Source organism: Cupressus sempervirens, chromosome 1 (genome assembly GCF_028749045.1).
Source record: "Cupressus sempervirens isolate cs-2001-9-10 chromosome 1, ASM2874904v1, whole genome shotgun sequence".
In the NCBI taxonomy this organism is placed as follows: domain Eukaryota; kingdom Viridiplantae; phylum Streptophyta; class Pinopsida; order Cupressales; family Cupressaceae; genus Cupressus; species Cupressus sempervirens.
In genome coordinates, this window is record NC_143118.1 from 22,559,657 (window position 1) to 22,631,745 (window position 72,089).

The 72,089-nt window shown below is 34.9% G+C and overlaps 1 protein-coding gene across 1 annotated transcript; it reads left to right on the forward strand.

The window, feature by feature from the left end:
- The first annotated feature begins 5,098 nt into the window (after positions 1-5,098).
- On the forward strand, positions 5,099-48,848 carry LOC149575971 (U3 snoRNP-associated protein-like EMB2271). The gene is made up of 7 exons (XM_089816109.1): positions 5,099-5,616; positions 12,942-13,266; positions 13,354-13,578; positions 14,171-14,429; positions 15,546-15,724; positions 22,361-22,426; positions 48,749-48,848. Exons 1-7 carry the CDS (start codon positions 5,159-5,161, stop codon positions 48,824-48,826), a joined length of 1,590 nt encoding a protein of 529 aa, XP_089672235.1. The 5' UTR covers positions 5,099-5,158; the 3' UTR covers positions 48,827-48,848.
- The last annotated feature ends 23,241 nt before the right edge of the window (positions 48,849-72,089 follow it).

Consider the following 72,089-nt stretch of genomic DNA (forward strand, 5'->3'; position numbering starts at 1 on the left):
ACCTCCTGTTATCTTCATCTTGGCGTAGCCTGGCCCTACCGATCCATGTGGCACAATGGCACTATGGGTAATATCCTCATAGTTTTCCATAGCGAGATAGCATCCACCGTTGATTTTCCCTAGATCTATGGTGATCAACAAAAATGCACGACTGCACACCGAGTTGGCTGAGTGGACCAATGAAATATCACCATTGTACTATGACCCACCTGACAATTGCCATCAAGGACGAGCCATAATATTACTTTGGAGAAGGGCATGCCCATGATGTCGTCTGTGCCACGCGTTGTCGAGGCGCTATATCGCTATGGATAATTTCCTCGCAATTTTCCATAGCCAGATAGCACCCACCATTGATCCAAACTGATCTGAGGGTGAGGAAATCTTCATGCATTCAAAAGGGGCGTGGGTCCAGGTAACTGTTGACATCAACGAACTGCCCAGCTGGCGATGAATCAAAGCCTTGTTCCAAGCACAGTCATCCTTCCATGTTGCCTGAGGTCCCACCGTGTGTGCTAAATTTCATCACTGATATCCAACGGGGCATGCTTGGGACTCGCCTTGCTTCTGATGTCGCTGTAATATCATTTTTCGTCCGGGCGCTATGTCGCTAATGGCGAGGAACACAAATTTTTTGATACTGCTATAGCACCCACCGTGGATCTATCAAAACTCAGCGCTGGAGAAACAACAAGGAAAGGGAGGACCCACCCGACACATGACCAAAAGGTGCTATGTTCCTATGGAAAAACAATGTGCAACTTCCCATAGCGAGATAGCGCCAACCGATGATCTTCCTTAGATTTGACGATGGGGACTTGCGGGCCCGTAGAAATATTAAAATGCGCAAGGAAGAAATATCATAAGGTTAGCCTAAAGTATTTTGCGCCCTTTTGAATATTTGAATATTTAAAACTTGTGAACGTTACTACGTTGAATTCAAATGTGGTGATTCTGGCGGGAAGGCAAAAATGACCAACATGCTTCTTATTGTCACCGCAAATGCATAATTAAAAAATTATGAAATACAATATGCAAACCCACATGGGCACTTTCCTTTCAGTAGTTTGCAACATAGAGCTATGAACTATCACCCAGAGTTGTCCTAGATAATGTACAAACATTCTTTAAATAGACATATTTACACCAACCGAGAAGTTTCTAGACTAATCTTATTAGATTTCCACAATCCATTAAACATATAATTTTTGCTTCTGGATTTGGTTGTGTTTGCTTTTTTTAGCATCAACATTTCATATCACACTCTGTGATCCATCATCAGGATGAGAGAATGCAAGAATGGAATAGTTCTAGATTTGATTGTGTTTGTTTTGTTTAGCATCAACGTTTCGGATCACACTCCGTGACCCATCATCAGGATGAGAGAATGCAAGAATGGAATCGTATATTCTTGCATTCTCTCATCCTGATGATGGGTCACGGAGTGTGATCCGAAACGTTGATGCTAAACAAAACAAACACAATCAAATCCATAAGCAAAAATTATAAGTTTCTAGACATCAAACCCTAACCCTTGAGACTAACTAACTTTAAAATTCCATATAGAATAGGCCCGATACACTTTTGACACTTATTTTGGAAATTTTGGTCAACCCTACTTCAGAAGGCCATAATTTTTGAACCGTTGCTCTAATTGGCTATTATAACCACTTTTTCATAATCCTTGGCTTAAGATTTGCAAGGCTTTACACACAGAAGGTCAAATTGACCCCATTTCAAAGCTCATCTAGTGTCTCCAAGGGCTTCAACGGTGAGCTTGAAGTTTTTATACCAAAATTACACACCAAAAATACCTAATAAATCCACAAATACTTATCATATGGTACTAAGCCTTAATTGATAGGCTGATATATCCAAGATGAACATCCACCTCTAAAATTAGGACATTTCGAGCTTGTATGACTAATTTACTAAGTAGAAAATCTCTAGAAACAACAACTCTGCAGTAAGACAACCCTTATTCAATAAATAGAAAGGAAAATTTTTTGGGTGATGCAAGATTGGTCTTACACCCACGATGGTCCTCTGTCACAACCTTGTGTAATGGACCCAAGAAGTTTAAAATAATAGGATCTAGTGCCATTCACTTCTAACCTTTTGAATTTATCTTTATCAACATAGAATCTATCCAATTTGCAAAAGATTGTTTTATCCCCTAGTTAAAGATTGGACTCAGTATACAATATAGCTTTGTTGTTAGTCTTATTGCTATCCAAATTGCCAAAGAGCTTGTGTTTATTGATCTTTTTATACCAAAAGTATCTGTCTGCACCATTCTAGTCAACATGACACCCTTTAACCTCATTTTAAGGGGGTTCAATCATATTAATGTCATTTCCAAAAATCCATGAATTGTTTCTTAGTTGGAACATCCATTTCCACAACTCAGTTCTTTCTATGTGGTCATTTTCTGCATATACATTATAGGTGCCAATCTTTTCATGACTATATCTAAAAATGATCTAAATTATTTAGATTAATCTGTGACAAGGAGGACATTCCCAATTGGTAATATGTTTTCTCCACTTAGGGCCAACTCAAATGACAACCCCACTTTTCCTTTATGGCGAGATGTGGTGAAGTATTTGAGATCTTTTGAGATGCATTTTAGGGATACATCTTGATAAAAATCAACAACTTTAATTTCTTGGAGAAGGATAACATCTTTTCCTCTATTCATCATAAGAAATCTTTTAATAATATATTTCCTATTAGGGGAATCAAGGGCCATGACATTCCATGACATACATTTCAAGTCCATAGGCAACCTTAAAAATCAATATCCATGAGTGTTATAAAAGCTCTTATAGAAGCTTGGGAGTTGTTTCCTTGGTATTTATTCCCTTTATTGTTATTAAAGGAGTCCTTCAATCCCCCTCTCTTCTTCTTAATCACAACCTCTTAGGGGTCCAAGTATTGAATAGGGGTTTCCAAAGTGTTTCTTAACCTTTTGATCCTTTCCCTCCCCTTCTTTTTTAGAGCATTAAAAATAAAAATGCTAGGTTCATCTTGAGTGGCATTGACGAGAACAATAATGATCTCATTAATATCTTCTTTACCTAATTTTAGTGCATGAAACATCTCTTAAGGAGCATCACTTGGCTCTACCTCTTGAATCTTAATGGTACCAGGGTTAGAAGAGACATAAAGGGGAAATGCAAAAATGAAATGCTTGCAAAGGGGAGGTGGGGGAGGAAGATTCAAGATGATCACAAGGGAGAAATTAGAGAGCTTTTTCTCTTTAGCATGCATATTTTGAAGGGCTTCCAAGCCATCACAAGAAACTACAATATTAGTATCGCTGTTTAAATTCTTAACCCTACCCAAAATCCTAGATTCGTTCTTAGTCACCTTGTGGACACTTCCAACCTTGCTACCATTCTTATCTAGGACTAAGGGTGAAATGACATGTTTTTCCAAAGATGCCTAGTCCATGGAGGTAGGATTGTGGGGTGAGGAACCTTCACCTTTGGAGGATCTGTTACTAATAAACATAGGATCAAGGACCCTTGTGATTTTTTCAATAGAAAGTTTTTGAGCATTCTTAGTCCCGTGTTTAGGATGAGGATCATAGGGCTTCAAACCAAATTTTCAAGAGTTGTCCTTAAGTAGGTTTTGACCCCTAGGGAGAGTCTAGCTGGTGTACAAAGTGACAGGTTCACCTTTTCCGAGAAAGCAACTTTGAGGTGGTCAAGTTTTTTAGAAATGACCATAAAGTTTGATGGAAGATGTCTTAGAGGGGGTATGAGAAGCAAATTTAAAGGGCTATGTATTTGGAGTATTCTTGGCAAGATTATTAAGGTAAGAATTACCATTGCAAGTCTCTAATGATTTAGGGTTAGCAATAAGTTTCTTTTGATTAGTGGACAAGAGCTTCACATACGTCTTGTCCTACACAAGAAGCACACATTGATTCCTCCAAGGAATGTAACAAAACAAGAAACCAATTGATCATCCAAATCATTTCCCCCCCCTTGGCGATGTCTAGAATAGGGTTGAGAGATATAAGGACCCTTGCATTAGTATGGAGGAGAAGATAATTAGTTTTTATCAACCCTTATAACATTTATAATGAGTTAAAGAGCACGAGGTACAATATTGAACAAAAATGGAGGAACGTTTTCATTAGAGAGCCACCAAGGGCAGGATAGGGCAAAAATCTCCTCTTGTATAGGTTATGGAGACCATGAGATGACCCAAAAGTTATAGGCACCTATCCTCCAAAACTGTCTTAATACTTTTCTTTTCGCTATTATTGTTTATTGAAAACCCCAAAACAATCCTTGCTGTAACATACGAAAGCATGAAAAGTGAAAAACTAATATTTTTCCCCACACTTTATGAAGCCACTCATTTTAAAAAGTTTGAGAAGGCAGATTAGTTAGTTCCTAGGTTGCTAGAAATACAATAGAGCTCTTTAATTTAGATTTTTCTACATCAATAGCCATGACCATTTGTTGGTTAGGTTTAAGCATTGGTAGGTAGTTCCTTACACCCATTGAAGTCCTTGGTAGAGGTGGATGTGGTTGATCACTACTTGTAGAAGCGTGCTCCATCTAGGATTGAGAGGGTTTCTTGTAATGCTTCCTTGAAAGACGCATGTTCGACCACCAACGATTTTTGGAGACATTGAACACTTTGATTATGGTTGGCCATTGGGAAATAAAGACCCTATAGAAAAAAAGGTTGGATAAGGAAATAAATGCTATTAATAGAAAATGACCTTCTACACACAAGGAAGGCCTACTTGAAGATCATACTCAACTTACAACCAATAGATTTCTTATTTATATGTGAAACTATTTTTAAAACTAGTTATCAAAAATTAAATGAAAACAACTTCAAATTAATCTGAAAAGTATTGTAATATGTCTACCAATACTTATATAGTTATGTAAATTTGTAAAATTTATATAGTTATGTAGATTTGTAAAAGTATATGTTAAATAATTTTAAAAAAAAAATATTCCTTCCATCCAATTTAATTCTTTTTGGTCGCATAGGCAAGATTCAGTCCCCCAAAACCTAAAATTTATTTTCAGAGGTTTAAGCCGATGAAAAAATGCAGTGGCAGTCACAGAGTTTCTGAAGGAAGGTGCCGCCATTGTTAAAGCTGAAAGGATCAAGATTTCCGACAATGTTTAATATGAAGAAAAACCAGCAGCGCCATAAGAGCAATGTATCCAGAGGAGGAGGAAGAGGAGGACGAGGAGGAGGAAGTAACAGAAAAAGAAAAACTCCTGCAATTGGCAATGACCCATTTTTCAACGATAAAACCTTTAAACGACAAAGAGGGAAAGGGGAGGAGATTCACAGCAGCGAAGAAGACGACGACGATTTTGTTGACAGAAATGGGGAGGAAGAAGATGAAGACGTCGCCTTGGAAGATACAGAGACTGCTGATGATAAGCGACTTAAGTTGGCCAAAGCTTATCTGGACAAAATTAGGGAAATAACAAAAGATCAGGATGAGGAAAATGAAGAAGATGAAGATGAAGAAGGGCGGAGGGGTAAACGGGATTCGCTTGTTGCCGAGATTCTTCAGCAGGAGCAGCTCGAAGAGAGCGGCCGTGTGCAGCGTCTTCTTGCTTCGAGGTATTTCCCTTCTTCATTTAAATTTATTTATCGGATTGATAAAATTCTTTTTTTGGCTAAGGTAATAATTGGGAGGATGATTTTGAAGGTATCACGTGCGAGAAAACTTTTTCTTGATAAGAACATTGAGCAATGGAGTTCATGAAATCACTTGATTTTTGTTTTGGTTAAGAGACAGTCCTAAAGGTAGAAATTGAGCACGACAGCGTTTTAAAGAAGCAAGATAGACATTGCAAGGAGCAACAGAACTAGTGTCAGTTTACATGGGCAATATTGTGTAGTTTTCTCTTTAGGGACATTTCCTATTTTTGCCCTAGAACAATAGTTCCTATTTAGGTTGAAAACTGTATTGTATCTTAAATATTAAAAAATGATGAAATTTAATTATCATTCAACTCAATAATTCTGAAAAGAAAACTCATCTGAGTTTTCTGCTATGTCATTGCTGATTGCAGTTCTCTTCCTTAATATTGACTTGTCTTTCACTCCTTAATAGGTCCTCATATATAATCCAAATTGCTGATCTGCTTATTCGATTTCCATTCCAAAAATGTCTTGAATGCTCCCATCTACAAATGCATTTTGCTCACCCTTGTAGCTTCCAGAGTTGGGGGACTCACACCTTTCCATAATGGGGCACTGCTTTTTAATTAGAGAAATGGCAGAAAAGCTTCTGATCTACAGCCATGGGCTGGTTGTCTGTGCAGTACATAGGCTTTTGGGCGGGGATTTTCTCTCATCTGAGCATTGTTGTTGTGTGAATATGGATATTACGACAATGTTTGTTGCAGTCTTGAACAATGTTGGTGAAGCGAAGGATATGGTTGCATTGTGTACGAAGCTTTTCAAGAAAATTTCCTTGATGAATTAGACCATATGCAGGAGAACATTGATGAAAAGAAGATGATCGCTTTGCTAAAAGTCTACTATGTGATATGTCAATGAGGGAAGGAAGTGAAGAGATATCCCCTTTGCTGGGTGGATGGTTCTAGAATTGTGTAGCGGTGGATGGTGGCAAGATGCAATACTTTTCTGAAGAAATTGATGGACCTACTAAAGGAGTGTGGCCTGGTTGGTTGCAGAAGTAATTCGTTTTGGAAGGTCTTGCTAGGGATGAGGAGAGTGTTCAGGTCAAAGATATCAGTGTTGCCTCCTCTAGTGTGGAGCTACTTGTGAAAGAGGATTTGGCCATTCATTCTAAGTGTGGCCCTGGATGCCTAGTCAAGGTTTGTGCTGCCAAGGAAATGCCTGGATGGGTTGTTGTTTAGTAGGATTTATAGAAGATGTTCAGTTGAGGGGTAGATGAATTACAGATAGAAGTAATAATCAGGACATTTTGAATACAGTCTCTTGCCCAATGATGTGATTTTTTAGATATTACTACAAGGGCGCTGCCCCTAGCCGCTATTTAATGATAAAAAATATTCCAGTCAACCCTATTAAAAATTAAATTGCTTTATAATTTCTTCTAACTCTACTTTCCCTTTTAAAATAAATTTCTTCTGTTTAATTCTTGTAGATATGGTTGGCAGTGGCCTATTATAATGAATTGCCATTATATTTTATTGTATATCCTAGGTTTATTTATTAAGAACATGATCTCTAGCATGGGCATGATATATTGCAAACGTAAAGTTGTATCATATGGTTGGTTGTAGTAGTTGCCTAAATTCCTTCAGAAATATGGAAACTTTTTGTTCCTTTGAATCTGTCAAGATGAGTAATACATACAAGCATGCAATTATATAGTCATAGGCATGAAGAGTTTTCATAGTTCAAATCAAAACTGTATTCATTAAAAGGCAACTTTCAAACCTAAAACAATCCTCAAATATAGTTGCATATGATTCTATAGAGGAAAACATGCAGAAATCATACAAGAACTGTGAAATGAGGTAAAAGGGGGTAGATAAATAGTTACAGAAGTCTGTGATAGAAGTCAGCTGTCGTGCTTGATGTATAGGAGCATTGCTTGTGGAGGTAGACTTGGCCATGCTGTAGATGTCAATGTTTCACATCCAAAACATGTTGAGGCTCTCGTTAATATTAGTGGTGAGCTTTTAGCATGTGGGGAATATCTCAACTGTGCTATATAACACTTTTTGGTGATTTATATACGTGGGGAAATGGTAGTCATATGGGTTCTAGAAGAGCTAAATGGACATTTGGAAGGAATATCCTCATCTTCAATTTCTTGGGGACCACGACACACTGTTATAGTAATCTCTATAGGCTAGTTCTTTTCATTTGGTGATGTAACATGTGTTTTGGGTTGTGGAGAGGGCCTCAAGAAATGAGCCCCCTTGCTCCATCTGATCTTGAACTTTTGGTAGAGGAATTGCCCACTTTTGGCCACACTTAAAGAACAATCCATGGTTCTTACACGAGACCAAATCAAATAGCTGGAAATGATATTTTACAAGAGTTTCAAGAGATTGCCAATTATCACATTCATAGATGTATCTATGCAAAGGGATTGACTTTCAACATTTTCTTCTCACCATGTTGGCAAAAAATGCTTAGATAAATTAATGAAGATTGAAAAGGGTACAAGTGCCTAGGTTTTGAGGTATGTGACAACTAATTGCAAAAGACGAACCTCGTAAGGGATCCATTGAAGCCCATAAGTAATTTGTGGGATGAGGTAGAGGTATCCATATCATGGATGGAATAATGGAAACCTTTAGTTGTTGATCAATCAAAGTCATTGAAGTGACTTGTAAAAGGAAAATGCATCTAATAATAGTGGATTTTAAGGGGGAGATGAAGGATGGTGCATGTGTTGATTACATCTTTATCTTGACCATTATCATAATAGACAACACCAATAATTGTAGAGTAGTTGGCTTTTGGTTGAGGAGCATTATTTGTTGGTTTTCGCGAAGGATCGCTGCAAATGTACTAAGCGCTGCCAGATTGGTATTTGTGTTCCAAATGCCAACAACCTCTAATTTATAATGAGCAAAGGCTATGAAGAGACGGGGATGCACCGGGGACTTGGGCTATGAAACTATAATTATTATGCACTATTATCATAGTAACATGGAGACACGTCCCTCCCCTTTTGCCCCACATCTCGAAGAAGGGGATGCACCAGGTACTTGGGGACTTTGTCCCCCTATCCCAAGCGACACCGTCAATTTCTGCCACCTTCACTGAGGATGGGGGGATGTCCAATGTTTACTATGTGCTGATTTGACTATTTATGTTCAATGTTCGATGTTCCAACTCAATGCAATGTTCAAGTATTGACACTTTTACATCTTTATATCTTCTATTGCAATACATCTTTTCATAACTAGCATTTTAAGTATCGTATGTATAGTATATACAACGCCCCGTCCCCTGCCACCGTCTCCCCGTTGTCCCCAAATTGAGGCCCCTCTGTAAGCCCGTCCTAGGAACTTGCCCCCCAATTCTGCCATCCCCCCGTCCCCGAAGGTGGTGTAACTATGACTATTATAGATTGCCCTTTTACAAGAAGCAACAAACTCTTATAGTTTATAATTAATATTACAAAGTAGTTTCAAAATATTAATTGTTATTGTCTATTAATAAATATTAATAGCATAGAAGCAAAAAATGACAAAAAATCACGATTATGTGTGATTAATCATTAGTTGGCATGTGCAGTGATTCATTCTCCCAAAAATCAAGGATTTTTGGTCAACGACTTTCAACTTTTTTTGCAATTTATTAGATGATTAATTGGCAAAAAGTGACAATTTGATAAGCAAAATAATTACGGGAAACTAGCAAAAACTCTAATAGCAATTGTGATGGGAAAAACTTGCAAAAATATGACGTGTTTCTCTACGAAATTGATGCGTGGCATTCAAGATGCAATTGGGAAAGTGGGGTTGAAAGTTTTGCGTAGTCGCGAAGTATTGTAGATTCGGGAAGTGGCATGAGAGATAGGCAATTACAAAGAAATTTTTACTCTCTGCATTGAATATATTGTATAACTTGATTGATAATATTTCTTTTCTAACATTAATTTTGTTTATGTGAATTTCAAATATTTAAATTGTTGCAATATGAAGCAAAAGAAGATCATAACAAAGCTTCCTTATTTGTTGCAATATATCTAAAAGAGCAGGGTAGCATTGTTTTTCACTATCTATTTTAGAGAAAACAAGGAACCCGTCAATAATTATATAAATCACTTTAGGCTTGTCAATTATGACATATAAGTTCTTATGATTTATGAAATTGCTCAATATTTATAACTTAAATTAAATTTATAATTCACACAGCTCAGTCTTTATGTTCAACATATATAGAATTGTTTTGTTATATACACGTGTATGTATCACTTCACATATGTGTATGTCATGCCAACTTTGTATACAATTATTTGTTGAGTGTATATAATGAAAGGAACTTGAGAGAGTTCTAAATAATGAATTTTCCTTCTTATCAATTGATGAGATTAAGGGGCTTCCTAATGAATGCTTCATAAGGCACAATACTTGTTAAAGGTTTTGCAAACAGGGTTTCAAGCAAAGTAGCCTTAACCTTGGACGAAACTCCATGGTTAAGCATGTCTAAGCTATAATACTAGGATGAATGACCTCTCGAGAAGTCCTAATGCTTCACCTCTACGAGCTTCACCTAGATGCAACGAGTGGTTAGTGCTCCATTCATTTTCATGAGGGATGGGCTCTTGTCAACCACTACTCACAAAACATGGGTCAACGAGTTTAACTCAAAAATTATTAGCAATATCAAAATTTAACTTATGGAAAATATCTCCAACTTATCATTTGATGAGCTTAAGGGGCTTTATAATGAATGTTTCATAGGGCAGAACACTTGCTGAAGGTTTTGTGAATGGTGTTGCAAACAAAGTGGGCCTAACCTTGGAGGCAACTTTGTGGTTAAGTGCACTTTGAGTTGGAATAGTACTAGGATGGGTGATGTTTTGGAAAGTCCCGATGCTTCACCTCTGCTCATCACCTAGATTCAATGAGTGTTATGTGTTCCATTCATTCTCATGAGAGATGGATTCTTGAGAACCATTACTCAAGAAACTTGGATCAATGAGTTTGACTAAAAAATTACACTGATGAATTTTGATAGAGATATCATAGTTTGACTTGTTGTGGAAAATATGGCCTACTTATTATTTGATTTGTATAAGTGGCTTTCCAATAAATGGTTCATAAGGCACAACACATATTGAAGGTTATGTAAATGGGGTTGCAAGCCAAGTGGGATTAACTTTGGAGGAAACTTCGTTGTTAAACACACTTGAGCTAGACCACTATTAGGATGGGTGACGACTTGGGAAGTCTTGGTGCTTCACTCTTTATCACTTAGATGCAATTAATGCTAATTGTTCCATTCAATCTCATAAGAGATGGGTTCTTGCGAACCACTAATGAAACTTAGGTCAATGAGTTTGACTAAAAAACTACATAGATGAATCCTGATAGTAAATATAACGATTAGATTTTCTGTGGAAAACATCTCCCACTTATCAATTGATGAGTTTAAGAGGCTTTCTAAAGAATGATTCTTAAGGTACAATCATGGTTAATTGCACTTATGCTTGGAGTAGTACTAGGATGGGTGACCTTTTGGGAAGTCCTAGTGGTTCACGTTTGTGAGCACCACTTGGATGTAATGAGTGCATAGTGTTCCATTCATTCTTATGTGAGATGGAATCTTGTAAACTACTACTCATGAAACTTGGGTCAATGAGTTTGACTCAAAAACTACACAGACAAATCCTGATAGCAATATCACAAATGAATTCTACTTAAATGAATATGAAGATTTTCATAGCTTCATTCTGATTTTGAAAAATAAGAAAGGCCACATCATATTTTGTTCAAATCATAGCTTGATTGAATTCTAAACAAACAATATCACGGTTAAAACTTTGAGTACTCCAAGTTTAAAATATATCAGGAGGTTGTGCAAGTGCTTTGAATCATTATGTATGTCCCTTTTCATCCATTCTATGGAAATGTCCTTTAATTAAAAAAGAAGCGCAGTTCTTGACTGCTTTTCTTGAGTTTTTCACATTTTTTGGTCTATATCTGATTTTTGTCAATTTTTTCCAAAATTCCACTCCTCTGGTTTGCGGATTTAAAAATCCCACTCCTCTGGTTTGTGGATTTACTCCCCAAATGATTTATGCTTTTATGGGGCTCTAAACCATGAGATACTCTGCTTTGGTTATCGGTAAGTTTATACATTGCAAGTTGAAGTTATGATTTTATAGTACCTAAATTTCTGTTATACTACTTCGCATTTTTGCAGTACTATACATTTTTTATTTTAGCTATGGCCTTAGTGGAACTTAAATTTAGGGACATTGCAGAAATTATCTTTTTGGGACAAGTTCTGCACGTTTTTCTTTTGGGTGTGGATCCAACTCTAAATGATGCCATGGATATACAGCTTAAGCTTTTGCACCAGAAATAAGTCACAGTTGACTGTATGCCGTCAAATTACAATGATCTTTTAGTTATTTTTATTGGTGTCTGGAGTTCTCAACTGTATATTGGTTTAGTTGTGTTTTATTGTTGATGCGACAAATAAGAGCAACTTGATGGCCTGGAGATTCAAACCTCTTGTGTTTAAATTTTTTATTATAAGAACTTTTTTTCTTGAGGTGATTCTTTGTGTTTATTTAGACCAGGGCTTTTATTTTAGAGTTTTTGAGTTTCATTCACCAGAGAATGGTTCAAACACTTAAAATTAGTAGTTATGATAATCTGAAATATTAATAGAAGATTGTTAATCTAAAAATACTTGCTTGTTTACTTGATTGTCAATGAAATATTAACAAAATACAATTTAAAGATAATTTTTTCGTAGATGTTATGATAGCTTGCTGGTGCATTTATCTTTTCTCTACTTCCAGAAAAGGCATTGTATTCAACTGAACTGCCTAGTCGTTTGATTCTGTTACATGTGTGCATACTTCATTCAAGGAACAAGTCTATGCGCATGAATGTTTATAGCTGTTTTAGTTTCTTTTTTTGATGTTTATATCATGAATTTTGAATAGCTATCTAGCCTCTTGGTAATATTTTTTTTTTGCTAAAGAAATGTTGATAGTGTGGTTGGTGCTGAGTTTTGTAAAAGAGTTCAATGCATAGCCTCGTATGATGGTTTGAAGTAGTAAGTAATTGAGTGGACAATTATTCCAAATTCCAAATTTCTCTAATAAGTGCCACAGGAAATTATTGATTAGCCCTTCAGAATTTTCAAAAGAATTCATTTAGTAAATGGAAATTCAAGACAATATGTTGTGGTATGTTAGTTTGGTTCCGTATAATAAATGAATGCTAAAGGTCAATTCTCAACAGGGTTGTGAAGCCTTCCAATCAGGTAGAGTGGCGAGTTGTTAAAAGACACAAGCAGTCTGTAACAGCTGTAGCTCTAAGAGAAGATGATTCAAAGGGTTTCTCAGCATCAAAAGATGGTGCTATTTTTCATTGGGATGTTGAAACAGGTGCAAGTGAGAAATATGACTGGCCCAGCAAGGAAGCCTCTACAAAAAGTTTAAATAGGAAGCAGCGCAGCAAACATATTCTATCAATGGCTATCAGTTCTGATGGCCGGTACATGGCTACTGGAGGATTAGATCGTTTTGTTCATCTATGGGATACCTGCACACGGGAACATATTCAAGTACAAATTTCATAACCTCTAGTGCTTATCCATTATTAATCTGGGCAGAGCAATCATTCAATTTTTAATCTTCTCTATTTACTGCAGGCCTTTCCAGGTCACAGGGGAGCTGTGTCTTGTTTAGCTTTTCGGCAAGGTACACAGCAACTCATATCTGGATCATTTGATCGCACAATCAAATTGTGGAGTGCAGAAGACAGATTGTACATGGATACTCTCTACGGTCATCAAAGTGAAATCCTAATGGTAGATTGCTTGCGAAAAGAACGAGTTCTTTCTGTTGGACGTGATCACACATTGCGTTTATGGAAGGTATCTTTTAATGTATTGGTGGAAGGATTTAGGCACTTAGAGATATCCTATTTCATATATAATTTTTTATATAGCAGCTCAAGTTTACATTAAAAAATAATGTCACTTCTTTTGAGGTGTTTGATGATAGTATTCTGAAATTTTTGCTATCAGTATGTGTTGTGTGTCATGAAAAAAATACCAAGATCTACTGTAATTTGCTTTGAAACTTCTTGTCTAGAAAATCTGAATGATCTTATGGTGTAGGTGCTTAGCTCATCATATCATTCTTCCAATCTAGTGTCTATATTATGGAGCATTCCCGTGTTTGTGAAAAGTTTGTTTTATCTTTCACAATATTTTACCCCTTTTTTCTAGCTTCCCTGTATAGTTTTAGTATTTTATTTGTTGACATTATATAAAATGATGGATCATTTATTACTAATGATGTTCAAGGCAGATAAACTAGAAATTCCCATCACCATCCATTCAGTGGCTTCAACTTTTATGATGAAATCTATTTATGGCCTTTTTTCTTTAGAGTGCTTGTGTGATGGTTATGGTTTACTGATTATTTAATAGATTCTCCCCAATGACTAACTTTGGTGTGCAGATTCCTGAGGAGACACAGTTAGTTTTTAGAGGACCTGCAGAATCTTTAGAATGTTGTTGTTTTGTCAAAAATGAAGAGTTTATATCAGGTTCTGATGATGGAAGCATAGAACTTTGGAGCATGATGCGGAAAAAACCGGTTTTTATTGCAAAAGGTGCACATGGGCATGCGGGTATTCAACATCTCTCAGAGAATCATGGCGCTGAGGAAAAGCCAAAAGAAATGACATCATCACAAGTTAATGATGGCAATGATATTGGTAAGCAATTTGTAAATGATAATTGGAAATTTGGGTTTAATGTCATGCCACTGTTTGATTAAAATGCCAACATTGAACAAAAATAATTGATCTATTGAGAAAGGTTAAGAAAGACAACATTGAACAAAATGAATTAATTTGCATAGGAAGGTGCAATTAGCAATTATGCTAGGCAAAATAAGTGTCACAACTGCAGCTCTTCAAACTTGAAGTCTCTCTCTCTCTCTCTCTATACTATTCCGGAATCTCTATGGTAGATATTTTTTTAAAAATCAAGGATGAGTGGACTGTAAAGACAACCCCTGTAACTAGCCAAATTTGTTGCAAGAGAAATAATGTCATTTATTCAAAGAGATATAATTAATTGATAAATCATTGGTGCCTTTATTATACTGTTCAGTTGGAGAGAAATTGGGTTGAGAGAGAGTATTGGGTGTTTGATCATTTTGTTGCATAGATATTTACTGGTCTGAAATATGAGTAAATCTTCTGTATCAAGTGCATCTTATGATATTGTATTTGTATGTATGTGATCTGTGATAAACCAGATTTGAGTGAGTTAGTTAATCTCATTTGAAGAACTTTTATATTCTGTATCTGCATAGTTGAAGTGATTGAACTTCGTATACTACTGACTGATCGATTGTTTGGTATTGATAATTAGAAGTTTAAGAGCCCTGTGTATTTGTTTTAGCTTTCTATAAAAGGGTCTATATTTTGTGGGGCTGGATTTTCCACCCCTGAGTAGGAGGGTTTTCTCAGGATAAGTTATTGTGTCATTTGTTATCGCATTCCTATATTCTGGTTCGAAAACATTAACAACCAGAAGTCGTAAATAACATGTGAAAGTACTAATGACTCCTTTAAACCATCTAAGCTCATTGGTAAATTATTCCTCTGATCAGGCTGACACTAACCTGCAAAGCCAACACCAATTGCATTGTAAAAAAAATCCAAAATGGAGACATTACACGACCTGCAAGTTTGGACCTTGTTACTGCTTTTTGGATGTCTATGTTTTTAACACGCTTTTGTTTTGGTTCATTTGTTTCTCTTTCTTTTCTTCTCTAGTTTATGTGTTTAAAACATTGTGTTGAATTTTTTGCTTGGATGCAGGAAATGGTAACGTAACACATAAAATGGGAAGTAGCTCTTCTGTAGAGTCCTGGGTTGGAGCTCTTGCAGTGTGTAGAGGGAGTGATCTTGCTGCATCAGGGGCTTGTGATGGAATTGTGCGATTGTGGGCTATTGAGAACAGCAATAAAAGCCTTAAAGTTGTGCATGATATACCTTTGGTAAGAAATGAGATCACCTTTTTCTGTTCTGAAGTCAATGTCAGATGAGAAAAGGCCTAATTAAAATTTAAATAGCACCAGTGAGCATATTTTTAGTGGGAAGTTCATATTGGTGAAGTTAAATGCTAAGGTTATCTAATTAGACTCATTAAAAGATGATTGTCTTGCACTATTGCATATTGCAAATATATGTTACATTAAGGGCTTGCTTTCCTGCCTTTTTAACTTCTGATGTAAAACTTTCCTTGCATTTGAGTGCATATTGTTAAGATTATAGCTACAGTCGGATTGATTTAATCATAAGATACAATGTTGATATAATAAAGATTATATATGTATAGTGCATAGAGGATTATCAAAAAACAAAAATGGAAGGTATCTCCCGGCAAAACAAACTTCATCTCAGCTATGGGAATGAAAGAAGATAAGGTATCACAATTAACCTACTACCACGTATACTCGAGTCAATGGAATATAAGGATTGACTCATCAAACAAGACTTACATTGATACCTATTATTGAGCATCCACACTATGGAAGAGAATCAGGTCTACTATCATTTGAAGACTTGTTCTACAGACCATATTTTAAATACACAGTGCGGAAACTAGAATTGAACAAAATTCTCTTCACACAAAAACCTACCATTGCTGAATTGTAAAGGAAGATGAATATTAATAGAAGTTATCTCAGAGATTCATTCAAATGCTCCAGCAATATTCTCTATTGGTAGTGTTGGTACTATAAGCATCAATGATTAGACTCAATTCAGACATCAATATATATTATCCAGTTTTCTATAGCTTAGGATGACACCTCAATCAATTAATAAAAATGATTGATAGAAATAATCAAGAAGGAAGGAATCACATAAGTCAGGTCCAGTCAGAATCAGCGACCAGTATAGAACCTCACAATTATATATCATAAAAAATCTCAGTTTCTCTTTCAGCTATCAGACAGAAATTCAACTCTAGGGTAAATTCATTAGTCGCAGATGACTATGATGGAAAAAGAGGGATTACAATTTATAAATCGAATAATATTTAATATGATTGGAATATAATCAGACAATGAATATCCAACCAGGGAATACACATGGAAGAATACATAGTCAATGGTACGAATGAAGATTCAGACTTTGTGTCTATTCAGCATATGTCAGAAACTACTGATGATCATTATATACAAATAACATGCTAACAAAGCATAAGTATCGACCCAAGGAATAATATTAAATCAACTATTTTGGGTATTTGCTAAAAGGTGAAGACACAGAAGAATTTTGTGATGCTTATTATTGATATAATCACCGAATTGGAGAAAAGGGAATCGATTCATTTCTTACTTAGTTGAGGAGTTTAATGAAAAATCCAAACTGATCCAAATTAACACAAGGCACTATTAAAGACTGCAATTGTATCATCCCAATCTATGATAAGTCAATAACCAAGATCGAACTAGACAGCAATCATATTTGAGGACATTGATTATTGTGAAGAAAATGGTTTGGAAATGTCATCATAACAAAAATATGGTCTCCAGTTGTATAAGAAATTGATAGCATAATTTTAGTGATAAGGAAGTATGAAATGGGAATGTTGATTCAATGAGTAAGAGTGTAAGAGTGTAACGTCTATTGTCAAAATAAGATAATTATATTATCACCCTAAACAAATTGAGAGAAAACTTACCAAAAGGAAGGGGTCATCACAGCGGTAGCTGAGATAGGAAATACGTGATCCAGTTGAACAATGTTTTGTTAATAGGGATGGTAACAATCATGTTCATCTTCAGAAGAGACAAATATCATTAAACACTTCTAGAATATATCTAACATAAAGTCAAATTTGGAAAAATCTGCATATTTGGAACAATGCTCACTATCGCACCATATGATAGAGGGGCTGCATCAATATTATGGGGGGGATATGACCATTCACCATAATACTTGTATCATGCATGGAGGCTTATGATGGATTTGGGGATGTTTTCAATAGCAGTTACACATTTTCTAGACCTGTCAATCTGAAATGACTTGAACACCTCATAGTGTTACTAGAACTTTTCATGTGATACAGAGTCTCAATCCATTAATGTACCTTGCAATTTTCTCAACATCATCATCCACATGTCCAGATCTGATGTCCAATCTATAGAATTCCTCGGTATATTCTTTCACAGTCATGTCCCTTTGTTTCAAATTTTGCATCTTTCTCAATAAGCTAAGTTGGTAATCAGCAGAAAGGGATTTGTTCTTTACCTTGTTCCTGCATCACAAGTTCTCTACAATTGTATTTTTCCACCTCTCCCACTCTATTTCACTTGTTTAGGTTTGTAACTTTATCCTATTTTTCTTATGCTTTCTTATTTTCATCTTGATGATGGATAATTGAGTGTGATTTGGAACATTGATGCAAAATTATTCGACACAATTTAATCTAGAAACTCTTATAGGTAATGTTAAACTATTTTGATAATTTTGTGGATATATTACTTCAAAATAATTAGATTTATATAAGGTGATTGTAAGTTGATTTTGTTTTTTCAAATTTGTACCCTTGCATAATCTTAGTTTTATTATTACAAACCCAAATTAGAACCTTGTGACTTAGCATCAGCTCGTTGTTATTCCATACTGGAATTGAAATTTGGATCTTTGAGCCACATATTTTCTAATTCAAACGGGCATTGATCTAGGTTTTGATCTTCTTTGTGTAGTAGCTAAATTGAGAAGTGGTCAGATCCAAGAATAACAAGCATACTTTATGCACAAGTGGGAAAGATTTCCAGTTGCTACTGATCTAGTATCTTTAGTTATATTAAAAAAACTCAAATGACGATTTATCCAAGTTATGGGTGCATCTTTTAGTTTAGTGTTTGGTAAACTTGCTCCATTTACAAATAATATAAAGTCCAGTTATGATTGCTTCACCTTCTTAACAACCGCTAAATTATCTCATTAATAATATATTTTTGTTGAATTCTAATGTCCCCTTTTTGAAATAGGACCTAATAATAAGTAATAATAAAATAAAATTATAAGAGAACAAAAAATAATTTATATATAAAAATTTAATAATATTAAAATATAACAATACAAAATTAAGTCAATAAAGGTTCAAAAGGCATTAAATGAAAAGTTGTGACTCCTTCAAACACGACATATATAAATAGAGAAGAGAACTTCATTAGGAAGGGGAGAGAAAGGAGTAAAAAGGGAAAGGTATGAAGAAAGGAAGAATTAATAGAAGAAAAAAAAGGAAATTAAAAGATAAGGATGTGACTCCTTCAAAGGGCAAAAGTTTTGAAGGGTTGGGACTCTTTGAAAAGGTACTAATTACGAAGGCTTGTGACTCTTTCAAAGAGGCCAATTATGAAGGGTTGTGACTCTTTTAAAGGGCATAAATGATGAAGGGTTGTTATATTAATTGATAGGCTAATGTTCTCTACAACTTGTGGTGATCTATGATAGGGACATTACAAGATGGATCTAGTCTTGATTGAATATTCTTGCCTCTTGTGGGTTAAAAACTTAAATGATAAATTAATTACCCTAAGGGATGGATTTGGTTCTGGTTGGGCGTCCTTGCCTCCTGTGGGCCAAATGATGAATTGATTACCCCAAGGGATGGTTTTGGTCCCGATTTTATGTTATTGACTCATGTGGCCTAAGTGGTGAATTGATTACCCTAAGAGATGGTTCTGGTCTTGGTTGGACTTTCCTACCTATTTTGTGGACCAAGTTAACTTTGGCTACATTATATTCATGTGTTCCCTCCATTTTTTTTATGTGTATGTTTTGTGTTTTAATGTTATGCTTTGTGTTTCGATATATTCACTTGTTTTCTTTGTGAATGCTCCATGTTTTCACGCATTCATGTGTATGCATCATGTTTTCAAGTGTACGATCCATGCTTTGCTTTATGTTTTTAGTTGATCTAGAAGAAGAGAATAACTAAGAGTGAACAAAAAGATATGAATTTGTGGTATGCTATCATGCGAACATTGGCATTTGCAAATTCAATTGACACCATTATGAGATGGGCTTGATCTTTTTTCTAGAAGAAGAGAGAAAAAATTCTCTCAAGCTTTGTCAAGTTTCTACTATTGATCATAATTCACTTTCAAAATAAGGGAGAGAACACATATGATAATAATTGTGCAGTGGAAGGTGGATATGGATGAGATTCCATGATCATTTAATCATTGCTTGAGGATGAGCAAATTTGGGAAGGGCATGTAATGTCCCCTTTTTGAAATAGGATTTAACATAATTAAATCAAAATATAAAAGGATAAAAATAAAATATAAAGTAATAAAATAAATATTAATATATAATATAATTAATTTTAGTTAAGTTGGTGAAGGGTCAAAAGGCATGAAATGAAAAGGCGCAACTCGACCAAACATGTGATATATAGTGGGAGGAGAACTTCATTTGAAAGGGGGAGAGAGTATAAAATGGAAGGTGTGAAGCAAGGAAGATTAATTGAAGAGGATAAATAGAAATGAGAAGAAAATAAGGAAGTGATTCCTTCAAAGGTCAAAAGTCTTGAAGGGTTGTGACTCTTTGAAAACGTGGTGATTTTGGAGGTTTGTTACTCTTTGAAAGAGGGCCAATTTTCAAGGGTTGTGACTCTTTCCAAAGGCATAATTATTAAGGGTTGTCTCATCCAAAGAGGGGTAAACCTTTGCAAAGGGAGCCACGATGAAGAGGTGTGGTTCAAGCTCACATTGCAAGATATGAAGGGGCAAGTGTTTCATTTGAGGACATTTAGGGAGAGCAATTTGGGGAATATTATATTATTCTCAAAGGCAGGATTGATAAGTGTTGACTCAATTCTAATGAAATGTGGTGATCCTTTTACCAATAAAGTATACAAGAGTTATCATTCCAAGCCAAAATGGAGGAATAACAGTAAAAGAGTGTTATGCAGATTTTGAGAGTAGACTGAGTAGAAGAATAACATTTGATAAAGGAGATTGATTTAAGAGATCAAGCTGATATGAAAAATTGGACTTTCGGTATTCATACAACTTATTTCATCTTATTTAAGGAAGAATTGCGACTCTAACTGCTAAGAATTACAACTCTAACTGCATTTTTGCTCTTGCTTCATTTTGGATTTGTGAATTCAGAGCAAACTATAAGTTGTTCTGAAAAAGGACATCACGTGAATAGTATCAATAAATATGATAATTATTTTCTCGAATCCTTTTTTAATTGTGGAAAAATATTCGATTTGATATAATATTAGTTCTAAAAGGGGACATTACATGAATGGTATCAATAAAGATGATAATTTGTTCCCGAACTCTTTTTATTAGTGCATATAGTTGGGCCTTATACATTTGATCAAGAAAAATATTCAATTTGAGCAAAGATATAGGTAATACTACTAATTTTACTCATCACTAGTGTCGTTCTTTTCGAGTGATTTCATGTTTGATAATTGAGGATCTCTTGTTGCACTTGTTCCTATTCTTCTCCTTGTATTGCATCCACTTATCTTTCATTTGGAATTGGGTGGGCTGTTTGCTGATCGATTCCTTGTCCTTTTCTCATTTCTCCCTAGGGGTGAATATTCCCCTACTTTTTTTGCACCTCCAAAAAGATTCAAGGTGATATCAAAGGTAGATTGTCCTTATATATCCAAATATCCCCCTAACAAAGTATGATTTGTATGCAATATTATTTGCAAATCTCCATTTCTACCTAATTATTGCCAGATTTTGGGGTTTGATTTTGTTTCTTATTTCTTGAGAGACTCGGTTCTTCCAAGGCTAGCAGTTGTTTTGAATTCTTTAGCAATTCTCTTTGATTTGACCACATTTTGATCAGTTAGGGTAGAACTCTAACAACCCTTGACTTCATCCTTTTGTATTCAGCTCCTTTCTTAGGTCTGGATTCCAATTGAATATGGCATTGTGTGGTAGGTTTAGGAAGGCACAAATGTGCACATATAACCAAAATCATTTTATGATTTTATTTTATCAGCCATTATGAAAGTGTATAGGTAATTGTCTAGTCCTACCAGGAGCAAAGAGCTCCAGTTTTAGAGTTCGGTTATACATTCTAATCCACAATTGTGTATTCAAAACATTGTGGTTAGAAGGGTCAAAGTTTGGCTCCTAATCCTTGATGTAGAATCCAGCTCGATCCATTAGCCAAGGTGTCCCTTATTGATTTTTTTTGAATCTTTGATTCACACTCAACTTGGAAGAAGCCTTTTGCAGATTTTGGACTTTCACCTCTTGCCCTTCCTCTTCTTGCCTCCTGAGACTTTCCTTCAATTGATATATTATTCTGCTTTATTGCTCCGTTTTTTTGTGTTCCCAATCTTTTTGTCATTTCTCTGCATTTTTCCGCTCCATCGTCTTTTTATCTCTCTCTCTCTCTCTCTCTCTCTCTCTCTCAGATTGATATTTAATTATATTCTTATTTTAAATTTTTGGGTCTTCAGGCTGGTACACAATCACGATTCCATTAGTATTATGTTTTATGCTATATTTCTTGTTTTGTGCATTTCATATGCTCTGAGGCTATACTTTATTTTGTTTCAAATATTAAGCCTATGTTCATGTTATGTCAGTTATCTGAATAGATGCCTTGTTGTGCTATGTGGAAAACAGACCGGATTTGTTAATTCACTTACGTTTGCACAGTCTGGACGATTTCTTATTGCTGGAGTTGGGCAGGTACACTTTTTATTTTTATACGCAATCTGAGTTCAGTATGATTCAAAACCATTGTATTTTTTATTTTCAGCTTATATTGAAGGTTTTTATTTGTTGTTTCTATGGTGGGCAACAACAGCTCAAGGTTGAATTCTTGTCTATTTTTGTTCTAACTTCTAATATTCAACAATCTAGAAGAATGCCAAAATTTCTAACATACATGCATTGACATTGCATTTTTTTGGTAGGAGAATTCTTCTTTAATGATAAACGTGGTCTTGCATTTATGTGGTTGCACCTAATACTTCCTATTCTCCTACTGCTGAAACATTGATTTATAAGGGGTAGTCTATTTGTTTAATTGCTAGATTAAATGTGCATCATGCCTCTATCTCCCTAGCTCAAGGTTTCTTTTCTGATAAAGATTCACGTACCCATATACCTTGTATCTTGATTTACCATTTCATTAAGCTCAAGTATTGGATGACCGTGAATGATAAATAACCTTTTTTGTGAACACAAATTCATAATTGTTTGCACAACTTGTTATTTGGTATTTTTATGAACCTTTCTCAATTGATTAAAATTTTGAATGCAATGTTGGACCATTTTTATACCTTTCTTGAGCAACAGCAACACTAGATATCTTATGGACATGTAGATATCCAAGGTAAATGCAAGTCGACCTACACGTTTAGGTGAACATGTGATGTCTGTCCCTTTTGGGATTTACTTGGATTAAGCCCAAAAATAAAAAATCAACTTCAAGATGAGAATGCATAATGCTCAGTGACATAAACTTGTAATAAAGTTGCCCACTCTAAAGATCCTAATTGGAATTATTTTTGGTTTAGGATCTGCACTTGTCAATAGTCACTAGAAACTTATATTACTACAATAAATATTAATAATCCATAATAGCTTTTAATTACATAAATCCATATTAATATCTAATTCCACATCAATTTCATTTTGAGCAATTATATTCCAATATTTAATCATATTAGGAATGTATTAGGAATAGCTTGCATACTGCAATCCCAAGGATAATTGTTTTTGTATTCTGAGAGCATGCGCGGAGCTCACATCCATCCATCCCAGGTGGCCTACTTGATAAGACTCTCAAGCCCAAGGGCACTCAATGCCCTTGGTCCATATGTATGACAAGCGTAAGGTCTCCTCCATCCCTCAGTCCACCCTGGAGGTTGCTGTCCTTGTTCTGACTTGGGGGCATGCAACTCGCCTCAACCTATGAGAATGGCTCCAACCATCTTAGAGTGGCATACTTGATGGGGCCTCAAACTTAGGGGCACTTAATGCCTCTGGCCTACAAGCATAACAGTCATCTTGGTGGGCATGCTTGGGTCTCATGAACTTCAAAATATGTTCCTAAAGGAAATTTCTTTATCATTGCCAGCAAAATATCTCTTGATGAATTAATAGATTTATTCTCAAACAGATGTAACAAGTACACACACACACACTCACACACCCCTATGCACGCACGCGCACACACAAGTTGCTGCTCTCTATTTGTATTTCCAAATTGATGTCTGTGATGATTGATTGAATGAATTCCTTTGATTTGTTGATTTGAGGTATTGGTGGATGATGATCTAAGATTGTTGATTTAGTAAAGTGATGGTTGATTGCCGGATTGTTTTTATCTTATTCACAAGATGAAGTGATGATTGATGATGATTTGATTGACCTAACTGATTGTTTGTTTGCTTGATTTCTTTAGGGATTGTTGATTGATGGATGAATGGAGGATTTGTTTTGTTGGATTTTGGAGTGATGATTGAACATTGAATGCTTGAAACGATTTCTCATTTATACTTCATTGGTGAAAGAGTCACCTCCTTTCATAAGAATTGGGTCACAACCCTTCTTTGTGCCTTTTGATAATAGTACCAAAAGTATCTAATAGAAAACTGACCTAGCTATTTATCCAAGGTTAGAAGATTGTATTTGGGGCTTGGTAAGTGCACTCAACCATACACCTGTTAACGATGCAATTCAAAAAGAACTTAATGTAGTCATCATGCTTACGAAGGACAAGAACTGTACAAAGACTCAAAATCTCCTAAGCCTTTTAGTTTTTATAAAGACAAATGAAAAAACCATTGATGCCTTACAAAGAAAGGAAAGAGTCTATGAAAAAAAAATTATGTTTTAAGTGCAAGGAAGAAAGGGAATAGGATATATTTGTAAAAGACAATGCGAAGACCAAAATTTGTATTTTAGCTACCAATAACAATCGATACTAGGCACGTGTGGAAAGGAAAGTCGAGCATGCTATATGGAAGCATTATCTAGCAAAGTAGTATAGAAAGGAGGGAAATAAAACCCTAGCAAATGAAGATGGGGTGAAGAAGGGAAGATCATGGGAACTTAGCCACCATCTCACAAGCCTCCAGATCTTGGGTAGTGGGGCATTCTACAACTTGATCAACAAAGACTTAGTTGCAAAATTGAAATTGGAGATTAAGGACTTCAGTGGTTTTACAATGGGTCAATTTACCAAGATAATTCCCTGAGTAGAAATTACTCCAGGGAAACACCCTAGCGAAGAGGATTTCCGTGTAACATTAGATGCCAGTGAGAGATTGGGTACTCGGATACGCTCCTTGGGATGCTTCATTTTTGACCTTCCAAATTTGGAGATATTTTTCCAACATAATGGAGTAGTAGTCACTTTGAGAGGGTTACTTGATAGATCACCAAAAGTAGTCTCATCTCAAATGAAGAAGAGTGGTTTTTTAACCACTAGGGTTGTACCAAAAGGTCGACCTGCGAATACCCGATACAACCACTAGACTTATAGAAGACACATGAGTCAGTTAAACCATGTTGCGAATCCAGTGAGGGATGTTGGCCTATTGCTAATTTAGCCGATAGGCTATTTGTGGGAACTTTGTTCCTAGAAATTAAATTTTTGACGAAAAAGTTGTCAGTTTGGCCGAAAAATTGTAAATCTTTCCCATTAATTATTATCGACCAGTTTTTATCTCACTCCACTTTTAACTCTTGTTTTGATATTTATTAGTTGTTATATCCACTTTTAAATATTGTTTTTCTTTTTCTATATATTTAAAAAAAAAAACTATTACTTGTGATATCATATTAGTTCATGTTGTGATCTCTATTTATTTAATTTTTGATTCTCAAAATTGATTTTGGTTTTAGCTTTTAAATTATTTTATTTTGTTCTAATGATTGAACATTGAATGCTTGAAACAATTTCTCATTTATACTTCATTGGTGAAAGAGTCACCTCCTTTCATAAGAATTGGGTCACAACCCTTCTTTGTGCCTTGTGACAATAGTACCAAAAGTATCTCATAGAAGACTGACCTAGCTATTTGTCCAAAGTTAAAAGATTGTATTCGGAGCTTGGTAAGTGCACTTAAGCCTACACCTGTTAACTATGCTATTCAAAAAGAACTTAATGTAGTCATCATGCTTACAAAGGACAAGAACCATACAAAGACTCAAAATCTCCTAAACCTTTTAGTTTTTATAAAGACAAATGGAAAAAACATTGATGCCTTACAAAGAAAGGAAAGAGTCTATGAAAAACAAATTGTGTTTTAAGTGCAAGGAAGAAAGGGAAGTAGGATACATTTGTAAAAGACAATGAGAAGATCAAAATTTGTGTTTAGCTACCAAAAAGAATCGATACTAGGCACATGTGTGGAAAGGAAAGTCAAGCATGCTATATGGAAGCATTATCTGGCAAAGTAACATAGAAAGGAGGGAAAGAAGACCCTAGCAAATGAAGATGGGGTGAAGAAGGGAAGATCATGGGAACTTAGCCACCATCTCACAAGCCTCCAGATCTTGGATAGTGGGGCATTCTACAACCTGATCAATAAAGATTTAGTTGCAAAATTGAAATTGGAGATAAGGACTTCAATGATTTTACAATGGGTCAACTTACCAAGATAATTCCCTGACTAGAAATTACCCCAGGAAAACACCCCATCAAAGAGGATTTCTGTGTAACATTAGATGCCAATGACAGATTGGGTACTCGGATACACTCCGTGGGATGTTTCATTTTTGACCTTCCAAATTTGGAGATTTGTTTCCAACATAATGGAGTAGTAGTTACCAAAAGTAGTCTCATCTCAAAGGAAGAAGAGTGGTTTGTTAACCACTAGGGTTGTACCAAAAGATCGACCTGTGTATACCTGATACAACCACTAGACTTATAAAAGACACATAAGTCAGTCAAACCATGTCGCGAATCCAATGAGGGATGTTGGCCTATTGCTAATTTAGCTGATAGGCTATTTGTGGGAACTTTGTTCCCAGAAATTAAATTTTTGACTAAAAAGTTGTCAGTTTAGCCGAAAAATTGTAGATATTTCTCGTTAATTATTTACCGACCAGTTTTTATCTCACTCCACTTTTTACTCTTGTTTAGATGTCTATTAGTTGTTGTATCCACTTTTAAATATCATTTTTCTTTTTCTATATATTTAAAAAAAAAATTACTTGTGATCTCACATTAGCTCATGTTGTGATCTCTATGTATTTAACTTTTGATTTTCAAAATTGATTTCGGTTTTAGCTTTTAAATTATTTTATTTTGTTTTTTATATTAGTTTATTTTTTTCTTGAAATATTATTTTTAAGTTTCTATAATTTATTTAGTCAATAAAATATTTGTTAGAGATGTTGCTATTTTTTCATATTATTTTTTTGTATTCCTTTTATTAATTTTTCATAATAGATTTTTTGAAGGGGTTTTTTTAAATGATTTTTTTTCATATTTGATAAATTGAATTTAAATAAATAATATTTATTAATCTATTTAAAAGATTTTTAATAAATATTATGTTATTTAAATTGAAAATTATTAATAATCTAATTTGTTCACAAAAGATTATATTTTAAATCTCCATTTTTAACTATTGTTTTTCTTTTCCTATTTATTTTAAAAATAATTACTTGTGATCTCCACATTAGCTCATGTTGTGATCTCTATTTATTTAGCTTTTGATTTTTAAAATTGATTTTGATTTTAGTTTTTAAATTATATTTATATTAGTGTAGTTTTTTTAGTTTCTATATTTTATTTAGTCAATAGAATATTTGTTAGAGATGTTAGTTTTTCATATTATTATTTTTTTATTTCTCTTATTAATTTTTCATAATAGATTTTTTGATTTTTTTTAATTTTAATTTTTTTTCATATTTGATTACAAAAAATTTATCGGTTAATTATTATTATTTGTGGTTAAAGATTTTTTATTATTAGTTAAGCTTGAGTAGATTTGAACCCAAAACCTCCCAATTAAGAGGCTCACAATTTACCGTTATGTTGTAGGCTCTTGCCTTCATATTTGATAAATTGAATTTAAATAAATAATAATTATTTATCTATTTAAAAGATTTTAGTAAAATGTTATGTTATTTAAATTAAAAATTATTAATAATCTAATTTGTTCACGTAAGATTGTGTTTTAAAAAATAATTTTCTTATTGAGCACCTATCAAATTATCGTTGCAAGCACATGTATGCAATTGCTAGTAATCCCCCTCCCAACATTGCTCATTGCGACCTGCAAGGATTCAAACTTGTGACCAAGTTCTGATATCACTTGTTAACTGCTAGGGGTGCCGTTGCACCAAGTGATCGACTTGTCAATGCCTGATACAAACTACTAGACTTATTGAAGACACATGAGGTTGTTAAACCATGTCGCAAATCTAGTGAGGGACTATTAACATAGTTTGTGCAATGTATGACTATTAACAAGACTTTTTCCCAAGGGAAGATAGTTCACATTGATATCCAACCCATGTAAAAAGAACATAGGAAGGTATTTGGTGATATTCCTCTAGGACTACCCCCAAAGAGAGGATTTGAACCTTTTGCATCCATCCTGGTGCTAGTTGAGAAAGACAATGGCACTATGAAGATGTGCATAAATAAAAGGGTGTTAAAACAAAAAGACAAGAAAAACTCCCCTACTTTATCCCAAGAATTAATAGATTAATTAATGAATTACACAAATCAAAATATTTTTCCAAGATCGATTTAAGGTCTAGGTACCATCAAATAAAAATGAGAAAAGAAGATATTCCCAAGACGACTTTTAGGTTGGACACTTGAATTTTTGGTCCTACCCTTTGGCTTGACCAATGCCCCTGCAACATTTGAATGGTGCATGAATAATATATTGAGGAAACAACTAAGGAGGTTTCTATTGATCTCCGATAATATCCTTCATTACAATAGGACATGCAAAGAACATATGATTTATACTATGTTCCCCCAAGTTTCTTGTACAGGGACGGTGTTCGATGGCAGGATGGGTTTTCAGGACGGCAAATTTTTATGGTGATTTTGGGGATGGGGGGGATGGCAAACGGGGACGGCTATATATATATATATATAGAAAAATTTAAAATATATGTTGAAATTTGCAAATATACACATCATTCATATGAGCATGTCATTTAAACATTATAGAACCATAACATACAACATTTGAATGCCATCTAGGAAATAATATCCGATTTTAGTACCCAATTGTCAAAATGCATAACAATATCAGTGAACGCTGAACAATAAACATTAACAATTGTCAATATCAAAATGTCATAATGATAAACATGATAAATCTGAAAATCAAAATCAAAATATGCCCAAAGCTATAGGCCCAAAGGATAGAGGGCTGCCATAAAGTAATAAGTATCAATGTATCATAATCATGTTTTTTTTTAACTTAAAAAACAAAACATAGAAAAATGAAGCAGCTTGGTGCTCCTATTTTGCCTCTATTGCCTTTTAGGGCATTTGGACGGGTGGGGCCAACCTAGCCGACCAAGTTGGAGGCTTTAAAATATTTTTTTATGTTAAAACTTTTTTAATTTTATGTAAACAAAAAAGGGGGACGGCCAGCCATTCCTAGTACGGAAAGGGAATGTTCGGAAAGGGAATGTTTGGACGTTCCCTTTTCGTACTGGGTACAGCTAGCCGTCCCCCATTTTTTCCCTCTAGCATTTTTTCCCAAGTTTTCGAGATGTCCCCTACTTGTCCCCAAAATGTCGGGTTTTAGGCCGGGTATGCATCCTCGGGGAACATAGGAATTATATTAAGCGAGTTCTAAGCATTTTGTGACAAGAACCACTATACACCAAGACTTGCAGATTTGAATATGGGCTAGAGGAGATTTTGTACCGTAGTCATCAAATGAATGCACGTAGAGTGAGTGTCGATGAGGATAAAATTAAAGCCATCAATAAATGGTGAACTAAGAACCCTAACACATTTATGGGGATTTGTGGGAATATGCAATTATTATTGATGGTTTGTAAATGGATTTTTTGAACTGGCCACTCCACTCACAGGCTTAACTAAAAAGGGCGCTTTTGTATGGAATAAGCGACTCAATAGGCTTCTAAGAAATTAAAAGAGGTATAGGAGCTTATGCCCTATCTTAGCCATGCTTAATTTTACGTTCTTTCATAGCCATCCTTGATTTTACGTTCTTTCAAATTGGTACTCCATCTATGACAAGAAGAAGTTAGCCATCATGCATACCCTATAACCTAGTCAAGACTATTTGGTTTGTGGGAAGTTCCATGTCAAAATAGATCATAACAGCTTGAGATTCTTTATTAATCAAAGCACCTAAATGAAAAACAATATACAAGCCTATAACTTTTGATCTTGATTATGTTTGTCCCCAGATGCCCTATCATAAGGATCCCACCTTAACTCCATGAAAAACATTGGAGCCAATTAGAGGAATGACATCATTGCGAAATATGTTAAAGACACACAAGATGATAATATTCTAGAAGGAAATATGCTCAATGAAGAATACAAAGTAGTAGAAAAACTTTTCTTGTACAAGAATAGGCTTTCTTGGTACCCAATTCTAAAATGAAGGACACGATTATTAAGGAATATTGTGGCAACTCGTTAGCCGGTCACCATGGATTTGACAAAACTTACAAAAAAGGGGAAAATACTTTTGGAAGGGACTTAAAAAAAGATGTCCTTTGATGTGTACAAAAATTTATGACTATCAAAGAAACAAAACTGAAGAAAGTCATCCAGTCATGTTCCTACAACCTTCATCCAATCCAAATGAAAAATGGGAATTATCTTTATGGAATTCATAATCTGGTTACTCAAGGTTGAAGGAAAGGATTGTATGTATGTAGTGGTGGATTGTCAAGCTTTGCAAATAGTTGAAACTTCTAACCGCATGACCTTGCAAGTTATCAGTGGTAAAGATAGTTCCTGAGCCTATCTTGGTAAGTTCTCTTCCATTTAATAGATACTAAACTTACACCCAATACAAGCTACCATCCCCAAATAGATGTACAAACAAAGATTGTAAACAAGTGATACAAGGATACTTGAGGAACTATGTCTCTAGACAAGAAAATGAATGGACAAGATGGTTGCACCTTGGTGATCATTGTTATAATACCTCCAACCACATGTCATTGTTCATCCAAGAAAGTTGAGTACCAAGGGCCAAGGACTTTGCACAACAAAATATGGATATCGCGAAGACTCTCAAGGGCATCTAGCATCGTACCTGGAACTAACAAAAGATCTATACCAATTGGAATTGCATTGAGAGAACGCTTGAAGTTGGAGGTTTGGCTTTCTTATGGTTACAAACTAAGTTATCGATTCAGATGCGGATATAGGATGTAGGATTTTTTTGGGTACGGATGTGTTTAAATTCTTTGCATATTAATAAATATGCAAAGAATTTAAGAAATTTATAAATACAAGAACTTAGAGTTAGAAACATAGAAATAGACAAACATACATCATTTGATAGTATCGTATGATGCTTTACCATTGATCAAGATTCAAGATTATTTATATGTCAATTAAATAGTTCAAACTTCAAATTTAACTTCATAGCCACAATTATTCATGTTCTAGACTCCATGTCCAAACTACAAAATCAAAAACATAGTTCACGATTCAATGTTCACTAATCAGAATCATAAGGATTCTCAAAAAATTCTAGATCCTCCTCATCTCCAACATTTGCAAGCTCCATATCATTTGAACCAAGAATGGTTCCACTTGCACTAGATGCACCCTGTGTCATAGACCTATCATCACCATCATCCACCATCTTAGTAAGATCATGAAGTGTTGCATCCAAGTTTGCACACTGAGGGAGTACATCCCAAATTTTGGCTGCCCCATCCAAGTATTCATCATCCTTATGTGACAAAAGATGCAAGCTGGTATGAATGTAGACCAAGTCCTCAGCTTTCTTTGACCCCAATTGGTTGCGCTTCACTGAATGGATATAAGAGTATGTAGCCCAATTCCTTTCAGCAGCATAAGAATTCACAACTCACATTGTGTTCACAAAATTAATTTTTAAACATACAAACGAAAAGAAAATGACAATATGATAGATGTTAAACACTAGATTGTAGAATACAAGTTGTATTCTAAAAACAAAAATCAAAACTTACTTGTGAGATGATTTTGATTGCAAGATGTTGTAGATGTTGGTATGGCTGATCATACATGTACCACCATGTGATTGCTCCCATTTCATTTTGGTCCTTAATTGGAAATGGAGTAAGTGTTGCTCCGAAAGCAAATAGTTAAACTCTAGCCTCACCTTTTCATGCATCTCATCATCTTCGAAGATTCTTGCAAAAGCTTTGGAGCACCCATTAGCAAACTCTTCATCACCATATGGTACAATTCTATCTGGCATTGAAACTATCGCCTCACTATAATACCTGAGAGATAAAGCATATGCAAGGGGGTGCAATGGGGTAGTCATCTTCTCCCAATGATGAAGAATTACTACTTCTGCTTTAATGCATAAGGCTTGACATTCTGTAGGGTCACTCTCATGTGCTTGTATAGAATGTTTTACCATCTCAATCATGGTGTCCATGCCATTGTACACATCTGCCAAGCAAGGTGTATCTGTATCGGCAAAGCGAAGCATAGTCATGATGGGCTCGGTGATATCTAGTACGTATTGCACACGAGTCCACCAACAATCATCCAAGATCATACCCCTAATCTTTAGGGCTCTTTCTGTATTTGAAGCCTTCCACATACCCCATTGAGGACAAATGACCATTTGGCTCAAAGCGTCTTGCACCTTAAGAAGTCGTCTCATAACAATAATATGAGATGCAAAACGGGTCTTAACAACCTAAGCAAGTGAACAATATGTCAATTGACAATAAAAGTGTAAATATTAACTAAATTGCAAATACATGAAATTTAATAATTACAAAAAATTAATTTACCTTCAGCAACTCCAATTTTGAGTACGTTCTAAAAATGGATTGTGATTTTTTTCCAAACATTTGTGTGTCCTCTCCCTTTTTGTATATTTGCTTCACCTAATCTATTTGAGTGCCAATCTCTTGCATGATCAAGTTGAGGGAGTGTATAGTGCATGGTGTCCAAAAAATATGGTTATACCGACCCTCAACCAAAGCACCAACTCCCCTACAATTTTTGGCACTGTTTGTAACAACTTGGACCATATTCTCACTACCCACCATATCTATGGCCTTAATGAAAATATTAGAGATGAATTTTGAATCCTTCACCTCCATCTAACAATCAATTGCCTTTAGAAACATTTCTCGTTTGGGGGACACTGCAATCACATTAATTAATGACCTGTTTCTTGTATCTTCCCAACCATCAAACATAATTGTCACACCCAAAGTTTTCCAAGCACTTCTAATGGGTTGAAGTTCTTTCTCTATAGAAACTCTCTCCTTTTGCAAGAGTATGGTACACACGTTTTCATACCCAGGACTTGTGTAATCATTTGGTGCTTCTTTGATGACTCTTTCCATTTCCTTCCAATGTGGTGATCTTACCAGGTTGAACGCAAGGCCATTAGCATAGAGGCAACGTGCAATGGCTTCATTAGCGTGGTCTCTTGCCTTCATTTTAAATGTAGAGTGCAATGGGCCTCTTTTTTGGGCTGATGCACTATTTTCTACTTCTTCCTCCTCTCCCAGTACAAGTACTTGCATGAATGAACGTTTGGAGGATACAATTGGTTCCGGTTCAATGGGTGATTGCATTTTGTTCATTTTTGAGGAAGGAGGTTGATAATAACTTTTTTTTGATCTTTTAACCAAACGATCGACAACTTCTTGTTCTTTTATGAACGAAGCTATCTGTGCATCAAACAACCCCTTCCCCTCTGCACCTTTGCATATTCCAAAAGCTCTACGAACTGGGCCCATAAAATGAAGTTTTACTCGGGAATAAGAGCTATTAAAAGGCTTTCTTTTGTTACTTTGATAATAACTACAACTCCAACTATAGGAGCCACCACTTGAAACCTGTGATATTCTTGTTGCATGTCTTCATAGAGGAGACCCTAAATTAATTTTGAAATTATCCCCTCCTTCCCCTGCCATTGAACTCTGACCTTGCCCTCCCTCCCACTGAACTTTGACTACTAGTGGCCCTAACTACCGGTGGCAACCATTCTTGCACAATACAATGTAGTTTCTTTCTATAATAAGAAATTAAATAAATTTAAATAAATAAAAAAACTATGAATATCAATTATCAAGCATACAAGTAAAAAACAATGATACAAAACCATTCGAATAGATACCTAAACTTGTTTCTAAATTTCTTTAGAAAAAATAAATTGAAACAAACATGGAAGATTTCTTCACAAACTTCCAAAGATTCATCAAAATCTCAAAAAATTTCATTGAGACACTCAAGAATAGGATAAAATGCTTACCTCTTTGTGTTTTAATGAACTTGTGGAAGTCAACTCTCGCCCTACGATGATTCCTCTTTGAAAATATAATTAAGTTGCCTTCAAAAGGCCAAAATGGAAGCCAAATGAGAAGAGCAAACCCAGCTGCAACAAAATGATAGTTGAATGGTTGAAAGGCCTCTATTAGGGCCATTTTAGGGTTTGGCAAATAAAATGTTATTAAAGTGCTAAAACGTACATGTTTTAATTTTCTTGTAAAAGTGAAAAGTCATTGTTTTTTTGTTTTTCTGGGCTGACGCACGTGGATGTGACTGGAATTTCCTGGATGCCACCCACAGGCATCCAAATGTGGACGGAAGCCTACAATGCCTACATTGGTATCCTAGGTTACAACCACAAATAATTTTCAATCAAGGCTAGTGGAGTGGAAGCTCGATTTTTCGGATAATACAAGATTATTAGAGAGATGTGATAGCTTTGGAATTGGAATTGTCTGGAAATATTAGAATCCACAATATATTTCATGTTTCCATCGAAGGCAAATTTATTTTTGAAACTTGAAATCTTCCTTGCTATGCGGGAGAAAAGATTATAGAATAAGACTTCCGAGCTATGGGGAAGAAAAGATAAAAGAATAAGACTCCCAAATTATTGGTTCAGTGGAGAAAGGCCTGCCTATAGAAGATGCTCCATGGGAAAGAGAAGATCATCAATTGTCTGAATTTGAGATTGCTCGAGGATAAGCAATATTGGGAAGGGCAGACTGTCATGGCCCCGCAATAACCTAAAGTAAAAACAAATATTTAAATTGATAATGAAGATATATGTATTCCACCCAAAAAACTGTTACTCTCCTCCAGTGAAGGTGGTGATGGTAGTTCATCGTCTACAGTAGACCATGGATATTGATGATACATTTTTGTCAAGCAGCAGTACGCAATCGATTATGTATTAAGAATATTACTAGTTGTGTTGTGAATAGATGTTAGAGATAGTCATAGTTAAGAGCAACCACCTAATTAAGACAAGTGATCAAGGCCAACAATTAGTTGGAAACAGTCACAGTACATTCGGGAGAAGGTATACCATATGTTGGTTGACAGATTTATCCTTCAAAATGAATGATACAGAAAGACTCAGAATGCCCTAACAGAAGAACAAACTCAACCAACAGTTGGAAAGACTATCATGGAATTGCTAGCTTTCCTCTGAATTGAGAGCTACAGCTCCCTCCTAAAAGATATTCAACGAATTAGTTACTGATTATTTCTTTAACTAGAAGACACGAAGGCAACTGACATTCATTCATCAATACGAAATGAATGTGATTACATGAAAGATTCAGAGAAAAATAAACAAATGATCAACAGATCACATATTCAATCTTCCCTATTACAGAGAAATCAAAAGGGAATTTAATATCTCTATCTGCAAAACATGTATACATAAACCAACAGATTCACATTGCAAACATCTACTTGACAAGATGATATAGGATAATATTAAAAAACATGAAAGAAACAACCAACTGATTTATTTCAATCAGAGAAGTAAATATCTGGACCAAAACATCTAGGATACAAACTTCTCTTTAATTTTCAATACACAACAAAAATGATCCTTGGATCACTTTTAACCCTGCCATTAAAATCTAGCTGCAGAAAACACAAATATAATTCCCCTTTCTCTCTGTTACAATCAGAACTTCGAAAACCATCTTCTCTTCCCTGTAGCCTACAGACTTTCGAGAAAGAAGCAACCTTTTCTGGCCCATCTTTTTCAATAAACAGATTCCCCTGGAAAACATTATTCAGTTTTGCAACTGAATCTTGAAAAGGTCCCTCTTCATTGGTTTCTCACTTTTCCCTATTTTAAAATATCTGACCCTTATGTTTACCTTTGCTGTAAGGAAATATCATTTTATTTTTACCAATTTCTTTACTATTGACAAAAAAGTCTGCACCCTTGCTTGAGGTATGACCCTCAAGCGACCTTGTGTAACATGGAAACAACCTTTAAATGTGCGACTTGCGCTCTGAGGCTGAATCTTCGGAGAAGGCTGGCTTCCTTACTATTATGCACCTAAACTAAAACTGGGAAGGAAAAGGGAGAAGGAGAACTGAAAGAGAATGTAGAAAGGGAAAGGGGGTGATGCTCTGAGATAGAAGTGTGGTCACAGCTCTGCCTATGACTGCACTACACAACAATGAAAATCCGGAATACTCTAGTCTTGACTCTATTCTATGTCAAAGGAACCACATGCAGGTTTGGAACTGATTGAAGTGCTGAAAGGAAAGATATTTCACTATGCAACAATTACTAATAGACTTGACACAACATATGAATCAAGAAAACAGAAAGGAACTATTCACTACAAGGCAAATACATGCACTAGAGAGCAGAATGGTAAGAATAGGTAAGAAAATGACAAGTTTTATTAATGGAAGGCAAAGTTGCAGTTACAATAATAGTGCACAAGGCTGCTGTCATGAACCAGAGAAGAACAGAGAAGAACTCAGAAAAAGTATTTACAACTTGTCTTTATAGAGCAGGCATAACTCGGATCTAAACTATGGAGTTCAAACCCCAACCTAAGTGGAGTTGAATTGCAGAGAGAAATAAATGAATATCAGAGTAAAATCTGATCTTAAAATCAGCTTGCTGTAGTGAAGTGACAAGAAGGGCAAAACAAATGCACCCAGCCGTAAGAAATCAAATCCCATGAGATTTGATCATTACATTCAATAAAGAGGCATGGAGATGCAAAGTTGTTGTGCAAACAAGGCCTAAGAATGTAGTTTAGCATTAAAGAACAATCCTTGTAATGTGTCATGGCCGCAACAAATGAATTCACACCACTGTTAGAAAACGCGTGATGGGATAACATGCACTGTTAACCTGCAGCAAAATTGTAGAGTTAACCCGCGTGGAATAAATCTGATTTGCCCCAAAAAAGATGAATCCTTGATGTAGATCTTCATTCTGAAATAGACGGCCCAAATGCTGCAAGAAATCTCCTCAACAAGTGAATAAAACCCAACTGTAGATCAAGATCTTCATAACAAATGGATGGCTGAGATGCATACATAAATTTTAAAAGATGCGTCCAGATCTAAGGCAGCTATGCAAAAATACAAAAACCATTGGATCAAAAGCAACCCAACATAAGAAGAATTTGCCATGTGGCATGAATCAGTTGGTCAACACATTCCCAATTGCACGGTGGAGGAGGCAGCATGCGATTTCATGAAAGCAAAAGAGTAAGCCTTCTGAAATAGCAAATTTCGTTATTTTGGAAAGAGGAGCAAAGTCATTCTCTAAAATGGCGAAAATGGTTAACCCTGACAGAAAACATGTGTTAACCCGCAACTTGACAAATGAGAAGACTTAGTTCACTAGGTCAAAGAACACACTGAACTAGCTCGATTGATGAAGGAACTAAGTCAATTTGGTTCATGAAGAGACCGAGTTAACACAAAATGTTAACCCCAACCTAATTATGTGTTAACCCACAAAAAGAAAATAGTCCATTGAAGATATCCCTGATCGGTTATTGATGGTGGGTTGAATGGGAGGCAAAAATGGCTAACACTTATGTTAACTCTCTCGTGAACATAATTTTCACCTTTAATGAAAAGATTTAATCTCTTAATAGATATTAAAAAATGCTAATCTGGGTGAATATAGTTTCACTTGAGATCGCAAATATATATCCAGGTTTCCTGTCCAGTGAATTTCACCTTTCAGAACTTTGTGTAAATATTTTCAATTGAGTAGCAATACTCACTTGGCATATTGTTGGGCCTAGAGAGAACTATAATTTTTTAATTCTCAATACCATACTTCATGCAAAATGTTGCCTTTAATCCCCTTTACTTCTGGAAATGGATATAATTTTTAATTTTTTGATGTACCTTTGCCATTCAAGGGTAAATTTAGGAAAGTTGAACCCACTTTGTGTAAAGTTTCTGCTAATTCTTTGTTCTTTCGATCAAACTATTAGTTCAGTCTTGAATTGCTGAGAATGGTCTTCTAAATATTATGAATATTCAAATTATTGAGGAATTTAACACTTATCTTAAATGTAGATCCAATACTCTACAATCGATCTTGATTGAATTAGAATATCTCTGATTTAGAATTCATTGGATGTAAAATGCTTAGAGGAGCAGAGTGTTGTAATTGTGTGTCCTATAAATTGCATTTACAACCTACTATATATCCTTTCTAAAGGGTATGTCCCTTAGAGGGACATAACCCTTCCTAAATGAGCACTAATCAAACTCCTTCCTAGTCTGCGATTCATGAAGGTATAATTAATAGCACTTAACAAACTAATTGTTAGTTTGGTTAAACATTATAATCTTGTTTCCTAAGAAGTCGCTGGCCCTTAGAGTCATATATAAAATGCTAATTTAGAGATATATTATACTGAGAAGAACATTTATGGTCTGTACTATCAAACCTATAGGTGATCAGGTTAACATTATTAACACTCCCTCTTAAACTGATAATCCTATAGAGAGATATTATATCTAGCAACACCAATATAGAAGAATTAATACTCTCTATCTGTTTGATTCTTCTTAGTATATGGTATCATAGAACACATGATACAAAGTCATATTACTAAACCTGTGGTATGACAAATCACTACTACTAGTGATATTATACAGGATAAATCTAAAGAGTAATCTCTTCGTTTATCCAAATTGTGATTTCATAGAAACTAGTATCACAACAATATCCAGAGTTTAAGATCTATCAAAAAACAGGATAACCTCAGAGAAGAATAAAATTCTCCCTTTATCCAATTTGTGACTCATAAACATAGCAATGTCTACATCACAATATGATCTTGAACTCATCTAGATCTTACAGTAGAACTCTTATGTTTAACACATTATCTAAGAGATAGTCATCTCTCATAATGTTTTGTACAAGTCTCCATTATTTTTCAGAGATCATCACCTCTTAAAATAATGAATACAAATGGTGGAGCCATAACAGTCGATAGCTTGACAAAAATAAAATTATTTTATTAATAATCAAAAGAGTACAAATGGATTACAACTCAACCATACCAAGTCTCCTCTCGAAATGTTCTATCTTTACTCTAGATAGAGGTTTGGTGAGTATGTTTGCTGTCTGATTTGCAGTACAAATGTATTCCAATTTTACAGAATTCCTGTCTATCATATCTCTTACATAATGGTAAGAAATTTCAATATGTTAAACCCGTCATGGAAAACTGGATTCACTAAGAGTTTGATGGAACTCTGATTATCACAATGAATAATCGTAGGATTCATGGCTTGCCCAAGTAAATTAATAATCCTACAAGTAACTTCCTCAGCCAGACTGCTTCATGAGAGGCCATTGCTGTTGCAATGTATTCTGCTTCTATGGAGCTCTGAGCAACTAAAGACTGCTTTTTGCATATCCAAGATATTAGAGTTGATCCTAAATTGAAACAGCATCTTGAAGTGCTTTTCCCGTCTTTAACACTTCCACCCCAATCTGAATCGGTGAATCCATGCAAATCTAAAGCAACTTTCTCATATTTGAGTCCAAAATTAAGGGTGCCTTGTAAGTATCTCATAGTGTGTTTAATCGCAACTAGGTGAATCTCCTTTGGTTCACACATAAACTGATTTAAGGCATTAACTGCATAGCAAATATCTGGTCTTGTATTTATGAAGTACATAAGTGATCCAATCATCTGTATGTAGAGAGTAGAATCTATGGAAGGTGATTCTGCTGCTGCTTCTTTAAGTTTATGTAAATTAGTCTCCATTGCAGAAGACATAGACTTGCAATTCCACATTCTAAATCTGTTCAAAATGTCTGATGTGTACTTCCCTTGATTAAGTATGATACTGTCAGAATATTGTCGTACTTCTAATCCTAGGAAGTAATGGAGAAGCCCCAAGTCTTTCATCTCGAATTCTCTAGTTAGATCTTTCTTGCATTGATCTATAAGATGATCATCACCTTGATTAATAAATCATCAACATACAATATCAGAATTACCATATCATTTTTATCTCTTTTATAATACAAGTTTGAATCGGCTTCATTCTTGGAGAATCCTAAGCTGGTGAGATATTTATCAATTATTTCATACCAGGCCCTGGGAGCTTGTTTAAGCCCATAAAGAGCTTTCTTGAGCTTGCAAACAAAAGCGTTAGGATCATGAGTTTCAAATCCTTCCGGTTGCTCTAGATAGACTTCTTAAATCTTTCCATTTAGGAATGTTGTTTTTACATCCATCTGATGTACCTTCCATCCCTTTGATGCGGCAATTGCTAAGACTACTCTTACGGAGGTATATTTGGCAATAGGAGCAAAGGTTTCTTCATAATCAATCCCTTCTTTCTGAGAAAATCCTCTAGCTACAAATATGACTTTATACTTCTCAATACTACTGTCAACAACATGCTTTATTCTAAATATCCACTTAGAAGAAACAACAGGTTTTCCTTTAGGTCTTGGAACAATTTCCCAAACATCATTTTTTATGATAGATTGGTATTCTTCTGTCATAGCTTCTTTCCAAGCTATCTGTTTAATAGCATCAGAGGGATTGGTTGGCTTTGTTTTGGATAAGTCACTCATGTTAGCTGTATAACCAGAGAATCTTTTAGGTCTTTTGCTTTCTCTGACTGTTTCGGAAGGTGCAACAAAGTCTTGGGCTGCTTCAATTGTTTTAATGGCCCAAAGTGGTCTTTTCTTTGAATTTTCTTTAAGGTTCATATTTTGAATTTCATCTTTGATTTCTTCTAAGTTCTCCCTCTGGGACCCAAAGTCACTATTTCTTTCAAAAATAGATAAAGAAGAAGGTTCATCAGAACTTATGACTCTTTTGAATGCAAGATCTTCGTCAAAGATTACATCTCTGCTAAGTTCAATAGTTTTTTGTCCAGGTATGAAAATCCTATATGCTTTAGAAGTTTCACTATACCCTACAAAAATACCTTTCCTCCCAGAGGGTTCTAACTTGGTTCTATTTTCTTTTGGAATATGGATATATACAGGATGTCCAAAAATTCTAAGAGGACTTATATTGGGTTTTACTTTAGTAAATACTTTTTCAGGGATTTTATCTTAAAGATAGGAGTGAGGGCTTCTGTTTTTCAGTACAAGAGGCTTCTGCCCAAAGATAGTATTCTAGATTTTGGTCAAAAATCATAGCCCTAGCAGCTTCTATAATTGTCCTATTCTTTCTTTCTGCTACCCTGTTTTGCTCTGGGTTATAAGGAACAATGTACTCCCTCTTAATTCTTGATTTGTTACAAAACTTTTAAACAAGTCTGAGGTATATTCTCCTCCGTTATCAGTTCTAAGGGTTTTAATTTTATGTCCTGAAGTTTTTTTAGTTAATGCTTTGAATTCTTTAAATCTTTGTAGGATTTTTTCTAATTCCTTGCATTTTAAAAAGTAAATCCATGTTTTCCTAGAGAAGTCATATATGAACAAGATATAATACCAAAATTCTCCAAGAGAAGGAATAGACATAGGTCCATATAAATTGGAATGAATTAATTCTAGTACATTATTTGTTTTTCTAGTACTATCATGAAAGGGACTTCTGGTGCTTTTACCCAGAGCACGCCCTTTGCAAATACTAGGATGGTCTTTATTTAATTTGGGTAATCCAGTAACCATCTTCACCATAGTTGATAAGCTTTTAAAATTTAGATGCCCTAATCTTCTGTGCCATATTTCATTTGTATCTATAGCTTCATGGACTAGGGCTTGAGTGGATTGACTAGATTCTGTATTTAATTCATACAAATATTCTTTTCTTTGACCAATTAACTTTGCTTTTTTGATAGAAGAGTTATTAGCCCAAGTTAATACTTTGCCATGTATGAATGCAACATTATGTCCATCATCTTCAAGTGCTGTAATTGAGATTAGGTTTCTTTTAATCCCTGGTACATAGAGTACACCTTTAAGAAGAAGAGTATTTCTTGATTTTAGTTTCAAAGTACAATTTCCAATTCCTTCAACGGGGTGTGCTGAGTTATCACCAATGTTAGCTTCACTATTAACCTTCTCTGATAAAAAATCTAGAGTTTCTTTGTATCTCGTTATATGTCTAGAAGATCCACTATCAATTACCCATGCTTTATTTGAAATTTCATTTGATAGAGAGGAATACAAAACACGGTTCTCAGGATCATTAGTATCTTCTTCTTTAGTGACATATGTACAATTTGGCTGTTGTTTGGAATTTTTAAGACAATTAGATCTATAGTGTCCAAATTTTTCGTATTTGAAACTCTTTATTTTAGATAGATCTTTCTTGGGCTTCACATTTTTTTGATTTCCCTTTTTCTTCTTGAAATGCTTCTTCTCGCCCTTATAAGAGTTTGTATTAAGAACGTAAAGTTCTTCATCTTCTACTTTTGGTTTCCCTCTTTTCTTTAGTTTTCTAGATTCCTCTTGAAGACAACTATTCTTGAGTTTGTTAAAGTCCAGAAGCTGATCTCTCGCACTTATTCTTTGTGCGAATGTCTCCCATGAAGCTGGCAATCCATGTATAGCCATAAGTATTAATTTTGTGTCACTAATGATGGTTCCTATGCTTGATAGTTCATCTCTAATGCTGGAAACTCTTAGGAAATAAGAATTTATCGATTCTCCTTTCTTTATTTGAATGTGATTTAGTTGCCTTTTTAGTGCAAGAACCCTGGTTGCATTTTTTATTTCATATGCATTTTGTAATACGTTCATCATATCAAAGGCAGTTTGATGTTTTGTAAGCATAGGTACAATATCATTTTTAACTCCATCCAAGATGATTTGAATAGCTTTTCTATTTTATTTTCGCCATATAGATTTGTGAGGTTCAACTGGGGGTTGTTTGGATGCTCCGTCAACGAATTGTTTAACATTGTTCTCTTCAAGAATCATCAAGATTCTGAATTTCCAGGCTTCAAAGTGATCTTTTCCATCAAACTTGTCCTCAAGTCTGATTGTGTATGCCACTGAAGATAGGAGAAAGCTACTAAATATATATGAAGTTTGATAACTGAGTTTTGCAGAGCCCTAGAACCGATAACTTGGCTCTGATACCATGTAAAGTTTCTGCTAATTCTTTGTTCTTTGGATTAGACTATTAGTTCAGTCTTGAATTGCTGAGAATGGTCTTCTAAATATTATGAATATTCAGATTGTTGAGGAATTTAACACTTATCCTAAATGCAGATCCAGTACTCTACAATCGATCTTGATTGAATTAGAATATCTCTGATTTAGAATACACTGGATGTAAAATGCTTGGAGGAGCAGACTGCTGTAACTGTGTGTCATATAAACTGCATTTACAACCTACTATATATCCTTTCTAAAGGATATGTCCCTTAGAGGGACATAACCTTTCCTAAATGAGCACTAATAAAACTCCTTCCTAGTCGGCGATTCATGAAGATATAATTAATAGCACTTAACAAACTAATTGTTAGTTTGGTTAAACATTATAATCTTGTTTCCTAAGAAGTCTCTGGCCCTTAGAGTCCTATATAAAATGCTAATTTAGAGATATATTATATTGAGAAGAACATTTATGGTATGTACTATCAGACCTGTAGGTGATCAGGTTAACATTATTAACACTTCGGTTTGGAGTGTGATCATCTGGTGTGTGTGCACAAGACACATAAAGCCCCATGACTCTGGAAGCAGCTTGCACACTGTACTGGTTGCATTTGTGCAAACTATGCTCCCCTGTGAAAAGATCAGAAATGTGAAAGAAAATGGAAAAAGTTGAGCTTCTCTGCAATGACAGTCATTACAGAACTCTATTGAAGATCAAGACCAGATTGAGTATTGAGATTTCCAGTATTTAGCATGTTTTCAATAACTTTGATAATACTCCCAGAAGGAGCCTTATCCATTGCCTTCTTTGCCTTATTTATATCTTGAAGAACAAACTCAAAACTTGTATCCTGCATCTCCCGCAGAAGTTGCGCCCTAACCTTGAATAACCATTCATGGAGCTTCTCCTTTACCAACTGTGTCGATTCCTATAATGGCATTATGTTTGAGATAGTGTATCTTAACCTGCGCAATTCCTCAGCACAAATTTCAACTTGAAGTTGTAACTGGTCTGGAGTATGTAGAGAAGAGGCAAGGAATTCAGGACATGATAGATATCCAAAGATTTTTCTTGAAATTTAGTGATATTCTGCTGGCTGCAAAGTACCCTATAAACTTGACTCCCTTTTGTACTACATCTTTCTATAAGTTCCTGAGCCTTCTTCAAAGAAGAATATAGTTCTTCAAATACCCTGACAACTGATCCCGTCAAAGCTGTCTTTGAGTCCTTAACATCATCCAGCAGAGGCTTCAAAAGCTTCAATCGTTCAACCAGACATTGGCAATTTGTATGATCTGCCCCAGTCTTTCCATTCAGCGTCACAATTTCATGAATTGCTTGATAAATGTCAGCAAATAAAACATGTAGAGTATCCATAGGCCTTACACTGTCACCTTGTACATAATGATGATCTGCAATGTTTTGAGCAGAAGGAAATCATAGCATTGCTATGTCATAAAGACCACAGTCTCTGAAAAACAGCATGCCCTTGGGCTTCAAAATCAATAAGCATTCTTTTATGACATGTGACATTCTCTTCAAAGGTACTGAAGACACAGTGAATATCTGTCACTGTGTCACGAATTCCAATCCACCGGTGCAGTATAGCCAACTGGGAAATGTTCCAATAGAGAAGTCACAACAGAATGGTTTGATGATGTGCTTCAGACATTCCAATTGCAGCAACCACCATTTCTTGAGCTCTCTCTAGAGTAACCATGATACAGTCACATGCATAGACAATTCAACCACTATTTTGCCTCATAATCCTCTGTTTTTGCAACTTCGGAGATTGACCGTAAGAGCTGGAGCTCGGCATTGGAGTTGCATGCATTTTTTTTGAACTTAAGAAAGAGCCCGATCCTCTGCTTATCTCAGCTATTCCAAAGCCTTTATAAACTGTCGGGAGAAAATATAACTTTGGGCGTTCTTGTCGGGCTTTTCTTTGAAAATCACTAGCCACCCAATAATATCTACATCATAAATTAACCAAGGATTATAAGAAAGAAGTGTTTCTCCTACTTCCCAATGTTCTTTGCATAGTCGATCATAGGGCTATTCATAATGGACTCCAACATTTGTCAATTAAATGCCATAAAATTTGTCCATTGCATCATATTTATAGATCTCATTTTTAGTTGTGATTCTAGAATAATTTTGCTAAAACAGTGACCTTGAAACAAATCAAGCATGGGGTAAATATAATGCCCATCACGCTGCCCATTTTGTGAATCGGTAACTTGATCACGAATTCTACCAACAATGGATCAAAGATGTATTATGAATCCAATATTCAAAACAATGCAAATAGCCCAATCACGCCTGTATAACAGTTATAACCATACAAGAGCTCACGATTTCTGATCATCTATGGGAATGTATGAGTATCCACTCAAAGTAAGCAAGAATGGTTTACAATATCAATTGGCTAATTTTTGTTATTGGATGTTCATTTGATGGGAAGTGGGAATGTGTGCCGATATTCTATTGCTTCTAATGTATAATTAATAATGAAGATTCCAATAAGCTTAATCTACCATTCCATCATGGAGGGGAGTGTACATATAGGGATTGTAAGTAGTATAAGATCCATTTGAGAGTGGTAACCCTGAGTGGGGCAGGGAGGTTGAATGGTGGCTGTCACTTTCTCGTTCTTGGGCTTGATGGATAGGTTCCATGTGCCCTGTACGATCTCCCATGGTGCTTCATAATGAGGATGGGTTCTTTGAAAAAGCCTTGAGGAAATCTCGTGTACATTAGGATTATATAATAATGATTAGAATTTTCTTTGGAACATTGTTGAAGTATGTGTTTGTTTAGCTATTGATAACTAACTTGGTGCGGGCTTTAAACCAAGGTATTAATCCAGACCTCGTTTAGGGGTCCTAGTGAAAATTAAGTGAAGTTCTAATAGGGAACATTATGCTCTCCCTCTCCCTCTCTATCTCCCTTTTCCCCTTCTCTCTTTCTATCTCTCTCTCTACATCTATCTATTTGTCTCTCTTTTCCTCTCTCGCTCTATCTGCATCTACTTCTAGACATGTCTTAGTCTCTTTGCCCATTCATCTCTCCTCTCATCTCTTTCTCTCCCTCTCTAGCTTCCTCTTCCTCAACCTCTGTATCTCTCTCTCTCTCTCTCATGGACATCAAAAACGTATGTCAAAAATAGACCAAAATTTTCCCCATTTCACCTTCCACTCCTCTTTGGCGTACCCATCACACACCAATAGCAATTACTGGTTAGTACCAATGCCAGAAAAAAAAAAGGGCAGAGATCACTGGGATCGAACAACCTTAAGACATTTTCACTGCCTAACTCTGATGTGAGATGACAATACATACCAAATTGTCTCAAAAAATAGGATAATTTTTTTCCATGTTGTGCATTGTGGTGCTAGAAATCAACTCATGCATCTCAGACCAGACATAGAACTGCTTGTACCAAATTAAGTAGTCTATCATTAATTTGCAAACATTTCACCGTCAAACCATTTTTTTTTGTAGAATCTTTTGGAAGTTTTATGCTACACTGACAATTTTACCATAAAATTTGTAATTCTGAAAACACTGCGGTTGAGTTCAATATTTCCTGAGCTCTTTAATACGTGTCTACTAATTACACAGATGCTGAAATAAATACACATTAAGGTTGAGTTTATCCTGTTAAACATTTGTAAGTATTACTGTATAGAAGCTTCATTTTAACCAATGATAGAAATGCTTGCAATTGCCTTGTGCATCTGCACAAAGGTTCAATTAATGTTCTGCATTCAGCTACCGTGTCTGATTTTGAAGATAAGTTTCTATCAGATTATATGCTGGAAAGAATTGTTGCTGGCTTTTAACCAAGGTTGCTGACTGATTTGTGGGTCAATTCAATAGAAATAAAAATAAAATTTAATAACTAAATAAAGAAATACTAACACAGATCAATAAAATATTAAAAGTAACACTACAAGAAATTTGAAACGGCAAAGAGGTCAAAGGATTTCAGATCTAGAAATAAGGCCTAAAAACCACCCTTCCATTGATGGACATATACTCCTCTGTTACGCATTACTATTTTGTGTTTCAGTTTTACTGCACGAAACTTCTTCTTATGCTTAAATTGCTTTAATGTGTGCCATTCTTCCTGGCTGGTTACTGTTCACTAATTCATTGTCCTTAAGTTGTTGCACTATTTCGAAAGGAGAGTTTAATCATGTCTTACAGACTCAAATAATAAGCTTAAAAAGGCGAACCTTGAGACATGCATTCATTCATGTTGTGACTTATGGCAAAAAGGATACATAATTCTCTGCGAAGTTTTGCATACAATATATAAGTGTTTTTATTAGGGTTCTAGCTTACTTCCAATAGTTTCATGCTTCCCAATCGCTTTATATGATTCTACCTTTATATGCTAATTTAACCGCATTTCTATTGGGACATCTTTCATTGCAACTTGTTTTTCGTAATTAGTGCAAGGGAGTAGTACTCATGGCTGTGCAAAGATTTGGGATGGAAGATTGTCACAAAGTGTTAAGTGAATGCCGCCTTTGTCAAGGCTCTTTAAGCAATGATGTTGGGGTGATATTAGAGTGGATGCAAAACTCCATTAATGGGTCTTAAATATATCTTTATATATGTATTACTGATACTCTAAGATGTATGTGGGCATGTTTTGGAAGAGGGTAGCCAGCTCATCTCACATGTTAATTTTGTAGTAGAATTTATAGGTAGTCTAAGGCCATCACTCTATTATCAAATTTATATTCTGTTCTCCTTTTTTTTCTTAATGTTGAGTATATTTTGTTGTTACAATACTTGGAGGATTCCACTCCAGTATTGCGTTTGGTCTATCATTTTGTACATTTTTTAGATATATCATATCTGTTTATCATTGAATATTTTGCTTAAATAGAAACTGTAAGATCGTAATTCCAATGTAGCATTCACCTGAGTTTTTGGTTCTGTAGCTTTTTGTCTCCATTCCTCTAAAATTGCCTACACCAGACCCTGGATGGAATTATCTGAACTCTGTACATTTCAAGCTTTGGCATTATCGGTGGTCACAAGCATAATTATGACTGATTTTTTTGATTTATCTATGCTCATCGTACCTACTTAAATGCTTACCTTGTTATAAAAGACTGCATTGCACTATTGTTAATTAGTTCATGGCTTGATTTTTTTGGTGATACTACATCCAATACATTTAACAAGTTAATACATATCCAAACTAAATGTACTGGATATGGTGTTACATGTCTTTGGGAAAGGGAGGGCTCTGGTTTCAATAAATCCTATTTGCTCCTATACTTTTGCTTCCTTGCTTGTTGATTTATAGCTACAAACCAATGCTTAATGTACAATTTTTCACATTCATCTGCATATCTTTTCATTTTGAATTCTGTACGGATTCCTTCATATATTACAATTCAAGTTGTTTTATCAATCATTAAAATCAACAGTTAGAGCAAGCACTAATTATCTAATTGGAAATTTCTTAAACAGGAGCCTCGGTTAGGTAGATGGGGTCGCATTCAAGCTGCTCGCAACGGTGTTGCTTTGTACCCTATAGATATTTCATGATGAGCATGAGGAGAAAATTGGAATTATCATATCATATCTTTGTTGCTTCTCTCAGTGATATGCCTGGTATGTACATTAGTGTATAGGAGAACTTGGTGCATGTTTTGGGAAATCCTTTATAGCAACACATTCTCCTGATTTGTCAATGTTTGCTTTATGTCTAAGGTCGTCTGCCGCATTTCAAGTTTCAAGCACCAAGATCGTTCTGACCCCTAACTGTGGCCGACCAGAATATTTTATTTGGGAATATATCAAATGTATTTTTAGGAAGTTGGCTTGGCATGAGACGTAGTGCAGAGAGAATTTTCTAATTTTGTCCTCTCAATCTATGCATTCTTTTATTTGTTGTAAAGCCAATGTAATTTTGTAGTAGATATGAAAAAAATTGCTTAATGATTTAATCTTTTTAATACACCTCTAGAAGTTGCCTTCTTGAGGTCAATTTTGAGAAACCTGAATCTACATCAGGTGCCATGCAAATTCGCCAGATTTTATCAAATTTTAGGCTATATCTAAATGGGCCTCGCAAAATAATTTTACATAGAAGGTGAATTGTATGGCCTATCAGTGCATGTCTCATTATTTAGTGGAGTTGGATTCTACTGAACATTATGTATTTTGGCATTTCTCATATTTAACTTTTCTGTAATACAGAAAATGTGCTCGATCTTTACTTGTATCATAAAGAATTATGTCATCAAATTGTCAAACAAGGTGACTGACACATGAGGTTGGTAGTACAAAATTACATTAAAGTCGCAAAAAATTAAAGAATGGATTTCACAACATAAAAATGCAATGTGCTGTAACATTTAACTCACGAAACCATAATCAGGAGCTGGTGATAAATTGAATGGCTGTATGTTACTGCATGTGTGGCACCCTTTATGCTGAAATCAATCGTTGTATTATTTTTGGCATTTTAACATTATGGTGTTATATAATGTGTAATGTAGATCAAAGTTAAATATGTAGTTCTTTGTCAGCTGAAGACCACATTGGACTGCACGGATGGCATCCTTTTCAAGTTTAAATCAATTGGTGTCAATTTTCATTGTAACTATATGTTTTATACTTTTTACAATTTAGATTAATGTTAAATTTGGAGTTCAAGTGCAATAAAATAAGCAATGGGCACTGTATGGCACACATGCAAGGAGTTACAATTCACCGTGGCTATTAGAGAATACAATGAGTGCCGGTCATGACAATAACCAATAGTATTCCACATTACACAAAGAAGCGAAGTTCCACTCAGTGGTAGAGAACTGCACATATCAGAATATTGCATGTGGGGTGAACTTTATGATTTTACATTTTGAGCTTATTTGCATGCTATTTCCATAGCTATACATTTGAAGATTGACAACATTAGTTGGCTTTTGATTTGCATTCTTTTATGCAAAGTCTTGTTGAGTCTATTGGTGCAAAAACAGTGACAATCACTTAAAATCATTGTTGTTGATGTGTAAGGGCATGACATAATTTGCTTCATCAAATTGTAAATGATGACACGCACACACAAAAACTAGGCAAGGTTAGTTTCTCCATTCATCAAACCTTGAGATGAATAGATTTAAAGGCCTGGAGCAAAGATGAAGGATGACAATAATCCAAATTTTTTGCCCTAGGATGATGAAATAATGTTAATATCATATTCTTTGAATGATACAGAAAGTGAAAAATGAATTGATACTTTGCCAATTGTGGATGGTAGAGAACTTGTGCTCTTGTAAGAGGTCAAAAGTTCAAATCTGTAGTGGGGAGGGGTTGTACACCTTATATTAAAAGCATTAATATAAGCACAATAAGAATAGCAATCGACCAAAGAGTACTATCCTAGGGTGATGAAATAATGTTTTTGATTAACTAAAACAGGGTTTGAAGGGTGCTTGAAACCTTGTACAAGCCTAAAGTTTTCAATGAGTGCATAAACAAAAGGTACAATAAATAAATGTAGAACTAGTCACCCCCCAATCTAAGGGTAACCATGGTGACAAAAAGCCAGTCACCAGCCAAAAGAAAAGATCCAGCTAGGAGGCAGGGCAAGATACATCACGATTTGCCCTTTGATTTAGAGCCTCCCTTGCATGATTGAAGATTCATTTTTAAGGAGCAGATGGCCTAGTTTTCTTTCTTTTTACTGCATTCCAACTATCCTCCACCTTAGTTGCTTCAGCAATCCGATCTCCAAAAGAAACAGAACAATGGAACCCAAGAGAATTCGAGAAAACAACAATCTCCCTAGAAGAACCCAAAGCCAATTGGCCCCCCACTGAAATAGGAGGAAAGTCCAGAACAAGGGTGGGGCCAAGAGAGGGAACAGGGTCCTGGCCCCCAACAGGACCACGAGGAACAAAAAACTCCTCCATCGAAGAATCATCTGCAAGGGAGACATCTGTAGACAAGGGTAGAACAAAGGAGGTCTCCAAAGAAGAGGCCACAAGAGAGCCATTTGAGACAACAGTCGTGGCATCCACCAAAGAGTCCTAAGGAGAGTCACCATCCCCAACAGAGGGGGCTTTGAGGATAGTGTAATGATCATTCGACACATTCTTCCACCAAGGAGACTTCTTCTGTCTAGATTTTTCAGAGGAGCAGCAAGGTGACCGGTCTTGTGGCACTTCCTGCATCGAAAAGGGATACCTTCGTAATCAAGACACTGGATCCAAGATCCAATTAGAGAGGCCAAACAAATCTTCGCTGAGAGACCTTTGGAGATGTTGACCTCAACTAGGATCCGAGCATAAGTGGTGCTATACACATTGGAAGAAGCATAAGTGATGAAATAATGTTAATATCATATTCTTTGAATGTTAAAAAAAGCTAAAACAATGATTCAATACTCAACTTTAGATGGTGGGAAACTTGTGTTCTTGTAAGAGAGGTCATGAGTTAAAATGTATAGGAGATAGGGTTTGCACACCTTATATTAGAGGTGCATAACATGTCTCCTAGATATTTAAGTATGAGGTAGTCTTGTATAATGGATTATAAATGACCTATGTGTTATGCCATTTCAATGTTCAAAATAAAATAAAGTTCATCCTTCATAAACATAGCATACAATTTAAATACTCCAACTCTAGATGGTGAGAAACTTGTGTTCTTGTAAGAGAAGTCACGAATTCAAATGTATGAGAGATAGGGTTTGTACAACTAATATTGGAAGTGCAATTAGATGTCTCCTACATATTGAAGTATGAGGTAGGCTTGTGCAATGGATTATAAATGACCTATGCTCTCTCATTTCAATGTTTAAAATAAAATAAATTTTTTCCTCCATAAATATAGCACACAATTTAAATATTCTCACAAGCCAATCAATTCGTGACTACCAAATAAGTTAATTAATATATATATATATATATATATATATAAACATAATTGATGTTTTACATATAAATTTTAAAAAAGTACAAATAGAATCAAACCTAAATTAAATAATTTATTATTATCATTTAATAATAAAACACCAGACGCACATAAATCAATAAAGTAAAATAAGGATTGTAACAGAACCATCAATATTTTAAAATATATTGATGTACATATATACCTGCTTTATGTTTTGTGCCTTACTCTTTTATTTAAGATTTGTACTCTTAGTAATTTCTCTAAAATCACGTTGAATATGGGCAAACTAATATTTCTCTTTTATACACCTTTCAATTAATAAAGTCATCCACCTAAATAATTTGTATTCATTGGATTATTATTTTCCTCATCTCTATCTACGTCATAATGTCTTCCATTATTTGAACTTATCTATCCTTCTCGAGATATTTAGTTTTGAATAATTCTTCCATTCGAAGGAAGATTGGATTGCCTAATCTTAGAAAGGTACATATTAAGACCGATGTTGACATCCCACCGCCTTTAGTCCTTTAGTGGATCTCTTTACTATGGTTGGAGAATGGACAGTTATCTTGCATTTATAGATATAAATTCTTATTTGTTTTATCAAGTATAATTAGTATCAAATTTGAATAATTTCTATAATGTAAGTATTAAAAACAATATGTAAAAAGATTGTTTTCTTAGGATGTTTTTATTTTAAAGTTTTTATAGAGCACATCAATATAATTATTCAAGTAATCTAACAATATCTTAAATTTACTATATGATCTGGATTTGTTTTGATATAGTATCTAAAGTCTTATGTGATCATTTCTTTTGAAAAGCTTGGGGAATACTTGATATTTAAAGATAACAAGGGACAGTTTTTTTTCCCACCAAACTTTTTCTATCAAATATACACATTTTTAAAAAAAAAATTACATATTCTTGAAGATGACTCTCTCCTGGAGAGGTACACATAAAGTTTTTATTTTTTGAACATGATTTACTATTTTTTTTCTTTTTTTGAACAAACATTTTGTTGAATTTTAAAAGACCTACTCGTAATATTTTATAAATATAACATACTTAAAATAATCAAAATACCACAAAATTTATATGAACATAATCTTGACCCCAAGCTCGTCAAAAGGGTATTTTTAGTTTTTAGAAAAACTTCATTTTGTATGGAGAAATTAGTATTGAAAGTGAAAAGTTTCATGAAATTGCATCTTTTGTTTGTGTGGCTGCCACTTAGGATGACACATAGACAGTTATGACCAAACCCCTTTCGACCGCAACTCTTTTGGCTGTAACGGTTTCGGCCGTAACCCTTATCGGCCCCAAAAAATCGCTACTGGTTACATTGGTGGTTTCATATAAAATAATTTTCTTTTAATTTCAATTTATAATAACTGCACAATAAATTGCAAAATTTAAAGGAGCATTTTCAAAAATAAATATTTTTTTGAAGCCGTGTTTATCAATTGTTTCGTGGAGTTTAATGACAATTACAAAGGATCGTCAATAAGGTATTTTTTTTCACCTAGTTATTTTTATGTACTCTATATTGAAGTATTGAAATATATTTCTAGTGGAATCTAAATTAAAGGATCGTCAAAGTATTGAATAGGTAATAAAAAGGCTAGATCAAGGAAATACGACAGAATAAGAGATGACAAAATGAAGGGTCATACAAAACGTAATCAAAACCAACCTATCGAAGTTAATGAAGAAGATGAGATTCATGAAGAGGACAAGATTCATGAAGATGAACAAATTGATAGTTTTAATGATAGAAACATATTATTAGGTGTAGGAAATTTGATGGATATGGATGAGGACCTATTTTATAGTCGAATTCCATCTACAAAAATGGCAAAAGACAACACTATTAAAAAGCATTGTCAAAACATGTGGGATGAATATTTCAAAAACAAAAGTATATTTGGAAAGACACAATTATTTGTCAAGTTATTTAGGAGAAAATATATGAGGCCTGTTTTGGAGTTGTTGGGTGTTGATAACAGGAAAAACCATGCACATAATGTTAATAAAACAATAGTTAAAAATTTGCAAACTGCTTATAACAAAATTGACAACACAACTCAACGAGGTGATTTGAGTGCTACAAATAGAGCGTTGATGACTATTATATCTAGTAGAAAGTTAACACATAGAAAACAAGTACGTGCAATTTCTGATTTACTACATATATCTAGAACTATTCAAAGATACATTAGGAGGAGAAATATGTTAGATGAAAACATTGAGAATATTTGGGTGAATATTTGCAGAGCTCCTCGAAAAGACAGAATTTTTGAAGATATAAAAAAATATAGATTATTGAATTTGGGACCACATCGTCTCGTGTTTCTTCCAATAGACATGATACTCTACAAATTAAAGATCAAGAGACAGGGGTAAAAATTGAACATCCAAAACATTTTATAGATATAACACAAAGTGAATTATTTCAAATATTCAAGCAAAAATTTTCAAATGTGAAAATATGTTAGAGAATGTTTGAGAGCCTACATCCTTCCTTTGTATGCATAAATAAGAAACGTAAAACTTGGTGTTGTCAAAACCATATTGAATTTGGTCTACACTTGTAATCATAAAAAAAGGTTATGGCAGTACTTGATCCAAATTTGGTCATCCTTAGCAGTACATCACAATTTGTGAAGTCTATGTTGCGTGATATACTAGAAGATTTAGATGAGTTCAAAGTACAGTGCATCATAAATCAAGGTCCAGATTATGGAGATTTATCTAAATTTCCATCGCAAATTGAGAATATTGATGAATCAACAACAGTTTCATGCATGAGATATGAATATGAGACATACCAAAATAAGACAGGAGTTGAATCCAAAAAAAATGTATTGAAGGAGAGTGAAATGCGGTATGATGAGTTTGCGAACGACTTTCGTCCATTGATATATCTACATATCCAACATTGTCATGGTGCACGATGGCAAGCTAGACAATTTTGTGATTCAAAAAATTGTTTTCCACTTGGTTGTATTCTAGTTGTAGATTTCTCTGAGAACTATACATTTTCACCTCAAACAGAGCTTCAAGGAAAATATTTTCATTTTGAACAAGTTGCAATATTTGTGCAAGTGGTTTATAGACATGCAAAATTTGAGGTGGATGAGATAGAAAGTTTGGGAGAAAAATGAACACATTATCATCAAGGAGGTTCATTTCTATATTAGTGATGATAGAGTTCATGATAGGAGCTATGTTGCTCATTTTTTGCAATGATCTCTCAAGATCTTAAAAATTGTCGAATAAATGTTTCAGAGCAATGGATCTGGTCTGGTGGTTGTGTAGGTTAGTGTATGTATGTGTACATTTTTATTTAACTTTAAATTCAAAACTTATATTGATTTGTACACATATTTCAATTTGATTTCTATATATTTTTATTTTTAATAATCTTATTTCATGAACTCACAAGACAACTTAAATCTGCAAAAGGATTTAATTGGTTAGCCATGCAACTTGCTAGAAGCAATGTTAGTTTTTTGTGGAACTGCTTTGAAAGTGGACATGGAAAAGGGGAGCACGATGGAGCAAGAGCATGTATAAAGTGCGCACTTAAACAACATGAATTTGTAGGTACATATGTACATACATTTAGTGTGTTCTTGATCTACTTATAGAATATATACATGTATAAATTATGTCTAGAGAGACACACGTGCGCGCGCACACACACACACACCCACACACATAGATTTAATTTTTTTAAAATTATATATACATGCATGTTACACATGTAGAAGTTATGAAAACCAACTTCATAGATCACGAAAAACACCTCCATGCAAATAACCTGTACTGAAGAGAAGCCAGAAAAGGAAAAAATAGAGTTTGGAAAATCTCAATGGTGTGAGAGCAAAATTGTATTCCAAGTTATGAAAACAAAAAGTACAAAAGTTCAACCTTAATGGTGAACGAAACCCTAAAGGGAAAGAAAACTAGGTTTGCACATTATAATTAATATAAAATATTAATTATATGCACCTAAGAGAAAGCTTAAGTAACTAGAGTAATAAAGAACTTGATTAATTAAATCAACATGATCTATAAATTAATAAGAGAAACAAATAATTACTCTAACACCCTACCTTAAGTAAAGCTCAGGAGGAAGCTAACCTAGCATGCCGTCTTTTATAACAAGGTAAGCATTTAAGTAGGTATGATGAGCATAGATAAATCATAAAAATCAGTCATAGTTATGCTTGTGACCACCGATAATGCCAAAGCTTCAATTGTACAGAGTTCAGATAATTCCATGCAGGGTTTGGTGCAGGCAATTTGAGAGGAATGGAGACAAAAAGCTGCAGAACCAAAAACTCAGGTGAATGCTGCATTGGAATTACGATCTTACAGTTTATATTTAGGCAAAATATTCAATGATAAACAGATATGATATATCTAAAAAATGTACAAAATGATAGACCAAACACAATACTGGAGTGGAATCCTCCAAGTATTGTAACAACAAAATATACCCAACATTAAGAAAAAAAGGAGAACATAATATAAATTTGATAATAGAGTGATGGCCTTAGACTACCTATAAATTCTACTACAAAATTAACATGTGAGATGAGTTGGCTGCCCTCTTCCAAAACATGCCCACATACATCTTAGAGTATCAGTAATACATATATAAAGATATATTTAAGACCCATTAATTGAGTTTTGCATCCACTCTAATATCACCCCAACATCATTGCTTAAAGAGCCTTGACAAAGGCGGCATTCACTTAACACTTTGTGACAATCTTCCATCCCAAATCTTTGCACAACCATGAGTATTACTTAAATTAATTGTATTTTAAGTATTTTAGTAATTAAATTAATTGTTTTTTAAGTGTTTTAGTAATCAAATTAATTATTTTAAAGTGTTTTAGTAATCAAATTAATATTATTTTAAGTGTTTTAGTAGTTGATTATTTAGATTAGTTAATTTTTTTAATATAGTTAGATCATATGTTAGATAAAGAGCTATATAGTATTTTTTAATTAAGTATTTACTTAATTTCATAAATGTAGATTTTACATCAAACATAGAAAACTCAAGTTGAGACCTAGATAACTAAATTAATTACATTTGAGAAAAAAATAACATAGTAGAAACCTATATAGATAAAGTTAACATGCAGTGAAACATTAGGTAGAACTAAACTATAATAACTTAGATAGTTGTTCAAACTTGAAAACTTAAAATTTAACCAATTTCAAATTTAGAAAACTTGGAAACTATAATTCAACATACATGTACATGAAACTTAAAAAACTTGTTCAGACCTCAAGATAGCTAAAAATTAGTTACATTTTAGAAAGCATTAACATAGTAAACCTATGTACTTTAACATGTAGTCAAAAATTAGGTAGAAGAAAGTTGACTTAATTTCAAATTAGTTTTTTATCACACATGCACATGTGCATATTTTTTGTTCACATATATGAGCTAGACACATCAAGTTGATATATATTTATAAAAGTGTGTTAAATAAAACGATGATCTATATTTTTTAGTTACATTCAACTTTATACACGTTTTAAATTAAATTAAATTTTCAATTTTATATTTACTTACATATATCTTAACTCTGCATTTATCGGCATAGATCTTCTTTGCATATCATTATGACATCTGGTACTAGTGGTGCACCTACATCCTCAGAGGAGGCTAGTGTTCAGGGAGGGGGTCATAGTGTTGAGTCAAGTACAACATGTAGACCTACATCATCCTCTAAGGAGAGACAACATTTATTTAGAGACACAGTTGCTAGATTATCTCATGCTGTAGAGTTTCTTGATTCTACACTTTTGGCTTCTACCACTCTCCCTAACAGGGAGAAAATTGTTTCTATGAGAGATGAGTTATGCCATATGATTTAGACGATAGAGGCATACAACCCATATGATGAAATCAGTATTGAGACTTTTTACTCTTCTCTTTCTCATAGTGTCACTGGCACTGTGAAGTATACACAGATTGTTAGAGAGGTCTCCATCGCTATGGTGAAGAGTATGTTTCCCTTTTATACAAATAGGTCTAGGCTTGGAGGTTATTTGGCTTTGAAGTGTATGGATTAGCTTGTTGCACCATTTATATATCCTCGTTGGTTAGTTACTCATCACAGGTGGCTATAGATGGATGAGTTTCCTCTTTATTTATGCAAACAATTGTTTGCAAAATTTTATTTACATCATGATGTAGATTATACAAATTTTTCAAGTCATGTTGGACAGGGCCTCGATAGATTATCAGAGAGATTTAGACTTGCGGACACCCCTACACCCGTTAGTAAACGAGCAATGATGGGTCCAAACCTTTTGGTCATGCTAAGAGCTCCACAGATGGTTGTTGTAGGTATGACTATTCTAGATGATACAATCCAACTCAAATCTATTCTAGCATTGCCACAGTTACTACACAGTTACAGGAGATGTCTTCAGATCGATGTGGTAGATATATGTTATGATCTCGTGGTACCATTCTGACAGCTACACCCTCTAGCACAGGAGTTGATGATGTGTATGTGATAGCAGATATAACATCTCCACTAAAGGTTTCTGCTATATTAGATGTGGATGAATTGTGTTGTATGGCATCCTATTTAGCATCTGATCTTCTTGGTTTATATCACTCTTAGTGACATTGGTGGACACATCAGCCATATTCTCTCACGCATAGCAAGATCATTGGGTTCACAGAGACAAGAGGATATCCTTGCACCTTCTACAACACCTGCTCCTATACAGGGCCCTACAGCACCCACGCCCCACCTACTGCTCAGGATCTTGTACCACCTCCTAAAGCACCCCCCCATAATCAGGCCCCCACAGTACAACGAAGTTTATTTACCACTATGCTTTCAGATGAGGTAGTCAACTTGGACCAAGCTACTTTATCACTTTATGATTCAGATATCAATCAGATTGGCAAAGCATTACATGATGCTATGGTAAATATAAATTTATATATGTTTAAATTTACTTGTTACTATAATTTACACTTATAAGTTTAACGTGTACTTGAGCATTTATACATGTACTTAAAGACATACATATATTCAAGTGATTCAATCTGACTTGTGTACATACATTTGTTCTATAGGGTCTTAGTAATAGTACGTTGGATTTTTGAGATCTTCAGACCCCAATAGATCCTGCACAACATGAGTCACAGGTATGTTGCATTTTTTAATATATATTTGATTCATATATATATATATATATATATATATATATATATATATATATATATATATATATATATATATATATATATATATATATGCACGTACATAATTTTATATAATATAACAAATTTCGTTCATTTGACACAGGGTTCAGACCCAAATCATAGTGCCTCTTGGGATCATGGATTAGAGGGGAATGTGGTTAATCTCATTCTAGATGTCTATTTCATTGATTTGTTGGGACATTATATATATACATGTTATTTCAGATACTTTGATTTGGAGACCTTGATGTTGTTTATATGTTATTTGGATACATTTGATGTGCCATTTTAGAGACAATTAATGTGGTATTTTGGATACATTTTACATGGGTCCATTATTTCATAGATGTGTTATTTTGTAGATGTACATGTTATGTTCATGTTGAATGTATTTATGTTTTCAATATTGATATTTTTATTTCATAGATCATGTGTTATTTTGTACATGTGTTACAACATTTAATCAATAAATTGTATACATATTTAAGAACATAAAGCTCACTAGTAAAGAATACATGTGTTACAAGATTTAACCAATAAATTTAATACATATTTAAGAACATAAAGAGTATTAGTAAAGAATACATGTGTTACAACATTTAATCAATAAATTTATTACATATTTAAGAACATAAAGAGTACTAGTAAAGATTACATGTGTTACAACATTTAATCAATAAATTATATACATATTTAAGAACATAAAGCTCACTAGTAAAGAATACATGTGTTACAACATTTAATCAATAAATTTAATATATATTTAAGAACATAAAGAGTACTAGTAAAGAAAACATGTGTTACAACATTTAATCACTAAATTGTATACATATAAGAACACAAATAATACATACAAACGTAAAGAATGTAATACATGAGCTATAGAATCTAATAAGAGTGTGTTTAATTAGTAAAGGGGTTTTCCTAATTGGATGTCTTAAGGGGAAGTCTTAAGGGGAGGTCCTAAGGGGAAAGTTCTTAGAATGGGATGTCTTAAGTCGTTGTCTTAAGGGGAAGTCTTATGGGAGGGTCTTAAGGGGAAGTCTTATGGGGAGGTCATAAGGGGAAGTCCTAATGGGATGTCTTAAGGGGTTGTCTTAAGGGGAAGTCTTAAGGGGAGATCCTAAGGGGAAGTCCTAATGGAATGTCTTAAGGAGAGGTCCTAAGGGGAAGTCCTAATGGAATATCTTAAGGGGTTGTCTTAAGGGGAAGTCTTAAGAGGAGGTCCTAAGGGGAAGTCCTAATGAGATGTCTTAAGGGGTTGTCTTAATGGGAAGTCTTAAGGGGAGGTCCAAAGAGGAAGTCCTAATGGGATGTATACATATATATACATCAAACCATACACAAAATATAAATAACAATACATGTAACTTATAATTTGTACCATATATCCAAGATCCATGATCAAATGTATATAAATTTATAAAACATATATCCAAAATGATGTGTATGTAGTAAATATGTAAGTATGAGAGTTGTATATAGAAAATAAGTACAAATAGCTGAACTAGAGCTCCACAAACATTTTATTGTTAGGATCCTCTCTATTTTTAATTATCTCTAGAATATTATCATGTTCTTCAATAGACAGTTTCCACTTTTGATTTCCATGATGTCCTCTTCTTGGTATTGTGTCAAATTGCAACTTTGTCGCTATAACTTGGTTACTGTATTGTAAAAAAAATTGTCCAAGCATGTATTCAATAAATTCAATACCACTATTGGTTATCCTATTTTGTTGATAATATGTTCCTTCAACAACAATTGATCCAATTGGATATGACTGTCCATCAACATCTATAGTTCCTTCTAGTAACTTGTGTTTTGCTTTTGTGCATCTTAGAAGATAATAGTCTACATTTTCTACATTATCTGCTAAGGCTTGGACAGCAAAAATATCTCCTACATTTACATAAAAATAGACATGTTTATAAAGTGAAAACTTTAATATATATATATATATATATATATAAAAGTTTTTTTTAATGAGCATACATGTGTGTGTGTGTGTGTGTGTGTGTGTGTGTGTGTGTGTGTGTGTGTGTAATACATGCCACAAACCTGCCATAACTGAATTAGAAACACACTCATAATCAACTAAATATACAGGATCATGAATGTCAATGTCAATGTCAGCATCTTCAAAAGGAGGCTTTCTGACTATGTGCTTCAAATCCCAATGTGAAACATATCCATTTGTAATATTTTCAAATAAACTCATTGGATTTTCCTTCATGTAGTCATCACAAAAACATGATTTCTCTCATACTTTAATCACTGGAGGCTTGTGGTGTCCTATAGTCACCACTTGATGTAAACTTCTAATACTAGAAATCATTTGGCAATTGTAATGATTAGATTGATCTATATCTAAACATACAAATACAGATAATTTAATTTAAAACTTGAATTATAAAAATATACATATGTAAATATTATATCAAATAAATAATGTATATATAATATTTTCCTTTCACTTCCCAAAAATAGCACTTATTGTGTTCAATATCTCGAGTAGCAAAATGATCTTTGCACCATTCAACAATTTCATTCACACTCTTTATCCTATTACTTAAATGTGTTGTTAGAGTAATTATTTATTTTGCTTATTAATTAGATCGTATTGATTTAATTAATCAAGTTCTTTATTACTCTAGTTACTTAAGCTTTCTCTTAGATGCATATAATTAATATTTTATATTAATTATAATGCACAAATCTAATTTTCTTTGCCTTTAGGGTTTTGTTCACCTTTAAGGTTGAACTTTTGTACCGTTTATTTTCATAACATGGAATACAATTTTTCTCTCACACCATTGAGATTTTCCAAGCTCTGCTTTTTCCTTTTTTGATTTCTCTTCAGTACAGGTTATTTGCATGCATGTGTTCTTGGTGATTTATGAAGTTGGTTTTGACAACTTTTACATGGTATCAGAGCATCCTTACTGCTTCCTGGTTTACAGAGTTTGAAGCCATGATTAGGAGTCAAAAATCCTAGCTTTTTTGAGGTTTTTTCCTTCAATCAAGAGGACATTTTTTTGGCTCACTTTGGGCCCAAATAGATGTTGCCATTACAGTCAGAATCCATATAAAATTTTTGTTTTTCGACTACTATAGCGTTAGGAGAATTTTTTTTGCCTCCTGGAAGGTCGTACAAATGCATTTATTGCAAAAAATTTTTAAAATGGTTTAAAAAATGGTCGTACAGGCTACTCCACCCATTGGCCACCCTGCCACTATTGGAGCACAGCCTGCGCTCAGCTCATGCTCAGTCGACACCGAATGCGTAGCCGCAGTGCTAGCCACTCCAGGCCACCTTCGACGATCGCCCTCCAGCCACATCCACTCAACCCCATCGCTATCAACACTAGTGGCACCACCCAGATCCGCCACCGCCACTACAACCTCTGCCAGTGACACCGTTGATAACCCCTGCGCAGGCATGATGTAGGCATGAAATCATTTTCAGACTAGAATACATCAACATCATGATTGATTATGTCATCTTTTCGATGAGCCACATCATTTTCTGGCACCGATTTTTTTACCTTGCTAACATCATCAATTTGACAGTTGATGTCATCATTCTAATGGCTGAAATTTTTTTCAACGATGGTCATGTCTGTAATTTTCCAATGAGCTTGTCTATTGTAGCAACAGTTGCTTTTTTGGCCATAATTTGAGAAAATGGAGGTCTTTTTTCAATTCGAAAGAAGCATCAAAATGCTGGTTCCAAGACAAAGATAATGATGCTAGTTTCATTCCATTTTGACTCTATTTGAGCTCCCACTTTTTGTGTTGAAGAAGAGGCTTCAATTTCCTCTCACTCTGCATCCGAAATCCAGGTTCTTTTCTCAATTTTTGTGCTTTCAATAGTTGTTGCTTTGGTTTTTGAGGGATATATTTATCCATTGTGGGGGTAACCATTTTCTTTTCTATAATTTACTTCAAAATCGACCCTTCTACTTTCGTCTTTTTCTCTCAATGTCGAACCCCTCTGTGGCCTGGCTAACACCAAACAACTATCACAATTGGAAAGCACACATGACTCAACTTCTTATGTCACATGGCTTATGGTCATGTCTGGATGAAAATGAACCTATCCTGTAGCACCCTTTTGAGGTTCTTCAGCATAGGAACAAAATGGATGAGGCCATGGGATTGATTGCAGTGAACATCTCTGATAGTCTATTGTTTCACCTGGATGGTTTAACCACTCCTTAGGCTATTTAGACCAAGTTTCACAACTTGCTTGGCATAGTGAATGAGTTTCGGGTACTACAACTTGATGCAGAGTTGACTTCTTTGACACCTACTAGCTTGCCCACCATTGAGGACTTCTTGATGAAGTTTAAAACTCTACATACAGTTTTGCAAGGATGTGGGAAAAACAAAATAGATGATGAGTGTATTTTTTTTATACTCTCAAAGTTGCGAGGACAGTGTCAGTTCTTTTCTTCCACTTTCTACTCCACTATGGATGCCTTGGGTAACAGACATCAGATGCCTTCTTTTGAGACATTTTGTCATCGATTGACATGGGAACAGGCAAAGATCCAATAGATGGATGCCTCTGGCTCTTCCATCCAAGCATTGGTTTCTTAGACTTCTCAGGGGAAACCAAAAAAGAAAGACAAACCGAAGAAAGATACACCAAAAATTGATGCCAAGCCTCTAGCTAACCCTTCCAAGGGTAAATCTCTTTTGAAGTCTACTGAGTCTACCTCCAAGACTAAGAATAAATCAGCTAAGACCTATAGTTTTTGTGGAAAGGATGGACATCTCATTTGTAGGTGTTGGAAATGTTTAGAGGCTTTAGAGGAAGCCATGCAGGAGCATCACATTTTAGCTCCTAAGTTTTCATTCCCCCCCTATAGGGAAAGATCACGCTCTTACTGCACGAGCTATGACTTCTGGGCCTACTTGGATTCTTGATTTTGGTGCCTCTCACCATATTACAAACATTCAACAGTTGGTTACCTCATGTGCTCCTTGTGCTACTTCATAGATTGTTGTTGGAAACTCATCACATCTTTCAGTCGTAGGTTCTAGTTATGTTGCATTAGCTGGGGGTTCTCTTTAGGATGTTCTTTTTGTCCTTGACATATTGACAAACGTATTGTGTATTTATTAGATTTTCCACTCTGGCTTTGGTAAGACAGTTGAGTTCTCACCACATGATGTGTTTATTCAGGACTTACTTAATTCTGAGTTGATTGTGGCCACTGGGAGTGTTGACTATGCATCTCACCTCTACAGATTTGATGGATTTGAGTCTTCTCATGACACAAGTTCTTTTCTTATAGCACATGTAGATCCAGTAAGTAGACTTTGGCATGAGCATTTTGGCCATGTCAATTACAGATATCTTCAGTAGATGAGCACACAGGCACTTGTTCTTGGGCTTCCCTAGATTTCCTACACAAATGGTGTTTGTTAGGGTTGTGCTCTTGGAAAACAACATAGGGATCCTTTTCCTCATGGACAATCCACTCGTGCTTTAGCACCATTGGAGTTGATTTATAATGACCTCATGTCATTTCCAACTCCTTTTCAGGTGCTAGATATGTGCTTATTTTCATTGATGACTTCTCCAGATGTACATGGGTGTACTTTTTGAAGTACAACTCTGATGTCTTTGATTCATTTCAAGTATTTAAGACATTTATTAAGAAGTAGTCTAGTCTTTCTATTTGGCAGATATGCACAAATAATGGGGGGAGTATGTGAACCAAGCTTTCAAGGATGTTTGCTCTGAACATGGTCTTCAACATTAGTTTTCAATGCCCTACACCCCTCAATAGAATGGTGTGGCCGAGAGAAAGAACAGAACCCTACGGGAGATGGCTAATTGTATGATTCAGTCTAGGTCCATAGGTTCATGTTTTTAGGTAGAGGCAGTCAATTGTGCCAACTATATTCAGAATTGGATGCCTCACAAGGCAGTTCAACTAATGACTCCTGAGGAGGCTTGGTCTCATGTCGAGAATGATGTATCTTCATTTTGAGTTTTTGGTAGTGAAGCATGGGCATTTATACCAGATGCTCAGAGGAGAGCAATGGAGCAGAAGAGCTAACACCTCATTTTTGTTGGCTACTATGAGGATTTTAAGGTCTACAGGTTGTTTGATCCTGATTCTAGAGAGGTCCTATTTCAATAGTGTTAGTTTGTGGTGACTAATCAAGAAAGTATTGTACATACTTCATAAATTATTTGGTACTATTCGTAGATTCACCACTAAAGTAATGGCTAATATTTGCCAATTTATGGTTGACATAAGCGATTTAATACTTGTATGAAAGGGCTTAGGGTTAGGGTTTTTTTATAGTTGTGATGTGAAATTGGTTCTTGCGGTGGTATTGAGCTGTAAGGGATTACGGATTGTAATCAGGTAGTAATCACTGGATCATAAAAATATAAGACTTGTTGTTTGGTGGACATAGCCCATGGATTGGGTGAACCACATTAAATCTTGGTGTCTTGTGTTCTTTTTTCTGTGTAATCTATTATTTTTCTATTATTAGTTATATTTGCATGAAATTGTTATTTATGTTCATGGTTTAATGCTAACAGACGAGATGTCCAGTTTAATGATTTCATGAACTCCATTGCTCAACGTTCTTGTCAAGAAAAAGTTTTCTCGCACGTGATACCTTCAAATTCATCCTCCCAATTATTACCTTAGCCAAAAAGATAATTTTATCAATCCCATAAATAAATTTAAATGAAGAAGGGAAATACCTCGAAGCAAGAAGATGCTGCACACGGCCGCTCTCTTCGAGCTGCTCCTGCTGAAGAATCTCGGCAACAAGCGAATCTCGTTTACCCCTCCGCCCTTCTTCATCTTCATCTTCTTCGTTTTCCTCATCCTGATCTTTTTTTATTTCCCTAATTTTGTCCATATAAGGTTTGGCCAACTTAAGTCGCTTATCATCAGCAGTCTCTGTATCTTCCAAGGTGACATCTTCATCTTCTTCCTCCCCATTTCTGTCAACAAAATTGTCGTCATCTTCTTTATTGCTGTGAATCTCCTCCCCCTTCCCTCTTTGTCGTTTAAAGGTTTTATCATTGAAAAATGGGTCATTGCCAATTGCAGGAGTTTTTCTTTTACTGTTACTTCCTCCTCCTCGTCCTCCTCTTCCTCCTCCTTTGGATACATTGCTCTTATGGCGCTGCTGGTTTTTCTTCATATTAAACATTGTCGAAAATCTTGATCCTTTCAGCTTTAACAATGGCGGCGCCTTCCTTCAGAAACTCTCTGGCTGCCACTGCATTTTTTCATCGGCTTAAACCTCTGAAAATAAATTTTAGGTTTTGGGGGACTGAATCTTGCCTATGCGACCGAAAAGAATTAAATTGGATGAAAGGAATTTTTTTTTAAAAAAAATTATTTAACATATACTTTTACAAATCTACATAACTATATAAATTTTACAAATTTACATAACTATATAAATATTGGTAGACATATTACAATAGTTTTCATATTAATTTGAAGTTGTTTTCATTTAATTTTTGATAACTAGTTTTAAAAATAGTTTCACATATAAATAAGAAATCTATTGATTGTACTACAAGTTGAGTATGATCTTCAAGTAGGCCTTCCTTGTGTGTAGAAGGTCATTTTCTATTAATAGCATTTATTTCCTTATCCAACCTTTTTTTCTATAGGGTCTTTATTTCCCAATGGCCAACCATAATCAAAGTGTTCAATGTCTCCAAAAATCGTTGGTGGTCAAACATTTGGTTTGAAGCCCTATGATCCTCATCCTAAACACGGGACTAAGAATGCTCAAAAACTTTCTATTGAAAAAATCACAAGGGTGCTTGATCCTATGTTTATTAGTAACAGATCCTCCAAAGGTGAAGGTTCCTCACCCCACAATCCTACCTCCGTGGATTAGGCATCTTTGGAAAAACATGTCATTTCACCCTTAGTCCTAGATAAGAATGGTAGCAAGGTTGGAAGTGTCCACAAGGTGACTAAGAACGAATCTAGGAATTTGGGTAGGGTTAAGAATTTAAAAAGTGATACTAATATTGTAGTTTCTTGTGATGGCTTGGAAGCCCTTCAAAATATGTATGCTAAAGAGAAGAAGCTCTCTAATTTCTCCCTTGTGATCATCTTGAATCTTCCTCCCCCACCTCCCCTTTGCAAGCATTTCATTTTTGCATTTCCCCTTTTTGTCTCTTCCAACCCTGGTACCATTAAGATTCAAGAGGTAGAGCCAAGTGATGCTCCTTAAGAGATGTTTCATGCACTAAAATTAGGTAAAGAAGATATTAATGAGATCATTATTGTTCTCATCAATGCCACTCAAGATGAACCTAGCATTTTTATTTTTAATGCTCTAAAAAAGAAGGGGAGGGAAAGGATCAAAAGGTTAAGAAACACTTTGGAAACCCCTACTCAATACTTGGACCCCTAAGAGGTTGTGATTAAGAAGAAGAGAGGGGGATTGAAGGACTCCTTTAATAACAATAAAGGGAATAAATACCAAGGAAACAACTCCCAAGCTTCTATAAGAGCTTTTATAACACTCATGGATATTGATTTTTAAGGTTGCCTGTGGACTTGAAATGTACTTCATGGAATGTCATCGGCCTTGATTCCCCTAATAGGAAATATATTATTAAAATATTTCTTATGATGAATAGAGGAAAATATGTTATCCTTCTCCAAGAAATTCAAGTTGTTGATTTTTATCAAGATGTATCCCTAAAATGCATCTCAAAAGATCTCAAATACTTCATCACATCTCGCCATAAAGGAAAAGTGGGGTTGTCATTTTAGTTGGCCCTAAGTGGAGCAAACATATTACCAATTGGGAATGTCCTCCTTGTCACAGATTAATCTAAATAATTTGGATCATTTTTAGATATAGTCATGAAAAGATTGGCACCTATAATGTATATGCAGAAAATGACCACATAGAAAGAACTGAGTTGTGGAAATGGATGTTCCAACTAAGAAACAATTCATGGATTTTTGGAAATGACATTAATATGATTGAACCCCCTTAAAATGAGGTTAAAGGGTGTCATTTTGACTAGAATGGTGCAGACAGATACTTTTGGTATAAAAAGATCAATAAACACAAGCTCTTTGGCAATTTGGATAGCAATAAGACTAACAAAAAAGCTATATTGTATACTGAGTCCAATCTTTAACTAGGGGATAAAACAACCTTTTGCAAATTGGATAGATTCTATGTTGATAAAGATAAATTCAAAAGGTTAGAAGTGAATGGCACTAGATCCTATTATTTTAAACTTCTTGGGTCCATTACACAAGGTTGTGACAGAGGACCATTGTGGGTGTAAGACCAATCTTGCATCACCCAAAAATATTTTCTTTCTGTTTATTGAATAAGGGTTGTCTTACTGTAGATTTGTTGTTTCTAGAGATTTTCTACTTAGTAAATTAGTCATACAAGCTCGAAATGTCCTAATTTCAGAGATGGATGTTCATCTTGGATATATTAGCCTATCAATTAAGGCTTAGTACCATATGATAAGTATTTGTGGATTTATTAGGTATTTTTGGTGTGTAATTTTGGTATAAAAACTTCAAGCTCACCGTTGAAGCCCTTGGAGACTCTAGATGAGCTTCAAAATGGGGTCAATTGGACCTTCTGTGTGTAAAGCCTTGCAAATCTTAAGCCAAGGATTATGAAAAGTGGTTATAATAGCCAAGTAGAGAAATGGTTCGAAATTATGGCCTTCTGAAGTAGGGTTGATCAAAATTTCCAAAATAAGTGTCAAAAGTGTATCGGGCCTACTCTATATGGAATTTTAAAGTTAGTTAGTCTCAAGGGTTAGGGTTTGATGTCTAGAAACTTATAATGTTTGCTTATGGATTTGATTGTGTTTGTTTTGTTTAGCACCAACGTTTCGGATCACACTCTGTGACCCATCATCAGGATGAGAGAATGTAAGAATGGAATAGTAAAACGTTTCGGATCACACTCTGTGACCCATCATCAGGATGAGAGAATGCAAGAATGGAATAGTATGATTACTATTCCATTCTTGCATTCTCTCATACTACTGATGGGTCACAGAGTGTGATCCAAAACGTTGATGCTAAACAAAACAAACACAATCAAATCCAAAACTATTCCATTCTTGCATCCTCTCATACTGATGATGGATCACAGAGTGTGATATGAAATGTTGATGCTAAAAAAAGCAAACACAACCAAATCCAGAAGCAAAAATTATATGTTTAATGGATTGTGGAAATCTAATAAGATTGGTCTAGAAACTTCTCGGTAGGTGTAAATATGTCTATTTAAAGAATGTTCGTACATTGTCTAGGACAACTCCGGGTGATAGTTCATAGCTCTATGTTGCAAATTACTGAAAGGAAAGTGCCCATGTGGGTTTGCATATTGTATTTCAAAATTTTGTAATTATGCATTTGCGGTGACAATAAGAAGCATGTTGGTCATTTTTGCCTTCCCGCCAGAATCACCACATTTGAATTCAATGTAGTAACGTTCACAAGTTTTAAATATTCAAATATTCAAAAGGGCGCAATATACTTTAGGCTAACCTTATGATATTTCTTCCTTGCACATTTTAATATTTTTGCGGGCCCGCAAGTCCCCATTGTTAGATCTAAGGAAGATCAACGGTTGGCGCTATCTCGCTATGGGAAGTTGCATGTTGTTTTGCCATAGTAACATAGCGCCTTTTGGCTGTGTGTCGGGTGGGTCCTCCCTTTCCTTTTTGTTTCTCTAGCTCTGAGTTTTGATAGATCCACGGTGGGCGCTATGGCACTATCAAAAAATTTGTGTTCCTCGCCGTTAGCGACATAGCGCCCGAACAAAAAATGATACTACAACGATATCAGAAGCAAGGTGGGTCCAAAGCATGCCCTGTTGGATATTAGTGATGAAATTTAGTGCACACGGTGGGACCTCAGGCAACGTGGAAGGATGACTGTGCTTGGAAAAAGGCTTTGATTCATCGCCAACTGGGTAGTTCGTTGATGTCAGCAGTTACCTGGACCCACGCCCCTTTTGAGTGCAAACCTCAATGACAACAAAGCCCATGTTTTGTTCTCACGAATTTTTGTTTTTTTTTGTTTCTATTATATGTTTATGGTATTAAGAGGAGCACCCTTCATCAAGTGGTATCAGAGCAGGAGTTCCTAAGTGTGTAAATAGATCACCGACTGTGAGGCGATTGCACCAAGACCATGGTTTGAGCTGAGCATGTAGATAGATCGCCAATTGTGAGGCAATTTGCACTAGGATTTCTGTGAAAGTGCAAAAATGCCTCCATGAAGAGAGCATGGTGGAAGAGTCACATGTGTTACACCTAAGGGTTTTAGAATCCTTTAGATACAAATGCAAGCATTGACAAAACATATGCATAGAGGCATAAATCTTATTGTAAGAGATAAAATCAATGATGAAGGCGAAGAAGAAGAAAATATTGAAGAAGAACCAGTTATGAACCCTCAGGAAGAAATATTTTCTAAAGCCATCTACAATATTAGTAAAAGACCCAAGTTTGAGGTTCTCGCATTTTTGAGAAACCTTAACCCAGATGAGTTGATCAATTAGATCAATGAATTGGAGGAATAATTTGAGTATGAAGATATTGAGGATCCTAATAGGGTCAAGTTTTTGAAGGTGAAATTGAAGGGACATACAAAGATCTGGTGGTAGGATATTTAGTTGGAGAGAAATAGAAAAGGAGAGGAAAAAATCACCAAATGGTAGTTAAATTGAAGTGACAATTCACTCCCATGGCTTATGAGCTTGATCTGCTAAAGAAAATGCAAGGGTTGAAGCAAGCGGAAAGATTTGTTCAAGACTATACTAAAGAGTTCTATTGAGTTCTCATTAGAACCAACCATCCAAAAATTGACAAGGAGAATTTTTTTGTTATCTTAATGGGTTAAGGCCAAGCATTCAAGAGGAGTTGAGTCTAGTTTGAATAAATAATATTCAAGAGGCATACTACTTTTCCCTAAGAGTTGAGGAAAAGATAAACAAAAATTTTGATAACAAGAATAGTAGAAGAGGTTGCAATGGAAGATTTGGTAGATGGTCTTATGGAGGCCGAAATGATGATCAAAAGAACAAGGACGAGGCGAGTAGTAGTAGTCAGAACTAGAGGGGAAATAATTACAATCACTTCCATGACTAGAACAACAAAGATCAGAGAGGAAGAGGAAGAGGGCAAGGAGCTGGAAGAGGAGGTTTTCGCGGCAAATGTTTTCACATGGAGAAGAAGGGCATAGAACATTTGAATGTTCCCAGTGCCAAGGAAGAATAGATAGAACAACTAAAGGCTAGGCCAAAGTTGCGCATGTTGATGAAGATGCCAAATCATTGCATTATGAAGATGTTGAAAGAGGAGAAGTCCTAGTTAATCAACGAGTCTTATTGAGTCGTGAGAATTAACCTAAATCAAAGGAGAAATTTGTTTCGCACAAGGTGCAAATGAGAAGATAAGTGTTGTGATGTGACCATTGATGGTAAAATTATTGAAAATCTAGTATTAGACAAGATGATGATCATGAAGTTAAATCTCAAGAGGCATAAAAATTTGTGTTCATATCATATTGCCTAGGTGCAGGATGACCACAAGGTCATCGTCAATGAGCAGTGCTTAGTGAAGTTCAA

What these genes read in the sequence shown, in the direction of transcription:
- LOC149575971 (XM_089816109.1), top strand. Translation starts at nt 5,159, where the DNA reads ATGTTTAATATGAAGAAAAACCAGCAGCGCCATAAGAGCAATGTATCC. An exon ending in TAATGATGGCAATGATATTG is followed by an intron (nt 14,430 to 15,545) that starts GTAAGCAATTTG and finishes GCTTGGATGCAG; the next exon opens with GAAATGGTAACGTAACACAT. An exon ending in TTGTGCATGATATACCTTTG is followed by an intron (nt 15,725 to 22,360) that starts GTAAGAAATGAG and finishes TGTGGAAAACAG; the next exon opens with ACCGGATTTGTTAATTCACT.